The sequence below is a fragment of the Manis javanica genome, chromosome 2, assembly GCF_040802235.1.
Source record: "Manis javanica isolate MJ-LG chromosome 2, MJ_LKY, whole genome shotgun sequence".
NCBI lineage: Eukaryota > Metazoa > Chordata > Mammalia > Pholidota > Manidae > Manis > Manis javanica.
In genome coordinates, this window is record NC_133157.1 from 180035810 (window position 1) to 180107898 (window position 72089).

At 39.3% G+C, this 72089-nt stretch overlaps 1 protein-coding gene across 2 annotated transcripts; it reads left to right on the top strand.

Moving 5' to 3' along the window:
* Positions 1-15456: 15456 nt before the first annotated feature.
* On the top strand, positions 15457-47567 carry PLEKHF2 (pleckstrin homology and FYVE domain containing 2). Of its 2 annotated transcripts, XM_036995714.2 has the most exons (3): positions 15457-15780; positions 35536-35705; positions 44991-47567. In XM_036995714.2, the coding sequence occupies exon 3, from the start codon at positions 45005-45007 to the stop codon at positions 45752-45754; it is 750 nt and encodes a 249-aa protein (XP_036851609.1). In that variant the 5' UTR covers positions 15457-15780; positions 35536-35705; positions 44991-45004; the 3' UTR covers positions 45755-47567. The 2 variants fall into 2 exon arrangements, with proteins under 2 accessions (XP_036851609.1, XP_036851608.1); XM_036995713.2 differs by lacking the exon at positions 35536-35705 and having other exon boundaries at positions 15461-15780.
* Positions 47568-72089: the final 24522 nt, after the last annotated feature.

Sequence of the window (72089 nt, forward strand, 5' to 3'; positions counted from 1 at the left end):
TAGTAAGGTAGGGACTATTATTATCCCGAATGAGTAGGTACAGAAACTAAAATAAAGAGTGGTTGAGTCACTCTGAGTGACAGAGCTGGGGTTTGGTCCCAGAAAATCTGAGTCCAGAATCTGTTCCTTTAAATCTTTATGTGATTCTGCCTCCCCTGTGCTATATGGTTTGAAATTATGGATAATTATACATCAGAACCATGTTGTCTCCCAGTCTCCAGAAGATCATTGTCCTTCTTCACATTTTTTTTTTCTTGCTCCATCAAGGTGCCATTGGATAATATCCTTTCTGGTTCCCAACATGCAGGGTCAGCTCTAAAATCTGAGTTGCTATGGAAAATTTCTGGTTGATTACAGTTTTTCTTTTGCTGATAGGTAAAAAACTTGTTACTTTTTAAGGTAGTATGTTTCTGGAAAGGAATTATTATTCCATCTCCTGATCCCCTACTCGGAGGGTTGGTCTGGCTTGTCTGGCCCTGAGAAGCCTGGACAGAGAAGCTGAGGGTCTCACCCACAGCTGTGAAGAGCCAAGACTCCCAGACCAATTGGGGAGCAGCCAGTGAACTTGGGAATTTTACTCTGACAGGTCATCTAAACAAGTAGTGTTGAGGTCGGTAAAGAGAACTAAGCAGACAGGAATGAGAGCCCCAGCGAAGTCAGGAGCAGGAAGAAGCAAGCCGAAAGGAGTTGCTACAGGGCATTCCAGGCGGCTCTGAGCAACTCTGTGCAAGATCAGAGATAGGAAGTTGTTGCCAGAAGCACAGACATGTTTGAATAAACTTTACAAACTTCAGAGAAAACTTAAAATTCTATTCAAATCTTTATTAACTTGCATTATCATTTAAATGCACATGTAATCAGCATGAATAATGCTGTTCATTCTTTTTACTCAGTGTTAATAAAACATTTCCAGGAATCAACATAGCCCACATTCTTGGATTTTTTTAATAGTTTTATAACATTTCTTCCTCCTGCTGTTTGGCCATTTCCTTATTCTTGAACTGGTTCCAGTATCTTTCTTTTGGAGCAATGCTTAGTAAGTTGCTGTGCAAACGTGCCTGTGAAAACAGCATTCCCCCAGGCCCACATACACCTGGCTTACTCATCATGGGCATAGCATCCTGACCACATTAGTCACCCACATCACCTTGTCCAGCTGTTCACCTATAACAAAACCAAAGGCATCCTGGGACTCAGGGCTTCATAAAAACCTCAAAAGATTTATTAAAAATGACCAAACAGACTATGAAGAAGTAAAACATTATGTTCCAATTATCTTACACAAGATCAGATATTCCAAAAGTTTTAAAATATTGTATAGGGTGCTTCCATCGCAACATGATGATCCCCTGGCCATGGCTAGCCCTTTGTCCCTGCCATCCAGTATGTCTTCTGCTTTTGTCATCCTGATCCTGCTGGTTTCACTCCCCTGCTTGAAACCCTTTGATGAGTTCTTCTGCTCTTAGAATGAAACCCCAGTTCCCAACTATGGTCAACATAATGGCCCCCAAAGATGCCTATATCCTAATCACTGAGACCTGAGAATCTTCTTGTTACAGGGCAAAAGATCTTCCAGATGTGAATAAATTAAGGATCCTGAGATAGAAAGATTATCCTGGATTATCTGAGAAGGCCCAATCGTAAGAGTCCTTATAAAAGGGAGGCAAGAGGGCTGGAGTCAGAGAAGGAAGATGTGATGATGTGAAGCAGAAGTGGTGTCTAGAAGCTGGTAAAAGTGAGGAAATGGATTCTCATCTGCAGCCAGAGCAGCAGAAAGGTGCTGAGGAATCTTTCTGGTTAGGCACCAAGGCTCCCAACAGAACACCCTTTAATGTCACAGGATTCTAGTCTTCTGAAAATCATCAAGCAGAATGTAGATACCTGTGAGCCACCATACTTGGAGTGCTCTCTGTGTGCAAAAGCCTCTGCTCTTGTGTATAACTGGAGTGTGCTGAATAGGCTTCCCACCCCCACCACCCAAAATATGTTCAAGTCTTAACCTCCAGTCTTAATCTTTCTATCTCAAGATCCTTAATTTAATCACATCTGGAAGATCTTTTGCCCTGTAACAAGAAGATTCTCAGGTCTCAGTGATTAGGATATAGGCATCTTTGGGGGCCATTATGTTGACCATAGTTGGGAACTGGGGTTTCATTCTAAGAGCAGAAGAACTCATCAAAGGGTTTCAAGCAGGGGAGTGAAACCAGCAGGATCAGGATGACAAAATGATGATATTTTGAAAACAGTTCTTTGCAGATGTAATTAATTAATTACACTAAGGATCTCAAGATGAGATCATCCTGGACTTTGTGGGGGCTCTAACCCCAGTGACCGGCATCTTTATAAGGGAGGCAGAGGGGTATTTGGTGCACAGAGACACAGAGAGCAAGGCCCCATGAAGACAGAGGGAGAGATGGAGGTAGGCTTCCACAAGGCACCTGGAGCCCCCAGAGGTTGGAAAAGGCAAGCATTGATTCTCTCCTACAGTCTTAGAGGGAACATTATCCTGCCAGCAACTTCAGAGGGAGTTCAGGCTTCTGGCCTCTGGAATTGTGAGAGAATAAATATCTGGTGTTTTCGGGTCTGGTTTGCAGTCATTTGTTATGGCAGATCCAGAGAGCAATACAAGTCTTTCCTGTACTTCTCTGTCATGCCTAAGCCACTACGATCCTTTTCACCTGTCATGTTGCAGAGAGAAGACCCCTTGCCGTCCTGCTCTCTCCCACCCTCTATGCTTCTGCTTGTAATTCCTGGCTCACCTCTCCTGAGCTATAAGGACCCATTAGCGCACCCTTTGCTGTGTGACTTCACTTTCAGTACACACGGAACAAGATTAAAGATGTTTAGCAACCAGGTTGGCCCAGGTGCTGGCCCACTGGAATGCATGCCAGCTGTGGTGATGGAGCCAAGTCCAGGAGGCCCCTGCCATGCCAGACATCACCTCTTCAGGAGCTGGATCATGGCTACCAGATAGCGGCTGGAGTCCTGATGTGAATTCTTACTGGATACCAGGATCTGTGCTAAGCAGGCTGTCTCTCGGAGACCTCACCACAACCCGATGGGTGAGGAAACTCAGGCTTCAAGGGGCCCACTGATGTGCCCCGGGTCACATGAGGAGCAAGCAGGTGGTGGAGTTGGGGCAGAAGCCCCATGCTCTGTTGTGGAGCACGTGAGGAAATGCCTGGAGAGGTCATTCTCTGTGGAGTAGGGAATGCTTAGAAGTGTTACCCAGCCTGGGGTCCTCAGAAATGGAAGTTTTTTATTTCAGAAAAATAGTGGCAGAGGGAATACTAGTTGACTTGTCATTCTGTCCTGGTTGAAACCTCAAAACCAAGGCAAGCATCAACCCTGAGGGGTGCTCCCCCAACCTCACCCCACGTGGGCTCCTAGCTCACCATACAATCCAGGGAAGAGAACTCAGGGTATGCAGAGGCTGAAGGACTTCCAGTGCGTTGGGAATTACAGCCAGGACACTGAAGATGGGAACCTGGTAAGATGTCTGAAGCCCTGATGCTTCCCCAGACTTGCTCTTCTTTGTCTAAGCTGATTCTCAGTGAAACGACTTATGTGAGGGCAGAGAAGAGACTGGTAAAACAAGCAGACCTTTTTTTTCCTCTCCAATTGCATTTTTTTATTAAGGTATTATTGAAATACACTTCTATGCAGGTTTCACTTGAAAAATAATGTGGTTACTACATTCACCCATATTATCGAGTTCCCCCCTATATCTCATTGCAGTCACTGTCTATCAGTGTAGTAAGATGCTATAGAGTCACTATTTGCCTTCTCTGTGCTACACTGTCTTCCCCGTGATCCCCCCAACACTATGTATGACAATCATAAGTCCCCTCAATCCCCTTCTCCCTACCTCCCCACCTGCCCTCCCCTTTGGTAACTACTAGTCCCTTCTTGGAGTCTGTGAGTCAACAAGCAGACCTTATCTCCAGCCTTGTAGGGGAGAAGTGAAGCCAGAGATAAAACGGGCAGTGTTAGCTTGAAAGAGGGAAGGACCCTCAGCACCCTGAGGCCTGCGAACAGAAGGAAGGAGAAGCCTGGAGGCCTCATTCAGCTTCAGCCAGAGGCATGGCTCCTGGAGTTTAACCACTGAGGACCCAGGGTTCCTCAGATGGACAGGTGGAGGGGAAGATGAGGGAGGCCTACCTAAAGCAGGAGCAGTGGGTGCCCTGGAAGTTACCAGTGGGTGACCTCCTTACCTTTACCCTCCCACCTCCACCCCCTGCTGATAGCCATGCTTGCTGAAAGTCAGTGGCATTTCTGGTATTACATATCTAGGTATACTTCACAGGAACTTTTAAATGAATCTTGTCCCAAGTGAGTCATTATTCTATTACATTAGTTAGTTGTTGGTAGATCTGTCACACAATATACAAAAGCTGTGCTATTTCAGTGCTTGTACTTATGAGTCATTTTACCAACTTTCTGTATATATTTTCTACCACTGTTCTATAATCGTATTATTTCATTCAGTGTACACAGGTGATAATTATGTTCTTACCTTCTCCTACATTATTTTTTCTGTAAGATCAAGATAGCAACAACAAAAAAGGCAGACATGGTTTTCTTGAATATTCCATGGAGATTTATAAAAGTAACTTTGATACTGGTCCTTCAACTGAGATCTGAAATTATACATAAGCTAATGTAAATGCTCTTCTGAGATTTGTAATAAGCAAAAGTGTGTATTAAGATAGCTTTACATTTGAAGGGCCTATCAAACCATGTGCCTGTCTTGCAAAATTGACAACTTTTCAAAAATTCTTTTTTTATGTTTAGTGAATCTGCTTAATCCATCATTGCAACTAAAGTCTAAAAGTTCACCTTGAACACCTCAATATTTGTCAACACCAAGAGAGCTGAAGGAGAGAGAGAAAAATTTAGAATAACCCAAGAAAAGATGGATTGGTATGGCTGAGAAGACCACAAACCATGTTTTTCATTTACTACACTATTTCTGGAAGGTCTCCCTTGGCAACTTTTAAATGTTGTTATATAATTTTTCAGAGGCTTCTCTAGCTGTTCAAATGTGGTGAAAGGATGAGAAAATTATAATATATTTATATATATTATATCCGGCTCCTCTCATGGAAAAATGTCTCTTCATTTTCCGCTTTTATATCACCTTGAGACCCTCTCCAACGGACTCAGTCACAGTTTGGAGCTGCACTGCACTTACTCAGAGGGGTGTACACTTCCCCATTCATTTGACCACATCAGGAAGTTAGAAGTATAACTTTGACTCAACAGGAGTTTTTCTGTCCTTATGCTTTGCGTGCATGAGCTGCCAGGCCTCAAATGAGGGTCTTTGTGCTGTGCCAAGTTTTCTTCTCAATGGCACCCAAACTGATTGCTCAGCAGATAGTTTGCATTTGTCCAGGAGATGCCCTAAAATTACAGATGTTTACATGTCAGTGCTTAAAGAACGGCACTTCACAACAGCCAGAAATCTGGAATAGTAAAATGTTTTGTAAATGCTGCAGATGGTGATTTTATTCTTCAGCCATGACAACAAGGGCCCAGACCATGCTTTTTATGGTGATTATGCTAAGTATATCTTAGGCTCAGTTTAACCTTATTTTGAAAGGAAAATATAATTTTAGAGAACTGAAAGTGACTCAGGGAGGCTGGATCATAGTGTTGGTATTATTAGTTAGGAGTCTTTGGTTGAAATAAACAGAAAGCCCAACTTAACATTGACTTAAAGGAAATTCACTGTCTTACCTAAAAGGCCAGAGGTTGTTCAGGCCAGAGATGGTTTAGACTCAAGATAAGACCTCATGGTGTTAAGGATCTCATTTCTTTTCCTTTCTCTGTTCTGGCTTCTCCTGTGTGAGCTGCATCCTAGTGAAGATGTCCTTCGTGGTCCCAAGGTGGATGCCAAAAGCCCTTAGATTGATTATATGATTTCTTGTTCACATCAGCAGGAGAGAGAAAACTTGTTTCTTTAACTGTCAAGTAAAATTACTGGGCTTTATTCTGATGGGACCAATTACTGTATCCAGGAGTGTGGATAACCTGCTGGGCAAAACCAGTTCATCCTTGTTGCTGGGAGGGTTAATGCCACCCAAACTGTTTTGTTAAGAGTTGGATAGGAATGGTTATGCAAAACAAAATCAGGATGTCGTTTTGTCAAAAGAAGAGTACATGGATGCAAAGAGGGAAAAATAACTAACCTTCTCTATTGAGTGTGTTGGGAGGAAAACTGTAAGCTATCCAGAAAGGTGGGCTGAGGAGTGATAGTGAAGGGCCTTGTTAAGAAGTCTAAACTTGATATCCTTTTCAGGGTTGTAATCAGTAATTACCACCTAACATCAGGGAAAGCTCTCTAGGGGCATTTAATATCCAATAATCTTCTTACAAAGAAAGCTTTTTTTGTGTGGTTGTAAGAGTTAGATATCTGATTAGTAAGTAGATGTCTATCATTTTGTCATAGTACTTTTTGTGATATTTGAAATATTTTAAAAAGTGAAAGTAATTCACAAGCATAGTAGACATTACCACTGCTCACTAATATATAATTTTTTCTCCTTTCCAGAGGTATAAGAGACCACATTTCTTTGCTTGCCTTGTGCTGACCAATAGGTTGTGAGCAACAATGATGCCTGTTTATTTTAGGCCGATGCAGTGAAAAGTCTTGTGTGAATTTTCATCTCTGCCTTCCCCTTGAGTGTGATAGCAGAGGACAGATATTTTGAGATGGTTGGAACCACAAGAGCAAAGCTGCCTGGATCCCTGAATCACTGCATGGATGTCACCTGGCTTGGAGAGTGGTGACATGTTCTGGTTATTGATTTCTGTGTGTCAAATCACTCCAAGACTTACTGGCTTAAAACAACAATTTACTGTTATATTTCATGTGCTGACTGGGCTCAGCTGGTGAGTTCTTACCACAGGTCTCTCATACTGTTGTAGATGTTTGTTGAGTGGAGCTACAGTCATATAACCACTCATCTGAGCTGGTTGTCCAAAATGACTCACTCATCTGGTTAGAATTGATGCTGGCTATTGACTGGGTGCTCTGAAGCTGTCAACCACAGCACCTATGCGGCCTGGGCTGCTTATTATATGGGTCCTGGATTACGAGAGGAAGCATCCCAAAAGCATGTGTTCCAAGAGACCCGGGAGTAATTGAAAGGTTTCTTATGACCTCTCCTTGGATGTCCCAGACCACCATTGCCATATTCTATTAGTCAAGATAAGTCACCAAGGCCAGTCCAGTTTCAAAGAAAGGGGAATTAGATTCCTACTCTTGATGTGGGGAGTAGCATGTGGTACAGGAAGGGAAAGTATTGATTGCAGCCATCTTTTATTATCTACTATACCTCACCTAAAGTGGTGTTTGGGTGAGCAAGAAATATATTTTATGCATTAAGCCATTGAAACTGTGGGAATTATTTGTTACCATAGCATAACTCTAGCCTAAACTGATTAATAGAATGGAAATTATAGAAAATATGGAAAAGACTGAAGAAAAAGAATGACTATTAACCTTTTGTATGTTTCCTTCTTGTCTTTTGTGCATATATTTATATAGTTATCACAACATGTAGACAAATTTATAGTCTTTTATCCCACTTGGCATTATAATATAAACATATCTCTCCCCTATCAAGAAGTCTAAATGAAGACTTTTAATCACTGAGTAATATTTCAACTGCTACTCAAATAGTCATCTTGTGCTTCCCCATTTATTTGATATTATAAATAATACTGCACTAAATATCTTTGAGCATAGAGCATTATTTTTTTATGATAGATTATATTCATTCATATTTAGATCCTTGATTTTAAAAGTTTTATCCTAGTAAATTTCTTGGGACTATTCCATCTTTCTGTGGACAATGCCCAAATTTAGATTTTTAGTCCTGACTTCTCTCCTTACTCTTGACTTGATATCACTACTTGCAACCACTAATAGGCATTTCAAACTAAATATGTCAAATGAGTCTTGATTCTCCTCCCAGTTTCTCAAACCAGCTCCTTTCTCAGGCATCTTTACAAAAGTATATGGGGCCACAATCTACCTAACTGCTCAAGCCTAAACTGGGAGTTGTTCTTCATTCTTCCTATTCTCTGTTTTCTTGTAGTCAGTTAGGAAGTCCTACCTGTACAATCTCCAAAACATACCTTACCTGTCCATTTCTTTTCTCTCCAAAGCTGCCACCCTGGTCCAAGTTATCATTATTTCCCCTGAGCTACTGCAATGGCTTGCCGAGAGATCTTCCAGTTTCCATTTTTTACTTTCATTCTGAGTTAAATCTGTTAAAACCATAAATCAAATAGTGTCACTCTCCTGCTTATAACCCTTGAGTTAGGGCCCTTCTGGCTCAGGCCAGACCCTCTGGCCTCTACCTGCCTCACTTAGCTCTTAGCATGTGCTCCTCCTCCTACCACACTTATCTTTCTCCTCTGAGATCACTATAAACTCTTCCTGCCTGAGGGCCTTTGCCCGTGTCTCTCTCCTGGTCTAGAACACTTTTCCCTAGCTCTTCCAAGAGTTGCCTTTTTCTCATCTTTCAATTTTATTGTCATCTCCTTAGAGAGGTTGTATGGATCATTCTTTGTAAAATAGGCACTTTCCAGTAAATACCCTGTGATGACCCCAGAACCTTTATAAATGAATAGGGGCAATAATCTGGTTGAGAGTGTATGATGGTGGAAGTGGTTGGTGGTAGCCTTTGCCTAGGGCCCACACCTGTCTTGAAGATGAATTTGCTTAGCAATTGACATGAGACTGAGGGCCTATCAACTGTTCTCAAAGAAGAATAACGGTGGTAGGGAGGTTGATGAATATTATGGGAATAAAGTACCTCCCACACTGAATAGTCCTTGGTAATGTCACGGCACTTTATTTCCTTTTTTGCACTCATCACTGTCTGCAATTACCTTGTTTATTATCTATGTTTTCTCCCCTTGCTAGAATATAGGCTCCATGAAGATGTGGACCTTGTCTATTATCCCTACATACCCTATTCCATCACCAACTCTAAGAACAATACCTAGCTCATAGCAGTCAATAGATGTTTTTTGAATAAAGTAATGAATTGATTTATAAATAAACAAGACTAACTCACTCTATCCTGTATTTCCATCCCAACCTTAACCCCCAAGTGGAAGATGTCCATGGGTTATTTTGGTGTTCAAATCCATGATTTCTATATTTATCTCTCTACACATATTTATATTTGTATACATATACACAATACTCCATTTCTGGAAAAGTAGTCCTGTACAACAGGACTTTTCTTGCAGGGAAGCAGAGACTAGGAGAAAATAAGGTGAAGATATGCTGGAGATAGCATAGAAGAAAAATGACAGGAAAAAAAAGTTCAGTACTTGGAGAAAGTGGGAAGAAGGTGCTACATGCAGGAAGAGGCCTTTTATACCTTTGTATTATCATCAAAAAGCTATTCAGTGTTTTCCAGATCAAAAGGTCCTTTACAGCCCTCAGGAGTTTTGACACCCAACTTGAGAAACAGCCCCCTGCACCAAGTCCTCTGTCTCTGGCTGTGAGCTTGTGTCTCTTGCCTCTGTCCCCTGTTTCTTGGCTGCTTTGCCTGCCTTGCCACTAAGTTTCATTTCCAAATTTGGGTTCCCTTATGTGTGAGTCATAATGCAATAAATAGTGATTGTATGCACTGAGGCCCGGTTGATGTGGAGCAGGGCACTGCTCTGTAAAGTATCTTTTCTATGGGACGCTCTTGGTCCAGCCACCTTGCCCCTGTTTGAGAACCAGGGGCCCTATTCTATTTGGCACTGCCTGTTCCTCTTAGTGAACACCTGGCCTTGAGGCAGCGTGAGTTGAGAAGGGAAGAAACATGTTGGGTGGGTTTGGGTATAGGTGGGGGCTGGATGTGTGTGTTCAGAGTCCCTCCATATGGAGCCAGAGGGAAACCAAGTAAACAGTATGACTGGGGGGTTGCAGCTGAATGATGGCTTATTTTCATAGGATTTGTCCTGCCTGTGAACAGTCCTTGTTTGTTCTCAATTTAAAGTGTATAAAGAGTTACTAGAGAGGCACAAATATGAAGGCAAGACCTCTGCAAGAATTGGCTAGGGATCTATGAATTAGGCATGTCAAGGTTTAACATAAAATTTCCTGTCATTTCATATAAGTAGTAAAAATTTATATTTTATTAATAATTTCAACAGCAACAACATTCACTATTACAACTATTACTGCAACATCCATTGTTAATTGAGCACGTACTATTTGCTATGTGCTTTACTTATATTACCCTAATCTTTATCATCTTAGTGAATAGGGATTATTTTTCCCATTTTACAAATTTACTGACAAGAAAATTGAGGCACAGAACAGGTAAGCCATTTACACAGGGTTGTACAGCTAGTAAGTTGCAGAATCAGAAGCTGAACCCAGGTCTATCTGGGTCTAAACTATAAAACTATAATTTTTAAAGCTATAAAACTATACAAGTTTTTATTTATTTGAAAATGAATTTTTTAGTGAAAACATGTTTAAATTTCTTTTACATAAAAGTATGAAAAATATATTGCTTTTTAAATAGATTCTCTTGATAGTATTTAGATTTAAAGTTTCTGTTGAGTTTTATTTGACACCAAATTTTAAAAATTTAACAGTATTCTAACTTTGTCAGCTGTATACTCATTTGGAGTTAATTTTATAGACAGTTTTTTAAATAACTGTTTATTGAGGTTAATGTTTTGTCATTTGTAGGAGTTAATTTGAGGAATAAAGGATTTACTGTATAATTTCACTCTACTGGCAGGGAAGGTAATGTGCAAGTAATTTAGGAATTTTCTACAGAAGAAAGCAGCTATGTCTTTATGTGTATGAGTAGTTGAATATGATTTCTATGTCACTGAAAAACTTACCCATCATTGTGGTTTTTAAAAAAATAAAATAATACATATTTACATAGGAATAGTAAAATACAGAGAAGAAAAAGAAAAAGAATTATGCAGGGGGACTTGTTGAAGGGGGGAACCTAGTAAACATAATGTTCTTTCTGTAATTGTAGATTAATGATACCAAATAAATAAATAAATAAATAAATAAATAAACAAAATGTAAAAAAAAAGAAAAAAGAAAAGAAAATAAAGGGGTGTGTCAGTAGAGAGAGAGAGAAAAAAAAAAGAATTATGCATAATCCTACCAAAGATAAAAAATGAATACGGTTGAACACTTTATGTCTTTTTTGTACAAAAGTTTACATAATTCACTAATCTATTGGAATTTATTTTACTGTAGGACATTAAGCCTTATGTTTCTGGTAAGAGGGAGATAAGCATGAAACAGTTCCTTAATTTCAATGCGATAAATAAATGATGTCCCTGTTAGAAATACATAAACTTAGTTTGGAGTTAGGCAAATCCCTGATCAATTTATATCCATTGCTGGGAAAATTCACAGGATTCATGATGTACACTAAGTTTTTATGTTAAAATTCCCAAGATCATGATGAAATTTCTGCCAAGAAAATTTTGTTTTTTAAAAATATGGATGTTTGTTCAAATTTAAATGTCATTGTTTGATTCTAAGGTAAGAGAGCTTGACAGATGGAAAAAAGAGTAGTCTGAGAAATATGATTTACAATAAATCTTTATTAAAGATTTATTTTAATAAAAATAAATTAAATTTATTAAAAAATAAATTTTAATTTGTAAATGTTTAAATATGGTGGGGGGAAAAAGCCTGTGTAAAAGCATCTCTAATAACTCTCCAAGCTTAGATTCCAGCCTCATCGAGAGACATGTGCAATAATTTTTGTCTTTTTTGAATTTTATTTTTTAGAGGAGTTTTAGGTTCACAGCAAAATTGGATCAAAGTACAGTTTCCATATACCTCCTGTCCCTATGCTTGCCCAGCCTCCCCACAATCAACATCCCACGTTTATTACAATCCATGAACTTACACTGACAGGTCACTACTACCAAAGTCCATAGTTGACATTAGGGTTCACTTGTGTTTTACATTCTATGAGTTTTGACAAATGTATAATGACATGTATCCAGCATTATAGTATCACACAGAAGAGTTTCACTGCCCTGAAAATCCTCTGTGCTCTGCCTGTTCATCCCTCCCTCCCCTCAACACCTAGCAACTACTGATCATTATACTGTCTTGCAATATATTCAAGGGAACCTTCTATGTCATTTAATTGGGAAACTTTTCTAATCATCTTCTAAAACAGCACAAAACTATATTTCCATGAGTCTCAGGGCCTTTCTGCTTCATAGAAAAAAGTATGCAATGCTGTGATTTTGGGATGTAGTTATAACTTGGATCATTCTCCTTATGTAATAAATTTTTCTAAGGAATATATCGGTTCCCACTTTCTGCAGCCCAGGATCTGCAGTAAATGTGATTGTGCCAAACTAGTTTTAGGACACAGTGGCCAGCAAAGCCACAAATGTCCCATAGTTAAATATTTACAAAGACACTCTATGTATGATATTTTCCCATAGCTGGGGAACATCTTGCTTTCTGGAGAAGAGTAAATTTGCTCTTTGTTCACCGGGGAATAGAAAAAATAACACAAAATGTATTGTTTTCTAATCATGTAGCTATCAGTCTGTGCCTATTTTAAGATTGGATATTTAAGGTAACTATCCTAGTTTGTCTTGGATTATTCAATATAGTTTATTTAGTGTCTTACTATATAAATTTTCTTTTTTTGAAGTTATTTCAAACTTACAGTTAGCAAGAATAGAAATAGTATCAGAACACCCATATACTCTTTACTCAGATTCACCCACTAACAGTTTATTCCATTTGCATTATCATTTACATAAGTGGCTCCTCTTTTTCATATACAATATTTAAATTGTATGTTATATATGAATTTTTTTCTGAATCATTTGAGGGTAAATTATACACATTGGTGGTCTTTTACCCCTAAATACTTTAACGTATATAACCTAAGGATAGGAATATTTTCTTATATAACCAGAACAGTAAATTTAACTTTGACACAACACTTTTATCTAATTTTCTGTTCATATTTCAGTTTTGTCAATTGACCCAATAATGTCCTTTGTAGCATTCTCCCCTTTAGTACAGGACCCTGTCTAGGGTCAGGCATTGCATTTGTGTGTCATGTCTCTTTCACCTCTTTTTATCTGGAACATTTACACTGCCCTTTTAAAGAATACAACCTCTAGCCCCCTTTTAAAAACAGAATATTTATTTTTTCAGGTTTGTCTTATATTTTCTCAGAAATCTAGGGAAACAGCCACCTATGATCTGAACTTCTTGTTCAAAACTGAACTGGAGAATAATTATTTCTCCTTTTCTTTTGCTTTTCAAATCTCATATATGTGTCTCCAAATGGCAGAATTTAACTGGAAACATTCAGGGAAAAAGTCCTTTGGAAAATAGGGTTCTAGGCTTTGTCTCCACAGTGCAGAGGAAAATACAGAGAGAGGAGGCAATAATGCTGAGGAGGCAATCACTGCTAAGAAGCTGGCATATTCTCCTGTCCTGTGAGCACTTGAGGATAGAATAGAGAACAAGACAAGTGAGTGCCCTGTCCTCAGGGAGGGCAGGTCTGTAAGCACTGGTAGGGAAATACCCAGGGCTATGACCCAGAGTAACAGGGGCAGTCTGTCAGGGCACACAGGCCTGAAAGATGACAAGAAGCTACAGTTATATGAAGGGCAGGATGGACTGGGCTTGTAACTGTCTAGGTAGTGAAGTGGCCAGGGTAGTGGACACCATAGCAGAAAAGAGCTTTGTATATATTTAAAATGGCAGAAGGTCAACATGACTCGAATTTGCTGGAGCTTGGCATCATTTTAAGGTGGAGAGATGGCAGAGGCCAGATTGTAGCTTACAGAAATGATTAGCTGGCATTTTGTTCTAAGTGAAATAGAAATGTTCCTACCTTACACGGTACCTTCAGGTAAATTTAAAAAAAGGCATTCATTCCTCAGGGCATTTCCATCTTGTTGAAAAATTGTTGTAAAACTTTAATTAGAACAAGGCACTTCACTGAACTCTACTAGAGAATATTTGCAGTGAATAAAAAATTTACAATGCTCCAATGTGAAAGACACTCTTTCACAGCATTGTTCCACTTACCTCTTGGACAACTGTATAGAGCAGCCTCAATAGGAAGCCCTGCAAGGGTTCTGCAGGGGAATGACACAATCCTGTGTGGTCCCCATACAGAGGGGACAAAAGAGAGATCAGGTGAAGTGCTTTGGAGGTAGATCCTACAATATTTTGCAGGCAAAGGAACGGGAGAAGGAGAAGAGAAAGAGGATGACATGGTGATTGCTCATCAGGTGTGTGGATGGCAGTGCCATTTCATTGAGATGGGCACAACTGGGAGAAGACCAGGGTCTATGGGTGAGGAGTCCTGGAGACATCTGTGCTTGTCTACAGAGATCTACAGCTAACTCAGGCACAGTACAGATTTGTATGATAGGGATCCAATAAATTTTCCCATTAGAAAAAAGTATCCTTGCCACTTTTGTTCTAGTTACTACTTTTTAAAAAAGGATTTGTATGTTTCTGAGACACTGAAATAGGAGAGTGGGGGAGGCTGAAGACCTCGAGGGGGTAGAATCCCAACCCAAAGAAAGCAGGTGGGAACTAAGACCTGCTCCTGTTCCCTCAGTGGGTGCTCATTTATGTTTGGCTTCGGTGCTGGTGGCTCTAATTCAAGAACAATCAAAGGTTAAATATCCTTGCAATAACAGGCAAATGGGAAAGATAAAGTTAACCCAAATGTCATTTCCACCTACACATAGTTTGAAGCAGCCCCCTTCCCGTTGCTTGTCTTAGACATTTATGTCTCCACACACCTACCGCATGCTTATCAATTGCTGAAATATAAATGAAGAAGGGCAGCTTTAACCTTATATACCATCACTACTGTTTCCAGGTACGCTGTAGTTAGATGAGGGGTTTACGGCATGAGAAAAGTTTTGCAAAAACTATAGTTTCAAGGCAGGTAATAAAGGCACGCACCTAAAAGAAAGGGCTGTGCAGAGTACGTAGGGTATCCCTCCGTTTCAAGAGACAGAGGTTTTAGGGAAAGCACATGGACGAGGTGACCGGCAGGAACGCCGTGCTAAGTGTGAGTAGCAAACAAACGTATGCCCAGACACCTTTGGGCATCTAAATCCAAAGGCTTTCTTTCCCGGCTGAGGAAAGTACTTGAGGCCCCATTCGGTGGTTGGGTAGAGGTACTCCATCCTTCCTTGCTTTCTTCCCGTCTCCCTAAAAACTTCGTAGAGAGACGAACAATCCCATCCGAGGGCTTGGCGGCGGCAGACCAGCCAGATAAAGCAATACACGTGCATCCAATCGACTCTGCGACGCGAGTCTCCTCGGGAAGCGCTGGAACCAAACCCACGCCCCGGCCGCCCAGGTGGGTGTGGCCTCCGCGGGCGCCCCGCCCCCTCGAGCACGTCGCGCGGGGCCGCATGGGCGGGGCTAGGGAACCAGCACGAAAGGGCGGGGAGCGAGCCGGGTGGGTGTGCTCGTGCCCGCGCGCTCGGGCCTGGAGTGTGGGCGGTGGCGCACCCGTGGGCGCGCAGGGGAGAGGCCAGCCCGCGCGGCCGCGGTGGGACTCGACTGGAGGGACGGTGGAGTCACCTGCGAGCTGCTGAGGCGGCTGGCGGCCCCCCTGCCACGTCCAGGTTGCGCCGGCTCTGCGGGGCCGCGGGCCGCTCACACCCTGGGAGGCCGGGGCGGAGGAGCGGCAGAGTCCGCGCCTGGGACGAGGAGGAGTCGCACCTTCGCCGCTGCCGCCGCCCGCTCCCGGCTGGGTAGGTGAAACGCGGGTTGGGTGTCTGTCGCTCCCTCACGGGCCCGGGGCGGAGAAGCGAAACTTTCCGGCGCTTCCCCCTCGCGGTCCCCGCGCCGTCTGTGGCGCGGGGAGGTGTCGCGGGCGGCGGTGGCGGCCGACGCCATGTTGGGGTCTGTAAGAAACGGGGCGCTCGCGAGGCGCTCCCCTTGCGCCGCGCTCGGCCCCGGGACGCCGTCGGCGGGCTTGGGCGCCGTCGGGAGGGGCCGCGCCGGTGCGGGACCGGGCCGGGCGGACGCACGGAGGGGGCCGCGAGTTTGGACGAGAAGTTCGGAGCGTGAGGACTAGAGTCCTCGTGGCCAGTGGCAACTTAGGGCCCCATCTTTCTGTCCGAAAAGTTTGCAGGGTGTAGGCATCAGGGACATTGGGACTTGAACTGCGTATTGTTGTGTGACTTGGGCAAAAAATGGCACCGCAGAATTGCTTTAGTAGAAACGTTGGCTCTGACATTTATTTGAACTCCTAAAAATTCTACAGTCTTTTGCCGAATTTATTTTTCCTTTAAAAAATTTCACTGAAGGCCGAGAGCTTTCTGTTTGCATGCTTGCATTGCTTGAATACCCGTGTGCTTTTACTGCAGTATAGCAGTAACTTGTGTGTGTACGCTCTAAATAGTAGTCTTAAGTTTGCAGATAACCAAGCCCTTCTCTGTTTCATAGACTCACAAAGTCAATAAATAACCTTTGTATTCTTATCCAAGAAAGACTTAGACACGAACGTTGAGAGACTTAAAGGCATGTGTTCTCTGCAAGAATAAAGTAAAGTGATCTTGACTTTGTCAAGTTTTTAAAAGTCCCTTTGGTTTCTTAAAGGTGCATTTCTGAGTATTTACCTTTTTCTGTACTCTGTTATCTCATGGGGTCCTCAGGTTAATTCAGTATTAACGAAGGCTTCTATTTTTAATCTTCTCGGGTCCTGACCGCTCTGGAGGTGAATGGTATTAAGTTACTTATTTGGAAAGCCCGTAATGGCCTCAAAAAATAAAACTGGTGTACTGACCAAGGTATCAAAAGAGATTCAGCTGGAATTACCCCAGTAAGTGAATGTAAATTGATATTTTATATCTTAGCTTTAATAAAGGCATCTTAGTTTTAAAATTCTGTTAAATGAAGTGAAAGGACTTCTTAGCCAAAAGTGAGATAAACCCTAAAACGTGTTTAGGAGAATTTCTCTTCTTAATCTACAGGTAAAAATAATAGCTTCTACTCAGATCTGGTTCCTGATTTCCTTAGTCTTTTTTTTTTTTAATCGTTTAGTTTTGCTTCATTGTCAAGTAAATACCATTGTACATATTTGTTTTTCTGAATGAAGCGTTATCTAGAAATTAGGTGACTTAACTAACTTCACAAATCTAGTAGCCAAACGTATTTTACTGAGGTCTTTATGACTCCGAACGCTTCATTTTTTCCTATAGCATATCTTTGTAGAATACATAACTCATTCCTGTGGAGCAGTCTGTCTCTCTTGTCTCCTCTGTCTTTGCTGCTCTTTGTGATTTTAATTTATTTCCTTAGTGTAGTTACCTAGAGAGCTGATGTACAAGGGTTCTTACACAGAAATTTTCTCTCTTAAAAGTACTCTGTTAAGCTTATATTCTTTGAAGTCCTTTCTGCCCTGTTCTCCTTATCCTACCTCCTTTCTCTCACCAAGAATAATTCACATATCCCATTGCATCCCAGCAAATAGTACATTGATCTGTCACAAGCACTTCCAGGACAGCAGGCATTGCCTGGGGTCTGATTTGCTTCTAACCCCAGAGTGACAAGAATATTACAGATGCTTAGGAAAGGTTTGAATGGATGAGTACATATATGTTCCCTGTAAATACACTTCATGGATTTCTTACTGAGTTGCACTTTCCATGGGCTAGTAGCTAAATCGTCAGTAAATTTTGGCCTGGGTTTCAAAACTTAAATGTTTATGAAATTTACTCATAAATAATCGAGTGAAGCATAATTAACAAAGAAGAACCCATGGGTCAACAAAAGGATAATAATCGTAATTTTAAAGTGCAGTTGAATTTCTTTGCACTGCATAGAAAAGAGTTACTGCCTGAAAAATTTGAAGGTCATATTTATACTTTTGAGCTCTTTGATAGAGCAGCTTTCATTTCTCTGTCAATTATTGTTTTGTCAGAATTGTCTTAGAATTTTGCTTTAGCATGCCTTGCTTAATGGAAAGCATATAAAAATTGCTCTTCTATTGATAAATTTATCTTTGAGAGCCAGCTTTGTACACCAGCTGCATGCTTTATAACATTGTGCACGTTGGCTTAACTGAATATGCTTCATAGGTATACTTGCAGAGTGCTATTTTAAGTTGCAAAATCTCTAGGTGAAGGTGTTCTGTAATTCTTTAATGAAATTACTGTAGTTGGGGTAAATTCCTTGCTCCAACCCAATGTAACTTTCCAGTTAATCCATAAACCACAAATTGGTGTGCTCAATTTGGTAGGTGCTGGGAAGAGAATAGAAGACATTAAAGTAGTTGCAGTGAGTGCCTGAGAAAGCAACTTACTTGTAGGGTGGACTGGAACAAAAAAAACCAACAACCCGCTCTGCTCCTTACTTGCTTGTGACGAATATCAGTTCACTTGTCTATGCTTCACTGGACGACTCATTTGTGAAATGGACACAGAAATATTTGCCTCACAGTGTTGTGAGGATTTACTGAGATGCTTGTGGAAGCACCTGGTACATGATATTTGGTAAATTATATTAGCAAATGAGCCGAGTGGCAGTGATATATAGAATCATAGGATTTTAAAAGGGAAACAACCTTTGGAAATACCTAGTTCAGTTCCCAACCTGGGCCACATATTAGAATTCCCTGAGCTGCTTAAAAATACTAATGTGTGAACCTTACTGTAGAACAGATAAATCAGAACTACTGGGGTGAAGACATAGGTGGTTTTACCTGTTTGTTTTTTAAGCATCCATGTTGTAATGTGTAGTTGGGTTTGAGAACCATTGATGAAATTCAGTCTCCCATCTTATTCTCTTCATTTTGTAGTTCAGTAAAGTACAGAGAGAGGTTAAGGGCCAGCCAAATTCCTATCAAGTCAGGCAAGAAAGGATATGTTTGCATCAGAAGGAAGTGAAGCACTAGAGGTTAAAGTAACAGTTAAATTCAAATCAGACCAGAAAAGCCACATTTGGACTGCATTTCACCAACTCCGGTGACTTTCACCTCCACTCATCATCAGCAACCTTCCTGGATGACCTATTTATTCAGTTGTCATCATTCAGAGCTACCTCAGAATCTGAAACTTTTTGACCAGAAGTAGTGATTCAAGAGCCTTTAATTTGTGTTTTTTTTTTAAATCATACCTGATGAATCAGCTTTTTTGTTCTCATTGTTACCCCCAGTTCCTCCCAGACTTCGTTTTCTTCCTTCTTTCCAGTCCTGAACTCTAGTTCATATTCTGTGAACTCACTAGTACTGCATAGCCCTCTTCTTGACGTTTGCTGTATATAACTGGTGAATTCTCAACTAGTAAATAATCACTGTTTACTTTTTCTACTTTCTGCCTGCCTAGCATACCCCCAAAAAGTCATAGCTGTGGTAACTGTTAAGTTTATGTTTTCCAGGTGCATGTGTACTAGTTACTTTTTTTCTCATCCCAAAGTCGACTCATTTTCTCTGTTGCTTTGTCATTCCAACCCAAGTTGCTAACCCTAATCTTGAAACCTCTGATTCTTAGCAGATGACCTTGCTTCTTTCTAAAATGATAAAGATTTTATGATATGACTTTTCTATTTTCTTTATCAACTTTCTAATCATTTTTCTTTTTCATAAGTAGAACTATCCTTAATACTTTATACTTGTTCCATTTAAACAATAGCTGATGAAAAATCAAAAAGGTTTGTTTATTCTCTGTTCATGTAACTTTGTATTTGCTTATTACACATTTTTCCACACATTCTTTGCATTTTGTTACTTAAACTTTTTTGTCTGAGAGAATATGTGTTCATTATGAAGTAATTAGGCAGTATCAAAATATTTCACTCTAGTACTTACTGAGAGATAACCAGTACTAAATTTTTTGTATTAACTTAAAAATAAATTTATATATGTGGTTTAGAAACCTTTAATAAACTGCCTTATTTAACAGTTCTCCACATTAAATATTAATCTGTATTTTCTCAAAAGCTGCCTAAAAGTCCCTTAAATGGATATGCCATAATTTACGTAACCAGTCTCCTATGTTGAACATTTAGGTTGTTTCTGGCTTTTTGACATTATAAACAAAGCTATAGTGAACTAATTTATGTGAACAACTTCGCACAGTGGTCTAATTATTGTTTTCATACAATCTTGGAAATAGAATTGCCCTGTATATATTAAAAATGTTGAATCCTTGTCATATATTGCAAATATTTTTCTTTAAGCTTGGTTTCCCTCAGTGTTTAAGCTTAAAAATTTTATGTGGTAAAATAAAAAAAAAAAGATAATTGGCTTTTTCATGTTATATTTAACCATTTCTCTCTCTGGTTAGAAATTTAGTTCTGTTTTTCACTATTAGAGTTAATGCCAGAAGGAAAACTTTTCCTACACCACATCCCCCACTCCTGCAATAGCTTATGTCTCAGGATAAATTTGTGTGGTTAAATTCTCCAAAGAAGAAATTCAGATGGCCAACAGGCACATGAAAAGATGCTCCACATCTCTAATTATCAGGGAAATGCAAATTAAAACCACAATGAGATATCACCTCACACCAGTTAGGATGGCCAACATTGAAAAGACTGGCTAGGATATGGAGAAAGGGGAACCCGCCTGCGTTGTTGGTGGGAATGTAACTAGTTCAACCATTGTGGAAAGCAATATGGAGGTTCCTCAAAAAACTAAAAGTAGAGATACCATCTGACCTGGAAATTCCACTCCTAGGAATTTACCCAAAGAAAGCAAGTTGTCTGATTCAAGAAGACATATGCACGCACCCCTATGTTTATCACAGCACTATTACAATAGCCAAGGTAAGGAAGCAACCTAAGTGTCCAACAGTAGATGAATGGATAAAGAAGAGGTGGTGCATATACACAATGGAATACTATTCAGCCATAAGAAAGAAACAAATGCTACCATTTGCAACAACATGGATGGAGCAGGAGGGTACTATGCTCAGTGAAGTAAGTCAGGCAAAGTGTAAGTCCGGGGAAGGGAAATCCTGGGGCAGAATACCTCTAAAAACCATTTAAAACTCATTTATTGCTTACAAAACTGCAGTCTGGCCCATCTCTCTCTCCTCCAGCAGCAGCAAAAATGGCCCTCCCCTCACATCTCAGGTACAGACAGATAAGCCCTCCTTGCCCAGGTAATTATCCATTGATATGGAGAGGAACTTCTCTCCACCCTTGAGGAATAATGCAAATGCACTAAAGCCATACTCTGAATGCCTGTTGATATGCAGATGTATTAAAGCCAGGTGAGATATTCTGGAAATGTTACAGTTTTACCCACAGGCCGCCCCTCCAGAAATCTTGCCTTACAGTTTAGTCAATCCCCCTTCTCTGATCAATCTAATAACATACAATAGCAACAGAAATAAAATCTTGATAATCCTCAAACCAGAGGATTCTGCCTATGCAGATTAAGTAAATGAACTTTACAGCACTATCTCTAACTAAGCACAAAATATATTTCTACACTTGTTTACTCATTCCTAACAACCATGGTAGATTGTTCACAAAACTTTTACCAAACATTAGACAAAGTCAAGCCTCTCTTTAAGCATTTTTTTCTTAACAACAGCAACACAATCATACTTCTCAAGCCAGAGGATTCAGCTAAATTCAGAGTCCCATGCAGATTAAGTCCAGAACTTGTCCATTCCAGCCATCACGCAGCAGCTGCAGCCATGGGGTGCATCCTGGACCCAAGGACTGTAGAAGCAAATAACCGTGATTGTCAGGGGGCCACTTTGCTGTTACTCCAGGAATACACAGGAGGCCACCACCTTCTAGCGCCTTTTCCCCAAGGTGCCAGAAGAGCCAGCCATTGCCAAGGTCCATGTGTCAAAATGTCCAGGGCCACATCCATTTTATTCCTAATTGCTACACCCATCCTTGCAATGCATGTCCAATGAAGTGGGTGCCTTAATCGCTCTTAAGTACTGGCAACTGGCCATAAGCGGCAAAGAGATGCTCTAGGCCACTCTTGGTGGTTTGCTGATCTGCACAACATGAAGGACACTCCTTCCAGGCTCGGCTGACTTTCTCAAAGGTCAATGGCAAGCCCCACTGACAGGCTACAGCCCACATTGTCTGTCTTTTGCCCATGTGTAACAAACGCTGATGTAGAGGCAGGCTTTCCTTCTAGCCAGCGCACCTGGGCCAATGCATCTGCTTCACCATTCCCTGGGGATGCCAAAGGCAAATGGCCATCACATGATACAAGGTAGGTGTCTGTGCCACACCACTCCATGGCCTTTGGGTCCAGTCTCTCCCCACCCTGTGATGGGATAAGTGGTTATTACCTTGGTCAGAGCTTTTCCAGCGATGGGCTCCGTAGCCAACAAGGCATGGTACACAGCAGCCAGTTGCTTCTTAAGATGTACTGGACCATTGCTCCTTTCCATAATTGTGACCAGGCTCCAACCAGCAGCAGTAGCAGTGGCAGAAGCAGTAGCCTTACTCTCGGGCCACGGGCCGAGGTTGGTGCAGCCAGCAGCGGTGGTGGTGTCTCCAGAACTACACGAGTGTAGACATATGTCCCTTGGCGCGAGCACCACTTCTCCCCGTCATTTCTTGGGGTAGCCCTTCCAAAGGCTGCTCCCATTATAACAGATTTTGGGTTCAGAGGAATCATGCGCACTGTGCCAGATGTAACTCTGGGGAAGGGAAATACTGGGGCAAAATACCTCTAAAAACCGAAATCAGTCAAAGCGAGAAATAATGTTTAAAATCCGTTTATTGCGTACAAAACTGCAGTCCGGCCTATCTCTCCTGCTCCAACAGCAGCAAAACCAGCCCTCCCCTCACCTCTCAGGTACAAATAAGCCCTCCTTGCCCAGGTAATTACCCATTGATACAGAGATGAACTTCTCTCCACCCCTGAGGAATGATGCAAATGCACTAAATCCATACCTCTTTCCACCTCTGAGCGCCTATTGATATGCAGATGTACTAAAGCCAGGTGAGATACTCTGGAAATACTACAATTTTACCCACACAGAGAAAAATACCAAATGATTCCCCTCATTTGTGGAGTATAACAAGAAAGCAAAACTGAAGGAACAAAACAGCAGAGTCACAGACTCTAAGAAGGGACTAGTGGTTACCAAAGGGGAGGGAAGGGGGAGGGAGGGAGAAGGAAATTTAGGGGTATTATGATTAGGACACATGGTGTGTGTGGGGATCATGGGGAAGACAATGTAGCACAGAGAAGACAAGTAGTGACTCTGGCATCTTACTACACTACACTGATGGACTGTGACTGCAGTGGGGTATCGGGGTGGGGGGGCACTTGATAATATGGGTGGATGTAGTAACCGCATTATTTTTCATGTGAAACCTTCATAAGAGTGTATATCAATGATACCTTGATAAAAAAAATTATGTGGTTAAAAATTCCAGGGTCAAAAGGCAGTGCATTTTGATATATTTTATTACTGTACATTGCCATTATTACTCCTTGATTTTTCCATGTTTCACTGCTTATTGTGACCTTTTGGCATAATAAGGTTATTTAGTATCTGAGAATTGTGAAATGTGCATGCATGTTGAAAAGTTGCTTTTTGCTTTCTGGTCTCCCCTTTTCTCTTCTGCTTTCTAAACTGTTTGGACATTCCCCAAAGTTTAGTCCTCTGCCCTGTTCTCCTTTCTACAGCATCAAACAGCATCATTATGTGGATGACTACTAAATCTCTTTCTGTCCTGGAGCTCCCTGCTCATCTGGGCATTTGTTTATCTGGTATTTCTGTTTATCTGGCAGGTGTTTGTATTGTGGATACCTTGAGGGTACTTCAAGATAAATAAGTCCTCCAATTGACTTCTCCCTCTGGAAACAAAGCTAGCATCTACCCAATGGCTTGTGCTTAAACCCTTGAAGTCAGTCTTACACTCACTTTTCATATACACATTCAGTTGGTTCCCAAGTCCTGTCTGTTGTACCTCAGTGATTTCTCTTCCTTTTATTTCTGCTGTCAATTTTTATGGTTCTGGTTTTTGTTGGCTTTCACTTACTTAGAGTCCATTGTAATACCCTTCTGTTTTTTCTTTTCCTTAGATTTTGCTTCTTCAGTAGTTTCCCCAGCCCATCCTGTGTACTGCTTCAGGGTACTGATTAATATTTTCCTATTTAAAAAACTCAGTCTTCCTGCTGCCTATATAATAGTCCAGAATTCTTCAGTCTGGTGTTTACCTACCTTTGCTGTTTGGGTCTTTCCCATCTTACCAGATTTCTATTCTACTGCTATACTTTCTCCTGGCCCTACCTCTTTCAACCTGGGTTCAACTATTTTGTCTTTGGGGAATATATTTGTACTCCACCATCCCCCTTCTCTCTCCCTCTCCCCCAGGTAGTTAGATCTACTATCTTTGCTTTCAGGCCCAGCTTGAATTTCAAGTCATTTAAGAGTTGTTTGTGGGTGTTCTCCATGGATGAGAAATGACCTCCCAGCTATAAACTCTTTGGCTCTAGGCTTTATCAGGTTTTTAAAAAAATTTTAAATGTTTTAGTTTGTTTCTCCTTTGCTCCCATAGACTATTTCTTTAAAACTGTGTATTTAAAAAAATTGAACTATAGTTGCCGTACATTCTCCTATAGATTTTGAATGTACAGAGTTAATTATAGTTCTTAATTCAGAGTTCATAGCATACTACGTGGGTACCTAACCCCTTTCTTGTTTGTCCTGTTTTTTTGTTTCCTTCTTTATCAATTACTTCCACCATCTTTCTTTTTAAAACACACGCTAATGTACAATACATGAATTCTATATATATATATATACAAGTATGTATAAACTTGTATCTTTCCTTTAGAAAGATTGTTAGCCTTGATACTTCTTTTTATACTACTTTGTACAGAATAATAAGTGTTTGCTACTTGGAATTCACTGAAAATCATTATTGGTTTTATTAGTTTCTGTTCAGCTTAGACTAAAAACCTGGGGATTTAATTGCAGCTTGACTTTTTCATATCTAGTTAAGTTATTCATGGCTATCCTGAACGTGACCTTGCAGAATTCAGATGCTCATCAACTTTCCCCTCTACTTTCGCAATAATTTTTTAACTGGTCCTGCTTGCAAATCTCTTTTAAGTTTCATTGTTTAAAATTATCTTAGAAAAGTGCAGATCAAATTAGCCCACACTCTCCGTAAGTTTCAGAACTCTCAGAAACAAGTAAGATCTCACCTTATTTTTTCTCCTCCGTTTTGCTAGGTAACTCAGTCTCTGCAGCTCCACATATGACTTTTTTTTTTTTTTTTTATACCAATTTTTGCTTGCAAAGCTTTGTGTCTTTATTTAACGATTTTTACCTTTTGAGGCTCCACTTACATGTTTCAAGTGTTCAAATGCTATATACTCTTCTGGCCATGCTTTCACTCTCTTTTTTTGCTTCCTTGTTAATGTTTTTATTATAGTACTTACCTTGTTGTGTCTTTCACTGAAACCTTGTGGTACAGATAGATCTTAATTCCCAGCATCTGGTTCATTGTTTTTTGCATCTAATGTAAAGCATGGAGACTTGGATATAGTGAGCAGATTGTAACTGCTTTGAAAAATACTAAAGAAAATTTATTAACGATGTGATGGGATAACCAATTCCACAGTAGCATTTTAGTTGAGCTTTACCACCTTTATGTTTCAAATATTATACAATGGTTTCTGCACAGCTGTCAGTACTGTACAGCTGCCCCTGTACAAATACTTTTTGATACGATGCAGTTTTTTGTCTGAATTTTGTTGATGATGAAAATATGTGCACAGCATCATTTTCTATTTGCTAACTAAACAGCTGTGCTTTTGGCAAGAGAAGAAATCATTTTTATATATTATTGCGAGATTGAGATTTTAAAAAAAACAGGATCTGCCATGCTCAATACTTAGAATTCATAATTAGATACTATAGTTAAATGGACCAGAACATTTGCTTGTGAATTTAAAATCTATGAGTCTAGTGAAGCAATTGATATGTAGGATGTGGTTCCTGTTTTCTGTGAAAATTAGTGTAGACGTCAATAATGAAGTCTTTGATTCTCGTCAAACTCCAGGTTGGGCAGCTGTTGCCACTTTCGACTGGTGATAATCATTTGCATATATATATATGCAAATATTTTCCTAGGTGTGTTAGGAATACAGAGTTGTAGGAGGTAGTATTCTTGTCTCAGGAACCTCCAAATCTTTTGGGAATAAGCAGGTACACAAATATTAATAAAATACAATAGAATCTAAGTGCCATAAAAAGCTTTGTATCTTTATTTAGATATACGGTATGAGAATTTAAAGATGAAACAACTGGCTGTGAGGCTACTGAACCCAGTGCATCTTGTACTGGTAAGATTTCAGAATAGCAAGGGAGGGAGGACATACTGAATTCAGAAGCAGGGAAGCCCAGAGCATGTTCTAGGAAGAACTGGTTATCTGGTTTGACTATAACAAAGACAGATAAAACATACAGAAAGGTAAAAACTGAAAAGATAGACTGGGACAGCTGGGGTTTGTCAGTGAAGGGCTTTAAATCCCTGATTAAGGACTTGAGATTTAATTTGGTTGGCTAGGAAACCTTTTTATTTAATGTTTTATTAAATTAAACTTATGATAACTCTAGATTCCCATACAGTTAAGAAATAATAGAGAAAGGTCTGATATTTCTCCCAATGTTTACATCTTATAAAAATTGTGCAGTACAATACCACAAGGATATGGACATTGATGTGGTCAAGATACAGAACATTTCCATCGCCACAAGGATCCCTCTGTTGCCCATTTAGAACTGACCTTCTTCTACCCCTCACCCCACCTGTAACCGCTGGTAACCATTACTCTGTTCTCCATTTCTAAAATTACGTCAATTTCAAAAGTGTTATATAAATGTTACCATGCATCTTGTAAACTTTTGGGATTGGCTTTTCCCTCACTCAGCATAATTCTCTGGAGACTCACCCAAGGTTTTTTTTTTTTAAGGTATTGTTGATATACAGTCTTCTGTTGGTTTCAAATATACAGCACTGGTTCAACAGTTACCCATATTATTAAATCCTCACCTCCTTTAATGCAGTTACTATCTATCAACGTAGACAGATGTTACAGAATCATTGACTGTGTTCTCCATGCTGTACTACCATCCCCATGGCAATTTATATTTTGACTGTGAATTATTGTGCCCCTTTATACCCTTCACCTCCCCATAACCACTAGTCCCTTCTTGATATCTGTGAGTCAACTGTTATTTTGTTCTTTCTGTTTGGCTTTGTTTTTGAAGTCCACAAGTAAGTGAAATCATATGGCTTTGTCTTTCTCCGCCTGCCTTAGTTCACTGAGCATAATACCCTTTAGATCCATTCATGTTGTCACAAATGGGAGAATTTCTTTTCTTTTTATGGCTGAATAATGGATTGTGTATGTGCATCACATCTTTATCCATTCATCTGTTGATAGACATTTAGATTGCTTCCATGTCTTGGCTATTGCAAATAGTGCAGCAACAAATGGGTGCATATGCTTTTCTAAGCAGGGCTTTTGTTTTCTTCAGGTAAATTCCTAGGAGTGGAATTACTGGGTCAACTTGTATATATACCTTTAGTTTTTTGAGGAACCTCTGTATTGCTTTTCACAGTGGTTGCACCAATTTACCTTCCCACCAACAGTGTAGGAGGGTTCCTGTTTCTCTGCATCCTCTCCAGCATTTGTTCTTTCTTGTCTTTTGGGTAGTGGCCACCCTAACTGGTGTGAGGTGATATCTCATTGTGGTTTTAATTTGCATTTTCCTGATGATTTGTGACGTGGAGCATCTTTTCATGTGCCTATTGGTCATCTATATTTCTTTGGAGAAATGTCTGTTCAGGTCTTCTGCCCATTTTTTAATTGGGTTATTTGTTTTTTGGGGTGTTGAGTTCTTTATATATTTTGGATGTTAACCCTTCATCAGCTGAGTCATTTATGGATATATTCTCCCATACTGTGGGATGCCTTTTTGTTCTGCTGATGCTGTACTTTGCTGTGCAGAAGCTTTTAATTTTGATGCTGTCCCACTGTCCATTTTTGCTTTTGTTTCTCTTGCCCAAGGAGACATGTCCAGGAAAAAATTGCTCTTGAAAACCTTTAGTTTTTGAATAGCTAACTGATCATAGCTGTAGTGAAAGACTATTAATCTTGTTTTGCGCAGTATGATTTGAATGCTGGTTAAAAACTAGGGGACTTGTTTAAAACTTGAGTTCATATTCTTTCCCTCTTTCCTACCTCTCTCTAAAGATTTTTGTAACTCCCAGTGTGGCTGTTCTGGTTTTCCAAATTGATTTTCTAAAATCCCTGACTCTGGATTAGTTGTTCTTAAATACAATAGTGAGTTTCTCTGTCAAGCCTAACCTATTTGAAACTGCCTTTACTAACACCCTAAATTAATCATAGCTTTACTTTTTACTTCCTTTTAGTATTTGAAGAACCTTTTTGAGCATATTTTATGCTTACTACTATGTTTAAAAATTTTTCTCCTCTTACTTTACCAGTGGTTTCCCCAAATATATAATAAGGTCCACATGAGTGGAATATTTCTGGAATATTTGTTTCTAAAGGTAGCAAAATAAAATGGGAATGATAAGCATTTTTACAAAAACAAGCTCTGAGTCTATGGGAAAACTGCTTAACTAGTCCATGACTCAGTTTGTTTCTTTGTTAAATGGAGACAATTATCACTTAACAAAATTGAGATTATTAAACAAAATAGTAAAATGTTGATATGCCTACTAGCACATGTGTTGGTGTTGAATAAATGTGTTTTTTTTTCTTTTCTTGGCTTAGCTCATAGAATAATGCATTTGAGTCTAATTTTCAGTAATAGGCAGATTTGGTACCTAGGAAAGATTTCTAAAAAATTGCTATGACTTCTCTCTAAATGTGTTTCGAAATTTTGGTTTCAATTCTCCTGAGATAAATTTTACATGAGTTTAAAATTAAAATGTTAATAGCACAAAAGCTTGTTTTTTTCCCCTTACCTAATAAATGAACCTGTTTCCTTTATCACTACTAATTTTTTGCAGTATGTGTTGTGGAGATGGTGGTTGAAGATGGTGGCATAGGAAGATCCTGGACTCACTTTATCCCATGGACACATCAGATCTATAGTCTACATATGGAACAGTTCCCTCTGAAAAAGACCTGAAATTAGCTGAATAGCTTTTCACAACAAATGGTTAAAGGGCCACATTTAGATGGGCAGAAGAAGCAGACACAATCTCACCAAGAACCCCCTTAGCAATCCACAGTTGGAAGGGATCTCACAGATAGTGTTTTTACCGGAGGGATGAGGGATTTGTGCCCTATCAGACACTAATCCTTGGGACCTGCAATGGATTGATGAGCCTCCCCTAAATGTTTGGCTTTAAAATCCATTCAGGAGAGCCAAAGTACTATAGGGATTCTTCTCATGAAGGGCTTATGTGTGGACTTATTCAACCCACAGATCAACACAGAAGAAGCACCATATATTCAAGATTACTGAAAGGAAAACAAATTTTCATCCAAAAATACACTGCGTAGCAAGATTATCACTCAGAATTGAAGGAGTTTCCCAGACAAGCAAAAGCTAAAAGATTTCATCATCATTAAACTGGTTTTATAACTAATGTCAAGGGGATTTCTTTAAGCTGAAAAGAAAGGGCATTAATTAATTAATTGGTATCATTAATATATAATTACATGAGCAACACTGTAGTTACTAGATTCCCCCCATTATCAAGTCCCCACCACATACCCCATTAGTCACTGTCCATCAGTGTAGTAAGATGCTATAAAGTCACTACTTGTCTTCTCTGTGCTATACTGCCTTCTCCGTGCCCCCACCTACATTATGTGTGCTAATCGTAATGCCCGTTTTCCCCTTATCCCTCCTTTCCTACCCATCCTCCCCAGTCCCTTTCCCTTTGGTAACTGTTAGTCCATTCTTGGGTTCTGTGATTCTGCTGCTGTTTTGTTCCTTCAGTTTTTCCTTTGTTCTTATACTGCACAGATGAGTGAAATCATTTGGTATTTGTCTTTCTCTGCTTGGCTTATTTCACTGAGCATAATACCCTCTAGCTCCATCCATGTTGTTGCAAATGGTAGGATTTGTTTTCTTATGGCTGAATAATATTCCATTGTGTATATGTACGACATCTTCTTTATCCATTCATCTACTGATGGACACTTAGGTTGCTTCAGTATCTTGGCTATTATAAATAGTGCTGCGATAAACATAGGGGTGCATTTGTCTTTTTCAAACTGGAGTGCTGCATCCTTAGGGTAAATTCCTAGGAGTGGAATTCCTGCGTCAAATGGTAAGTCTATTTTGAGCATTTTGAGGAACCTCCATACTGCTTTCCACAATGGTTGAACTAATTTACATTCCCACCAGCAGTGTAGGAGGGTTCCCCTTTCTCCACATCCTCAGAAAGGGCATTTATTAGTAACAAGAGAACATACGAAAGTGTAAATCTCACTGGTAAAGGTAGTGTGTAAATTATAAAGCTGATAAGAAGGTTAAAAGACCAAAGTAGTAAAAATAACTAACTACAACAGTCAGTTAAAGGATGCACAAATAAAAAAATGTAAATTGTGACATCAAAAACACAAATGGGGTGGTAGTACAAAGTTCAGAGTTTTAGAATTTAGAGTTGAAACTTAAGTTGCTATCAATTTAAGACTGTTATATACATAGGATGTATAAGCCTTATGGTAACTACAAAGCAAAAGCCTATAGTACATGTACAAAAGACAGTAAGAAAGGAATATAAGCATAACTCTGAAGAAAGTCATCAAATCAGAAGGGAAGGGAGCAAGCAAGAGAAGAAAGGAAGAGAAAGGAACTATAGAAAGCCAGAAAACAATGAAGAAAATGGCAATAAGTACATACCTATCAATAATTAAGTGTAAATGTACCAAATCCTCCAATGAAAGGACATAGAGTGGCTGATTGGATCCCATTTACAGTTGGATCTAAAAATAAAATAAAATGCCTATGAATAAATTTAATGAGGTCAGAGTCTTGTCCACTGAAAACTGTAATACATTGAAGGAAGTGAGAAGAAGACACAAATAAGTTTTGGAAAGATATTTTGTGCTCATGGATTCTAAGAATTAATATTTGTTAAATTGTCCATATTATTCAAAGCAACCTATGGATTCAATGCAGTTTTTACCAAAATCCCAATGGCATTTTTGAACAGAACTAGAATAAACAATTCTAAAATTTGTGTGGAACCACAAAGTCCCTCAATAGCTAAAGCAATCTTGCAAAGCAGATCAAAGCTGGAGACATCACTCTCCCTTATTTTAAGCTATAGTGTATTTTAAAGCAATAGTAATCAAAACTGTGGTATCAGCATAAACACAGACATGTAGATCAGTGGAACAGAGTAGAAAATTCTAGTAAACCCACACACATAATATGTTCCATTAATTTACAACAGAAGAGGCAAGAATATACAACTGTCTCTTTAATAAATAGTGTTGGGTAACTGGACAACCACATGCAATAGGATGAAACTAAACTACTACCTTACAACATACACAAAAATTAACTCAAAAATGGATTAAAGACTTGAATGTAAGACCTGAAACCATAAAACTCCCTGAAGAAAACATAGGTGGTAAGCTCTTTGATGTCAGTCTTGGCAATGAGTTTTTGGATTGGAACCCAGAAGCAAAGGCAACAAAAATAAACAAGTGGGACTACCTCAAATAAGAAGCTTCACAGCAGAGGAAGCCATCAACCAAATGTAAAGGCAACCTAGTGAATGGGAGAAAATAGTTGCAAATCATATATCCTATAAGGGGCTAATATCCAAAATATATAAAGAACTCATTCAACTCAATAACGTGAAGAAAATCTGATTAAAAATGAATAGAGGATTGGAATAGACATTTTTCCAAAGATCACATGGATGGGCAAGAGGCACATGAAAAGATTCTTAACGTCAGTAAATCATCAGGGAAATACAAATCAAAACCACAATGAGATACACCTTACACCTGTTAGAATGGCTATTATCAAAAAGATAAGGAATAGGGAGTGTTCTTGAGGATATGGAGAAAAGGGAATTCTCATGATCTGTTGGTGGTAATATAAAGTGGTGCAATCACTGTGGAAAACAATACGGAGGTTCCTCCAAAAATTAAAAATAGAACTACTGTGTTATCCAGCAATTCTACTTCTGGATATTTATCCAAAGGAAATGGAAATAGTAATTTGAAAATATACTTGCATACTTACGTTCATTGCAGTATTATTACAATAGCTAAGATAAGTAACAACCTAAATGAACATTGATAGATGATTGGGTAGAGGAGATGTCCGCACATCTCCTACTCCTCAGCCACAAAGGATGTCATCTTGCCTTTTGGTACTACCTGCATGGACCTTGAGGGTATTATGCTAAATGAAAAAAGTTAGAGAAATACAAATACCATATGATTTCACTTACATGTGGAATATAAAAACAAAACAAAGCTTATGGATATAGATAAGTCATGGTGAAGTAGTAACGTACAGCATAGTGACTAGAGTCAGTAATATTGTAATGCACTTTAGAAAGTTGCCAAGAGAGTAAATCTTAAGTTCTCACAGCAAGAAAATTTGTTTTTGTAATTTTGTATGATGACAGATGGCAATTAGACTTAGTGGTGATTATTTCACAGTATATACAAATACTGGACCATTACACATACAGCTGAAACTAATATAATGTTATATGTCAGTTATACTTCAGTTAAGAAAAATACATGTTGAGTAGTTGGTTTGCCACAGTGGCAGAAATCCTAGTGGAAAGGGGAGGGAAAAACTTTGTCTCCTCTTGATGGAATAAGTAAAAGTTACCTGGAATTCCAAATTTAGTTTGCTAAATTTTCAAGTATTTCTTCTTAGGTCTGTCATCCTAATATTTTATTGAAAATCTTACCTAGAATTTCCTGATTATTATGACTGCTAAACTACAGAACTTTTTAAAGTAAAAACTGTCTTGTCTTCTGCATATGGTATTGTTCCTTTGACTTAGATGCATTAGGTGAGGAAGTAGTTTGCTCTAATGCCTATATTGTTTGCCCAGGGAGGATGTATCTGTTGCTGTTTGTTTTAATCTCTTCTCTCTCCGCTTTCCTGTTTGTCTCTCCCTTTCCTTTTTGTATTTTCTATAGTTGCCATTCAGCTGTAACAGATTCTGAAATCTTGACTGCTATTAATACATAGTCAAAAGTTTGACTAAAAATTGATTTGTAGATAAGACAGGCTTGTAGTAAACCAGAAATAAGGCCCATCTACTATCACAGTTTCATTATTCTACAGAGAAAGTGCTCTACAGATTATTTTATTCAAGGTGGTGGCTGCTGTTGCTTTTTTTTTTTTTGGTAGAGCTGTTTGTTAATCTGTGTGAATCTTTTATTTAGTGCCTGAGTTGAGATTAAAATCCTGGTCTTTTGGTTCATAATTTATTGTTTTTTCCACTGTAATGCATGGTTAAATACTGAAGCTCACTGATACCAGGTATCATGGATATGTGTTAAAGTAATTAGATGATTTTTTTGTTTTAACTCACTTGGAAAGATATAAATTGATTTTCAGTAAGAAGAACTGGGCCACAGTATTCTGTTGGACTCTCTTCTCAATTTTAAATAGTATTCTGTCTCTTCTTTAAGAGTTTTTGCCTCTCCTAGTATTACATTTTTAACAGGTGGTAGACACTCCACTATTTAGAAGAACATACTACTTTAGAAACAAAATGCTACCAAAAGATTAGGGTGGAGCTTGGACAATTCAAACGTATTTCTTGTCTACAGTTGTGAAGGAGGTAACCTGAAACTTTGGATTGTTTAATTTAAAAAAAATTGGTATATAAAGCTGTCTATAATAAAGTTAAGATTTTTTTTTTTTGTATTCTTTTGCTGTGGTTCTTATAACTGAATTAGGGCTTCCAAACACGATTTGCTGAAAAAGCAGACAGGAAGTCATGTGGAAAACTTGGAATTTAGAGAGTTCTGGGAAGTGGCTGGAAAGGGGGAGGGGACTCAGAAATATCACTAGATTTCTTTTAAAAATAGTAATTAATTAGAAAATATGATGTAGAAATGAGATTAAGTTCAAAATAGTAACAGAAAGTATGAAATACCTGGGAGCCTACTTAAGAAATATTCAACAGTCTTGTGAAAAGATACCTATAACATTACTGGGCCATAAAAGAAGTTTGGAAACCTTGGGGGAGAGATACTATCAACCTGGCTAGGAACACTCAAAAACTATAATAATGTTAATTTATTCCAAATTAATTTATGGGTATAATTTGAGTTCCATCAAATTTCAGTGGGTGTTATCTGTTTATTCTCTGATTAATTCATTGTAATTAAAGAATAGTTCGACTTTAGCTGCACGTTAGAATTACCTGGGGAACTTTAAACTATTCCAGTGCCTAGGCCACACCCCATATACTTCTGAACAATAAAATCAGAATGTTTTATTCTGGGGGAGGGATCTGGGTATCAGTATTTCTGGAACACTGTATTTATTATCAGAGCCCATTAGTCTCAATTTTTGGTTTTTGAGTTTCTATTTTAAGCAGTTCTAATTATTTGTAGTGATTGATATTTTGTAACTTCTATTATTAAGAGCTCTTCAAAACAAAAAGGAGAAATATACTCATTTAAAAAACAAAACTCATTTTAGCTTGCATTCACCATATGGGTTCATTGGGACATGCATAAATCTTAGATATAGGCTTTAATGATCTTGTATCTTGAAGCATTTTGCTATTTCATTATCCTTGAATTATATAACAAAATAAGAAAATGAGTGATTTAAGTGGCTGGAAGACTGATGCAGTGATATAAATCACTGTAGCACCATCTTTCAGTTTTTTTATTGCATTCAAAGTATTACATCATTTTTCAGAAAGATAAAGCATTTTAGAGATATCCTTAGTCTGTTTTAAACTTTTATTTAACATATTTAAGAATTTAGATATTTTTCCTGTTTCATTTTCCATCTATAATGGCATAGAAAAAATATTGGCAAAGATAGACATCTCAGAACTCGAAGCAGAAGAGAAAAAATATTGGCAAAGGTAGACATCTCAACTCAAAGCAGAAGAGATGGGTGCAAAACACTAACGTTAATAATAGTGGTGAATTATAAGTGAAATCTCAGACTGAGTCTTCAGATGATGATTTTCTAGATGAATTTCCTTAAGTTCAAAATTAATTAGTAAACAATGTTCCTAAAGACAGAAATGGAAATATTACAGATTCATGGATGGTGAATAATGAGCAGATAGTTGCATTTAGCGGATGCTGTTACGTTGGATATAAACACCTTCAGTAATAGAAATGTGGAATAAGAAATTTGCTGTTTAAGCTTTCATAAAGATTGTAGCTCTGTCGGAGAGCGGTGTTTCCAGAGCAGGGCAAATAAACTGGTTTGACCAAAATCAGTCTAAGGAAAGACTAAATTGGGAGAAACCCGTTTATTGCTCACGGTGAGGCCTGGCTCCGTTCTTCCCCCTCTGGCCGCCACTCTCGCTCGCTGTCCATCCAGCCCCGCGCTCCCGCTTCCACGCCTGCCCTTCCTGGAGGAACTCCGTGGGCGGATCCGCGGCGACTGACAGGCACCAGACCAATCACGCTACAGAGGGGAGGAGAGAACAGCCTATCTCAGCCCCTCTACCTCTCTTCCCAGAGGCTGCGAGAAGAAACACCTATTGATATGTAAGTGTAAGGTCAGGCCGGAGATTCTAGAAATACTGCAATTTTACCCCACAAGATTGTTCTTAAAATTATTTTTTTACTATCCCTTTATTATGCCTGTAAATTAGTCATAAAATGGCTTAAAACATTTAAAATAAATAAGAGTGTTTTGACCCAGATACTAAATTGGGATGGTTCTTTTTTCCTGGCATTCTGAAGGTAAAAATCCTCTGTAGTCCCATTATAGATAAGGTTGAGAGCCAGTAGACTTCAAGTGGACAAATAGGAGGTTAGGTAAAATGTTTTTAAAAGGTTAAGTAATGATAAGGAATAGTGTAGACTAGTCCTAGGAGCGTGGTACTGACACAATTATAAAACAGATGAATGGATTAGACAGGACAGCCCAGAAACAGATACTACAATATATAAGAACATGATAAACAAAGCATCATAAATCAGTAGATTATATTATTAACACCTTTAGTAAGAGCTACCACTCATTGACTACTTGCTAAACATTTTATATGCATTAGCTCCTTTAATCTTTCCCTTGACTTAGCTGGTGGTATTGCTATTGTCATTTACAAGTGAGAAAATAAGGTCACATAGTATTTGGTGATTCTGGAGTAGTTAGCTCTTTTAGAATGCAAATACTTGATAGTGATTTTACAGCATCTTACTATGTTGATGGACATTGACTGTGAATGGGGATGTGGGGGGGGGGGACTTGGTGAAGGGGGGAGCCTAGTAAACATAATGTCCTTCATGTAATTGTAGATTAATGATAGCAAAATAAAATTTAAAAAAAAGAATGCAAATACTTGAAAAGAAAAAAGAAATGCCAAAATAAATTAAGGGTGGATAAAAGAATTAAATGTAAAATCATATCGTAAAACATACAGGTAGTGAAAGAACATAGGTATCCCCCATTTTTTGAAAGTTTGCATTGCACCACTTCACTTTTATGAATGACCTACTGGAGTGTTTTCCCTGACTGAAATAAATCTGGAGAGGATTTTCACTTTTGGGAAAAAAGGCAAAGGGAGAAAATAGCCTTTAGTGTTTGTTTCGCAGCAAGCTCTTATAGAGGCAGCTTTGCACCCTGAGCAGCCAGGACGGCCCCACCAAGCTCCTTCCCAGTGAACCACACTTGGCATCTCAGCACCAAGCTTCCCAAACTTAGAACTGTGTCTATGAGCATCTGTGCTCTACCTTGATTTTTTTGTGTGTGCATCCATTAGCAAAATGTGTCATATTGTATAAGAAAAGCCAAAGTCTTAAGAGAGGTTATTTTTTTGGATCTGGGAAAGCTCAAAGACTTTTTCCATATTAATTAATGGTGATTGCTTCCTCACTTTTAGGCCATTTTGGCTTATGTATTATGGGGAAAACTAGGTGCATCTAGTACCTAGAAAAGGAAGCTTAAAGAGTGGTGAAAGAAAATCAAGGAAAATATTTGTAAGTTTATTTTCTTAAATAAAACTGCCTTTGTGTCAAACACCATAAAATAAGCAATTATAGATTAATATACTAGGGAAAGCAATTAAATAAGTTAATAGTTTTTATGTAAAAAACACATAGATTAATAACCCTTAAATATGATAAGCTTAGAAATACAAGTGGTTAATAGCCATATTAGCAAGTGGTCTAACCTCACTAGGTAGCTGTGAAATAAACATTCAATTAAATTGACAGTGCTGTTCTTCCCTGTTTTAGGACCTTCGTCCATAGTATTAGTTCCTTTGCACAGCTGACTCCTCATCCTTTAAGACCCAGTGTATGGTACCACCTCAGTGAGGTCTTTTTTAACTTCTAATAGATGAGTTTTTCCCCTGAATCTGACACGCTGCTGGATTTCCTTCATTTCCCTTTGCCTTTTGGAACCTGTTTACTTACTTTTTTCTCCACTAGACTATAATATAAGCTCTGAGAGGAAAAGAATGATATATGGCATCTACAAAATGTTCGATAAATAATTGTTGAGTGAATAAATGGAATGAGAAGTAAATGAATAAGATGAGATACCATTTAAAAAATATCCTTGTTTGCTGAAATTTTTAAAGAAAAATATGTGAGACGAGATGGGATGGGTAAGGTCATTGTGCTACTTGGTAAGTTAGTGTTACCTTTCAGGATGGAAATTTTGTGAAAGGTAACAATAGCCTTTACATGTCTTTTGATCTAGTAGTTTTACCCTCTTGAAATCCATACTAAAAAAGTGTTCTCTGCCCGAAGATGGGGAGGTTTTCTGTGTTCACTGGTATTCCTTCCTAAGAAGAGCAGCTAGGAATCCAATTGGGCCATGTTGTAGAGTCTTCTGCTTCCTCTTTCCATGCTCCTCAATGAGTAAGATATGCAAAGGACTCAGTCCTTGCCTAGGCCTAGTGATTTTTTTTTAAATTAAAGTATTGTTGATATACACTCTTATGTTGGTTTCAGATGTAAAATACAGTGGTTCAACAGTTATACACCTCCTCTAATGTGGCTACTATCTATCAATATCAACTTAGATGTTGCAAAATCACTGACTATGTTCTCCATTGTTACTACCATTCCATGACCAACTTACATTATGGTTGTGAATTTTTGTGCCCCTTTACTCCCCTCCTTCTACCCCCAACCTGCCCCAAACCCTCCCCCTTTGTAACCATTAGTTTCTTCTCAGTGTCTGTGAATCTGTTGCTGTTTTGTTCCTTCTGTTTTGCTTTGTTTTTATACTGCACAAATAAGTGAAATCACATGGTATTTGTCTTTCTCTCCCTGGCTTATTTCACTGAGCATAATACTGTCTAGATCCATTCATGTTGCAAGTGGGAAGACTTATTTTCTTTTAATGGCCGAATAATATTCCATTGTGTATATGTACCACATCTTCTTTATGCATCATCTAGATGGACATTTATGTTGTTTCCATATCTTGGCTATTGCAAATAGTACAGCTGTAAGAAAGGGGGTGCGTATGTCGTTTTTAATTAGCCTCAGTTGGTAATCTCGTATTCTAAGACTTTTACAAAAGTCTTTGAGAGTTCTTACTGCAGGGGGCACCTTAATGTGCTGGTGGTAAATTTGAATTTGGCCTTTGGCATAAGGCTCTGCTAAGGCCTTGAACCAAAGGGTAGTGCCCTAATCCAGTTTGCCAAAGAACCTTGCTTTGGGGTATCAAGCAGTAATCCAGCTGAAAGTGGTACTTTGAGTGCCCCGTTGATAACTTCCCCCCATTCTTCCTGTTCCTCACTGCCCTCATCTCTTTCTTGTGTGTGTGTGTGTGTGTGTGTGTGTGTGAGAGAGAGAGAGAGAGAGAGAGAGAGAGAGAGAGAGAGAGAGAAGGAGAGAGAGAGAGAGAAAGTGTTCATGTGTGTATGTGTATTTGGGGAGCAGGCATTTGTGTATTCTTGGGTTGTCTGGCTTAGTGCTTCTCTTCTTTTTCATGTCAGATACATTCAGAAGGTATTTCAGGATCATCAGGGGTAATGAAAGGGGCTGCCCAAGGCCACAGACCTTATGTTCTTCCTTCTTATTGTTTTTCAAGTATAGGTCACAGTCCATTAGCAAATCAGCGAGTTTAGTGAATTCAGTGGCAGCTGGGCTATAGCTATCAATTAAATAAATGAAGATAATAAAATATATCACTCATAGTTGAAAGAATTATTTTTTAATTTTTTAATTTTGGTATCATTAATGTACAATTTTATGGTGAAATTGGCAGATGATTTAGATGGGCATAGATAGAACAACATAATGAACAACATTATGGTTACTAGACTCCCCCCATTATCAAGCCCCCCTCACATACCCCATTACAGTCACTGTCCATCAGCGTAGTAAGATGCTATAGAATCATTACTTGTCTTCTCTGTATATACTGCCTTTCCTTTGTCCACCCCCCAACTATATTATGTGTGCTAATCGTGATGCCTCATTTTCCCCCTTATCCCTCCCTTCCTACCCTCCCTCCCTAGTCCCTTTCCCCTTGGTAACTGTTAGTCCATTCTTGGGTTCTGTGAGTCTGCTGCTGTTTTGTTCCTTCAGTTTTTTTCTTTGTTGTTATACTTCACAGATAAGTGAAATCATTTGATACTTGTCTTTCTCTGCCTGGCTTCTTTCACTGAGCATAATACCCTCTAGCTCCATCCATGTTGTTGCAAATGGTAGGATTTGTTTTCTTCTTATGGCTGAATAATATTCCATTGTGTATATGTACCACATCTTCTTTATCCATTCATCTAGTGATGGACACTTAGGTTGATTCAATATCTTGGCTATTGTAAATTGTGCTGCAATAAACATAAGGGTTCATATGTCTTTTTCAAACCAGGCTGCTGCATTCTTAGGGTAAATTCGTAGGAGTGGAATTCCTGGGTCAAGTAGTATTTCTATTTTTAGTTTTTTGAGGAACCTCCATGCTGCTTTCCACAATGGCTGAACTAGTTTATATTCCCACCAGCAGTGTAGGAGGGTTCCCCTTTCTCCACATCCTCGCCACCATTTGTTGTTTGTCTTTTGGATGTTGGCCATCCTAACTGGGGTGAGGTGATACCTCATTGTGGTTTTAATTTACATTTCTCTGATGATTAGCAATGTGGAGCATCTCATGTGCCTGTTGGCCATTGAATTTCTTCTTTGGAGAAGTGTCTGTTCAGTTCCTCTGCCCATTTTTTAATTGGATTATTTGCTTTTTTGTTTGTTGAGGCAGGTGAGCTCTTTATGTAATTTGGATGTCAACCCCTTATCAGATATGTCATTTATGAATATATTCTCTCATGCTGTAGGATGTCTTTTTGTTCTACTGATGGTATCCTTTGCTGTACAGAAGCTTTTTAGTTTGATGTAGTCCCACTTGTTCATGTTTGCTTTTGTTTCCCTTGCCCGGGGAGATATGTTCATGAAGAAGTTGCTCATGTTTATGTCCAAGAGATTTTTGCCTATATTTTTTTCTAAGAGTTTTATGGTTTCATGACTTACATTCAGGTCTTTGATCCATTTTGAGTTTACTTTTGTGTATGGGGTTAGACAATAATCCAGATTTATTCTCTTACATATAGCTGTCCAGTTTTGCCAACACCAGCTGTTGAAGAGGCTGTCATTTCCCCATTGTATATCCATGGCTCCTTTATCATATATTAATTGACCATATATGCTTGAGTTTATATCTGGACTCTCTGTTCTGTTCCACTGGTCTGTGGGTCTGTTCTTGTGCCAGTACTAAATTGTCTTAATTACTGTGGCTTTGTAGTAGAGCTTGAAGTCAGGGAGCATAATTCTGCCTGCTTTATTCTTCCTTCTCAGGATTGTTTTGGCTATTCGGGGTCTTTTGTCATTCCATATGAATTTTAGAACTATTTGCTCTAGTTTATTGAAGAATGCTGTAGGTATTTTGATAGGGATTGCATTGAATCTGTAGATTGCTTTGGTTAGAATGGCCATTTTGACAATATTAATTCTTCCTAGCCAAGAGCATGGGATGACTTTCCATTTGTTAGTGACCTCTTTAATTTCTCTTAAGAGTGTCTTATAGTTTTCAGGGTATAGGTCTTTCACTTCCTTGGTTAGGTTTATTCCTAAGTATTTTATTCTTTTTGATGCAATTGTGAATGGAATTGTTTTCCTGATTTCTCTTTCTGCTAGTTTATCATTAGTGTATAGGAATGCAACAGATTTCTGTGTATTAATTTTGTATTCTGCAACTTTGCTGAATTCAGATATTAGATCTAGTAGTTTTGGAGTGGATTCTTTATGGTTTTTTATGTACAATATCATGTCATCTGCAAACAGGGACAGTTTGACTTCTTCCTTGCCTATCTGGATGCCTTTTATTTCTTTGTGTTGTTTAAGTTGAAAGAATTTTGAGAGTATGTATTTGTAACTTTGCAGTATGAAATGTATTCCTTACGTGGGTCACTGTCAAACTTTGAAGGCTTTTTGTTCTAGCCATATACCAATTAATAATGCCCCAAATGTCTCTTCTGTTGTATCATTCTTAAACAGGGGGAAAGATTATGAGCAGAGATTCAGGCTTAATATATTGTCAAATAGGAGCATTATCAGGAGATTGGCTAAATAAGTAATGATGACCCATCCTTTCAGGTTATTTGCTAAAGTTAGTGTTGTCTTAACCTTTCTTCAATACGTTTTAGGGTTTGCAGTGACTATCTAGAGTTAAGCAGTAGCTTTCTTAGTTCTGGTAGAGTCAGTAAAGTCTTAAGGAATGATAAGTGTATCAAAATGTACTGGTAACAGCACAGAGGAATCAGATTTGAGCTCCAGTTCTGCGGTAGTTTTGGGCAGGGTACTTAACTCCTCTGTGTCTGTTCACTCTTTTATAAAATGGAGCTACCAGTGCAAATCTGTGGTAAGGTTGCCCTTAGTAGGAAGTAGGGTAATGCATGTAAAGTGCTCAGCTGGTTGCTTGGGCTCCCAGTGAGTAGAGTTATTTCCAGGCTGTTTGCCTCTTGATATTATTGAATCTCTCTCTTTGTGCCTTAGTTTCCCCACTAACTCACATTTCAGCTATTATTAGTTGCTTCTTTGGGAGGTAACAAAAACTTGTCCAGTTACTTCACAGGAGTTTGAGATATTTAAAGTCAGAAGATAATAAATGTAAAAGCACTGTACAAATTTGTGATATTAATAATTCCAATAGTAGCAATAATAGGAAACCTGTTTGCATTGCCTATGAGGTAGTTAATAACTGTATGTCCAAATGAGTAGAATTGGCAGATGATTTAGATGGGCATAGATAGATACTTTCAGTTCTCTTTCCTGCCTTAGGACCTTTTGCAGTTATTCCTTTTGTCTAGAATATTCTCCTGTTCCCAACCTTCATGTATGCTACGTAGTTCCTCCGTATCAGCAGAAACAATAGAAAGGCTTTTCCTGACCTTTCAGTCTGTGTAGCTCCTAGCTGATTTTTAAAAAATGAGCATTAATTACATTTGGATATTGATTTTGTTTTTTGCCCCCTCCTTGCCCTGTGCCCAGTTGGAGGTAAGTCTTGACAAGCAAGAACCTTGCTTGTGCTGTTATTTCTTTTCCTGCAGTTATTTCTTTTCCTGCACCTAGATCAGTGCCTAACAAAATAAAACACTTGCTGACTGTTTGAATATAAAGTATGAAAAATTATTTATAATTGTATTTCTCTGAGATAATCATTATTGCTGTTACATGTAGTTTTCTCATTTTATTTCCTATGTGTGTGCTTCCATATTTACAAGTGCCTATGATTAATGAATTTATACTGTATTTCATTGAGTCTAAAGATGAACGTATTTTACTATATATTATGTCTCTGAAATTAGGATGCCATATAATCAACAGTAATACCATGACTTAAAAATGGCAGCATTTTTCTAAGTAGCACATAGATGAGAATGTGTTCCAAAATCTATAGCATTTTAGATTTGATGAAAAATGGTATATATATGAAACAAAAAGGAGGTGATGATATCCAGCTCTTTCTCCACTAAATATCTTGAGCCTTTCTCCATGTCACTATATTTAGATTGATCTCATTTTTAACATATCTAGCATATTATTAATGGTGTATTATAAGTTGCTCTTGATGGACATTTTGGAGCTTTTCCAATTTATTCCTTTTACAAATAGTGCTGTGTTGAATATCATACATATCTTTATACACGTCAATGAAATTTTTTTTGATTAAATGCCTAGATCAATGGATAAACACATTTTCAGTAGTGTATGAGAGTACCTGTTTATCTTAGGAAATTCAAAAAATTTGTTTAAAAAAAACCTAATGTTTTATCATTTAATTATGAATCAGATTGAGTCTCTTTTCCTGTATATTAGCTGTTTTTATTTCCTTTTCTGTGATGCACTTGTGCACAGGACAGTAGACCTTTGATTGGCTGGCAGATTTGCCCTAATCAGAAAGAGAAGCCATCACAATCTGTAGCCAGACATTATCATATTAATTCTTGGAAACAGCTTTTAGGACAGAGCCCACCTTTATGGAGGGGAAGACAGCTTTTTAAGGACCCAAGATTGGGGGAGACAGAATTCAGGAATAATCAGAATTGTTGTGTCCTTTATAATGAAGGCCATATAATGGGTTTGCTGTATCATCAGTTTGTGAGTTGAAACCTGGAACTTAGAATATTATTAGTCTTTGTTAGTCTTTAAACTTTAAATGTTCCTTTTTAATATAACTTGATTGTAGTACAGTAGTGTTAGGTTAGTAGGTCTGAAATAGGGCACAACTCTGGCACTTGAGAGAAATCAGTATTGAATTGAGAGATTAAATCTATGATCATTTAAAATTAGATTATGCACATTGCCAAAATGCTCTTGTCAGCATTTTTTTAGCACTTTTGCTGTGTCAGATGATGTCAGTTTCAAAGACAGATATCAGATGGTCTCTGCCTTTTAGGTTCCATTGCAGTCTTTGGGAGAGAGAGATTTCAGTCCTTTGGTAAGAGTGAAGCCAAAAGGTACTTGGAGTATGGAAAGCACAGAGGAAGATGTTTAGTCTAATGAAGTTTATGGAATGCATCCTGGAGTAGATATGATAAATTAATCTGAGTCTTGAAGGATGAGTAAGAGTTAGTTGGGGCTAGTAAATAGTAAAGGATACAACAACATTAAGAGAAGACATGCTTAGATGAAATGGACTACAAATAGGGTACTCTTAGAGCATAGTTTGAGGAGAAGAATATTATGCTGAGTCTGGGAAGATAAGCAAGAAACCAGATAATGAAGGACCTCAACTACCATGGTAAAAGATTTGTATTTTATAGGTTAAGGGGAGTCAATTATGAGTAATGACTTGTTCAATTTGCATTGGTTTAAGGGGCAAAATCAAAGGCAAGGGAGACAGGTTGGGAAGCGGTGATCCAAGTCAAAGATTTAAGGCCTTAACTCAGTTGTACTAGCTTCTTGGATAAATTATAATTACTTCTCTTAGTTTATATAATATTTGGCCCTCTTGTTCAGAATCTCTCAGATTAATTTCATGGAACTAGGTTTATTAATTTGCAGAGACAACTTATATTTATTGTCTAGTTGTGTGTTTTTCTTTCATGTCTGCAATAAGTTCATACTTTTGTAAAAACCAACTTAACTAGTTTAGTGTATAGGGAGATGGGTAATAAATATTTTTGATGATTATAAAAATTTGAAGATATTAGCTCTTTTCATGTGCTTAGTGATTATTTTAGAGGGGAAAAATTTGGGAGCATTTTGTCTTTGGGTAAAAGACTTGTTAGATTACATTTAGACTATATGTAATTTCTTAATTTATATGAATATAATTTTTGGGTGCTAATTTTTCTTTCTTTTTTTTTTTTTAAGGCTATTAGCAAAAGATGGTGGATCGCTTGGCAAACAGTGAAGCAAATACTAGACGTATAAACATAGTAGAAAACTGTTTTGGAGCAGCTGGTCAACCCTTAACTATACCTGGAAGGGTTCTTATTGGAGAAGGAGTACTGACTAAGTTGTGCAGAAAAAAGCCCAAAGCAAGGCAGTTTTTCTTATTTAATGATATTCTTGTATATGGCAATATTGTCATTCAAAAGAAAAAATATAACAAGCAACATATTATTCCCCTGGAAAATGTCACTATTGATTCTATTAAAGATGAGGGAGACTTGAGGAATGGATGGCTTATCAAGACACCAACCAAATCATTTGCAGTTTATGCTGCCACTGCCACTGAGAAATCGGAATGGATGAATCATATAAATAAATGTGTTACTGACTTACTCTGCAAAAGCGGGAAGACACCCAGTAATGAGCATGCTGCTGTCTGGGTTCCCGACTCTGAGGCGACTGTATGTATGCGTTGTCAGAAAGCAAAATTCACACCTGTTAATCGTCGTCACCATTGCCGCAAATGTGGTTTTGTTGTCTGTGGGCCCTGCTCTGAAAAGAGATTTCTTCTTCCCAGTCAGTCCTCTAAGCCTGTGCGGATTTGTGACTTCTGCTATGACCTGCTTTCTGCTGGGGACATGGCCACGTGCCAGCCTACTCGATCGGATTCATACAGTCAGTCACTGAAGTCTCCTTTAAATGATGCTTCTGATGATGATGACGATGATGACAGCAGTGACTAAGGACATATTTTGAAATATTTAATAGGGTGTGACTATGTGAGAAATCAGCTCTGGGGGGATGTAAAATTCTGAGTGTTCTCTCTCAATTTTGCTGTAGCCATGAATTTGCCTGAGAAATTTTAACCTATGTGCCTCAATATCTCAATGTATTCTACAGAAAATAGGTCCCATCATCCCTTCCCACCTCCAAACTCCCCACTCTTCTACAGGGTTAGACTATTGCAAATATATCAGATAAATTTTTGGTTTCTTACTCTTGCTACATCATAGATTCTTTTCTTTGAAGTTTGAGAAAAAATGTTTAACAGGTCATATACATTGTTGCTTATTATATGTTCTGTTATATGGAAAAACATAGAGGCAAAGAACGGTGGAAAAGGGAATATAATGTGGTTAGTTGATAATATTAGCTTTTTTCTAAATAGCCTATCTTATGATTAAGACACCAGTAATAAAAATAGATGATTTGGAAATACTTTGACTTTCTCATATACCGAGTTGTGGGTGCCTTATCATAACAGCACTGTTAATGAAATAAGCCCCTACCTTCTCACTTTTTAGTTTATTTTTAAAATACACTGGTGCTCTCTGAGGTGATAAAATGAATGTTTATGAATGGGTAGCATTAGAAAAATAGTTCTCATCTGACAGCCACAAACAACTAAATTTAGAGGTTCTTCATTCTATATGAGTAAATATTTTTACATAAATAGTTGTGATTATATTTTTGTGTTTTATAGGTACCACATTACAATGGTCAAATATATATTTTAAATTAATAGGTTATCATTCATAAAAATTTGACTTGAAATTGATCAAATATAGAATTGTCATATCGCACTAGTTTCTACTTGTAGTAAAACACATTAGGTATAAATTCATCTGCTTTAACATTAATTATTTCTAGAATGAAAAATCTTATAAAACCCTTAAATTAATCTCTTAAAAAAATCCCATGATAGAGCACAGATCACTTGAGCTAAAGATTTGAAAGAAATAATGTATAAGAATGGTTAAGACAGACAAGTTTGACTCTATTTGTGGACTTGCTGTATCAGTGTGAAGCTATGTTGAATTTACAATATAGTGTTATATTTTATAAAGTTTTGTAAAATCTCAAACAATATTTCTATTTTTGTAAAACTGGTATGTTTAATCTTTCTGAAATTTGCAATCTACGGAAATAGATTAGCAACTGATCTTTCTAAATTGTGAACTTTATTGAGTCAGTCTAGATTGCTTTTGAGAAGTAATTTTTCACTCTGCTTTTGAGGCAGCCATTAGTTTGAAAGTATATCATATAAAACTTGATGCATTTTGCACTATTCTCTTCATTTATATGCTGCAAATAACTAGTCTTTCAAGTATGAAAAATCATGAAGTTTGTTTTTAAATTCTAGATTTTTTTTGTTTTTCAATCTTTAAATTTGGATGTATTGCAAATGTCACGAGAGGTTTGATTCAGTAACTTCAATGGAGCCTTCTTTCGTTTGGTTAAGGCTCCAGCTTTACTATTAAATTGTGAGAATATCTGAGATGTATAGATCTCCCTGCAGGAGATGTGAAAGAAAGGCACAACAGGTTTTGTTTGTTTGTTTTAATAGCAGATGTGCTTTTGTTTCCAAGCAATATATGCATGTAATCAACCAACATATCTGAAAAGGACCATGAAGCCTGACAAGTGCTAATGGACACTTGCTGGTACATAGGAACCTAGCAAATTCAGGAATCAAGGGGACATGTTCTGAGGTAACATTTGCATTGTCAACCTCTATTGACTCTGTTTTTACAATAAAAAATATTTTAAAACTTACCTTCTGTTCAGTGCATATTGTGACTTGAAGACTTTTTACCTTCCTACCTAAGGTAATGGAGATAGTAGGCATATTTTGCCTCATTCAATAGTCATGAGTACCTTCTATGTGCCAAGCATTGTTCTAAGCACTAGGGGTAGAGAAGTGAAAAAATTCCCTCCTTGTCATGGAGTTTACATGTAAATAGAATCCAAGATGTGTTTTCTTCGAGAACTTTTTTTTAAATTTGTAAAGCTTTTATAAATCTCAGTTGTATATAACCTGAGATGACTTTGGTGCTGATTTCTCATGCCATTCCTCATGAATAAAATTTATTTGGACTGTACTGTACCTCCAGTATGTTGGTCAAGTTGGTAATTATTGATGTAAAAGGAGCAAGAGTATGTAGACACCAAGGAAAAAATATTAAATACACTTAAATATAGAAACTGAACTTATTTATTTTTGATGCTCAAATTGTCCCTAATTTGGCCAGTGGCAAGCTGGCTTCTGCAGCCTATGATAAATCTTCATTATTTGAGCACTTCTATACTTTTTTGCTATAATATGTTCTGGATTCATCTTAAACTTTCCCTACCCCAACCCAGGAATTGGCTATTTCTCCAAAGAATCCTCATTTCTTTTAGAGGAGAATGATACTTCAGAGCCAGGATGTGGACATGAGGTGTGCTTATTGCTTTGGGGAAAGTAGCATTTGCAGACTTTAAGGAGACAAATCTAGGGAACATGTGTATGTACTTACATGCATAGGCACATATCTAATGCATCTGTCTCCACATTGAAATCCATGACTTCATACTGATAACTTCCATTCTAACAGCACTGTAGGTTCCTTTCTGCTTTGACAGTGAAAGACTGGGTCTCACTAGCTTTAATATATTTAAAGTATTTGATCAGTCTTTCTGTATGTAACCTGTCGCTTCACCACCGCTGCTTCTCTCCCACATGGATAGCCTCTGACCCCACCCAGGCTGTGGTGCTTCATACCAGGCTGCTTCATCATGGATGTCCCCTTATCCACTTAGGCTCCAACAACCTGTGCTAGGCCTTACACCCACCCCAGCCCCCATGGGTGTCCCTCTCATCCTGTTTGGCCTCTTAACACCTCATTCTGGACTGTTCTCATGTATGGATACCCTCTACACTTGGGCTCCAGCATTCAACAAAGGACCACCTCTCAGGATACTTGAGCTTTGACACCAGGCTCCACGCCTTCCCCCTGTGTGGATGCCCTCATCACTGTACTTGGGATACAGAACTCTGTTCCAAACCTCCCACATGGGAGCGTGGCTTTTCTCCCTAAGCCTCTGACTACCCGAGCCAGGCTGCTGCCCTGTGGTGGGCACTGTTCCCTCTCGGGGTTCTGCCTCCCTGCCCCTCAACACTCTCCTCTCTGGCTGCATGCCATACACTAGGCTGTTCCTTAGTGCAGACTTCTTACCTTGCTTTTTGGTCCACCTCATGGCTTTAGGTCAGTTCAGAAGAAGAAGGGAAAGGTTATGCACATAACATAACTCCTAGAAGAAGAAATGGGTGGTAGAAAGAAAAAGTAAAAGCAGGCGAGCAGGGGAATATCTTTAAAACAAACCTACCTGGTAGCACGTATAAATACAGAAAACTAGAGCTCTAAGCTGCTCTGGCTGAAGGGAGGGTTGGAGATGTAAGAACCAGGACAGCTTCTTGGGTGTCCTAATCCACTTTGGTAAGACCTCGGGATTTGGAAACCACTGCTCTAAACCAAGTCTGCTGACATTTGTAGCCCAAGTGCTAGGTTGCCCAAGAGAATCCAGCTGGTTTCCAGTTGCTCTTATTTAATGATGATTGAACAGTAAACTTATGTTCAGAGCTTTAGCTAGAACTTATGTTCTAGCAGTGGTGTGACTGATAAAGAGCTTGAGAGAGGAGACAGGACCTCAAGTTGGATGAGGTATTCATAAATGGAATTTATGGAATTTAAGAGTTTTAGTGAAAAGAGGTTTGAAGCACAGAATTCTCCAAAAATTAATTGAAAATTTATTTTTAAGATATGGAAAATAAATGGCCACTAGTATATATAATTCTACATTTGTGTTTGAGCCAGTATGTTGAATCACAGTATATTTCAGAAAAATAAAATATGTAAACAGAAACTTTGGTTCTCACACACTTAAAGGAAATATTGCTAATTAAATGAAAATATGCAGAGTAACGTCATTGAGAAATAGAAAAGAGAGCAAACTAGAGCAAAGACTGAGTTTTTAAAAGAGATTATATTTTTTGAATGCATGGCCTTTTTTGGAGCCAGTTTACTTTTAACTTGGTATAATAAAGCATATTTTGGGGTGTGAGCAAATTTTACAGACTTCTATGTTTTAAAAGCATTTCTTGGGGATATTTTATCTAAGACTCTTAAGCACAGAATCTGAAACCTGTGCTAATAAAAGTCAAGTTTTTCCTTGTTTCTTTGTATGAATTAAAGAGTGAAAAGCAAGTTCGATGTGATAAGCATAAATAAATGACTTAGAAGGTTGTTATTATTTCCTGAAATTTATATTCCATAATGGGGAAGCATCAGTGGTGACATCGTTAAACTTGCAGTGATAGTCTATCATTTTACATCTGGTAGTTTCTGTAATTTAGAATGTTTAGTAGTGCTTTAAGGTCTTAATAGCAGAAAGAATCAATGACCAAATGTTGAAAAGCAGCATTCACTTGGCTAATTACTCAAATGCCAAGTTATCTTAATTTCAGCCAAAGCAAGTTGTGTGTCTAGGCTGAAGAATATAAATCTTAATTCCTTATTTTTATTGAAAGCTTCCCTTCTATGTAGTGTCTCATTATCTAAATGCATGATGTGTGAACAATTCAATTTGATTTCCCTTTACATTAAGAGCTGTGCTGTATGTTTTATAGGCAAGATTGACCTGGCTTGTTAAAAACTGGCCTTCTTTCTGGTATGGGCCCTCACTGTCTACGGTGAAAATTAGAACTACCTTTAAATTATAATCAGTAATTTATTTCTTCCTTAGACATGCTATTCTATTTATAATAAAACAACAATAATAATTCCATTAATAATAATAATAATAACTTTTACTTGATATTACTCTGTATGACAGGCCCTGTTCCAAGCACATTTATTAAGTCACTTCTCATATCAGTCCTGTTATAGGTTTAATATTACTGTTAACTTGGAGGTATAGCAAGATGGGTCACACATTTAGTAAGTGGCAAGCCAGGTTATTAACCTTGGCAGTCTGGCTGAGAGTTCATTCTATGCCTAATCTAAAGAGGCTATACAAAGTTGGGGAAGTCTATGTGTATTTGAGGGATATTTTGCAAATGGGCAACATTGGCAAATTCCCACTCTTACGTAAGCCTCTGCTCTGTCTTCCTCATTTAGTTGTTGATTTTCTGGGGCTTCTTTAACACTTTATGTGTATTTTGCATCTACCATGTTTATTGTAATGTGTCTGTTTACCCAACTAAATATGACTTCTTGAAGGAAAGGATCCCATACTATTATTTTAGAAACTTTAATACTCAATCATACACATTTACTCTCATATTCATTTATCTATTTAGTGGCAGGAATTTAGCAGCTCTCCCACAGTATCCATTGTTTTTCACCCCCAAATTGCCCAAGTCAGCACTCCATCCAGGTTGAAACAACATACTTGCTATGCAAACCAGCTTTTAGGCACATTCCTTTCTTCTAACCCTGATACCCATCAACTCCTTTCATATGGAAAGATGTAGCTACCACTATATTCTGTAACTGTGTCAGTTGCACAGCACAATGCCTGGCTCATTCATTCATCTGAGTGAAGGAGCCAATTGTGTCACTGAGTAAGTACTTTCCACCAGGAACTGTTCTAGGCTGTGGGGTTATAGCAATGATCAAAGCAGTGTGAAGTTCCTGCCACAGGAAGCTTCTGTTCTAGTGTATAACACAATGTCAGGTAGTATAAATGCTGGGATGAAAATGCAGTAGGTGTAGGGGCTTGAAAATGGGAGGAAGCTCAGTTTCAAATCCCGCTGTGTAAATAACAAGTGCTTCACAAATGCTGAAATGAATGGAAATTAAAGCTCAAGACAGAAATTTAGTCTACTGTCCTAATCTAGAGCCAACAGTTATGTTACGAATATTTGTTTGAATAACCCCTGCTTAAAAAAACACATTGGTCTCTAGACCTAGAAGCCAGGCCCCACGAGGAAATATTTGACCATGTCCAGACAGTGCTCACTTACTGAATTCAAACACAATGATAGTTTCCAGGGTCAAGTTTATAAGCATTTTTTAATTAAAAAATATTTCCATCTGGGGACTAAAGAATGGCTGATCTTGCTTTGGGATGACAAAGAGCAAAATAATTTTATGAATGAATGAATTAGGCTTGGTCACAATGATGATAATTGGAATGCTAGCAAAATGTAGCTCAGTTAGGGTTCACCCTCACTTAAAGTCATTCTGGTCCTAATCTGTCATCGGATGAGTGGCTTTGAAGTTAATACCTGACTGTTTGGTTTGGGAGGATAGCCACTGGGTAGGATGTTACATATCTAAAGAATGTAGCTCTTCCTAAGTCTTAGAAGTTCTTAGAACAGTGAACTTTGAAAGGAAAGATTGGGATTTGCTCCCTGGTGCTTGAAGTTTGGAGAAAACCCAGCTGCAGGGTGACCACGTTTCCAGCCTCTTGTCTTCTCTGCACCCTACTCCCAAGAGAACTGCATCCATCCCTCTAGTCTAATCTGCTCCTCTTCGAGTTGCTTTATCCATGCCTTTTCTTAGGCTTGTTTGGGACTAATTAGGGGAAGGGGGCTGCCTTGTTCATCCTTTTATCCTGAATGCCTCACATAGTGCCTGGCATATAATATGTGCTCAATAATTGCTTGTTGAATTGAATTTGATAAAAATGTCCACTTGGGCGTCCTGTCTTAGTAAGACAAATGCCTCCTGAGTCTCCATACATACATATGTTCTTTAAGCAAGTGTTGGAAACTTGAAGAGATGTTGCTTGTTGACAATTTAGTTCATTCCGTGCGAGTGTTCCAAGGAGTTCCAGGCCACCTGGTCCTGCTTAACAGGCCAGCTCTGCAGGCATGACAGGAGGGGTGGCCTGCCTGGCCTTGTGTTTCAAGTGCCAGAAGGACAAGCCCATGGCAGGGATTTCCCTCTGAAAAGGCAAGTGTGCCACTTCAGTTCTGCGCTCTGCTGAGCCAGGGCCTTTTCTTCATTTCCAAAAGAAGATTCAGCAGGTTTTTCCTTTTCAAAGTGACCTTTGGAAATGACAGAGTCTCTAGGGAAGGTGAAGAATGTCTCCTCTACAAGTCATCACTTCTTTGCTAATCTCTTACTTTAATTACTCAAATTCTTTCTCAGACCAGTCTAAGAATACTAAGTGTTACGCAGACTTCTAATGAATTTCCACTGCCTCTCAGGAGGAAAAGCTTTTCTGCTAACTTTTCTTTGGGAACAGTTTAACCTGTTTATTTAGATCTAGAAGACTCACTTTTATGTTTTCCTCTGAAGTGAGAAGCCCAGAGCTGCCTCTTTAGGGAAGTCTATGGCTGGTTTGTAGGTCAGCAGAGGCCAAGACTGTGATCAATTGGTTACTGCAAAAAAAATGGCACATTATAGAGACATATATGGAGAGAAATACCATCTTCTCCCAAGGACTACTAAAATTTTAGTCCATATTCCACTGTAGACTATGAAGAAAAATTCAAGATCTTAAAGACATCTGTCACAGAACATTATGGTCATAAAGAGTTTGAAAAATGGGGGTTTTAAATTTTGGTATTACTGTTGTTTCTAATGGCAAAAAAGAAAGTTGAGAACTGACTTTTTAATAGGATTCCCTGACAATAAAGCTTTATAAACAAAATCTGGATCTAATACATTTCAATAAAGGAAGTTATATAATCTTTAAAAATATATGGTACAGGAATGGAATAATCTATTTCAGGGATACAATCCATAAAATCAATTCTAGGAAAAAGCTGTGGTACTTCAGCTATTAATTATAATATTGCATATTGTTTACATGTCATAAATAATAAATATTTTCTGTTAGCATTGTTAACAAGCCCATCATAGCATTGAATGGGTTCAGAAATACACATACTGGAGAAACAGTATGGGTGGAAAGGAGGTGGACTTTAGTTCCTGTCAGAACTAGGATTACCTTCTAGCCTTTGCTGTTACTGACTAGCAAGCAGCATGACCTTGTTGGTTATATGGGTTATATAATCTCTCTGAGTTTCTTCATTTGGAAGTTGAGGTCAGTAGTACCTTGCAGAATTACTGGGTAGGTTCAGTGAGAGTCCACAAAGCCCTTTTACCCATGCTTAACACACAATAAATTTCAAAACATTGTGGCTCTGGTGATTTTGGAAACAGCTCATTGTAACAATGTTATAAACATGCATCACTAGTAAATTTTGTTTTGTATTTTTGGTAGCATTTTATACTCTAGTTCCAAAAATTAAATACAGAGATTATATACTCTCCTTGTGAAAAGAAATTGCAAAGCAAATGACTTGGTATTTTATGTAGAAAAAGAAATTGAATTCCAGAAATATTCCAGCAGAGTGTATGAGATTATCAAGGGAGAGTGCAATGGAAAGATAATGAAGTTAGCATGGAGTTGAGGATGATTGTTAAGACAGTGATGACGTGATGTGTCGTTGAGTCTGGGTTTGATAGGGAAGGAAGTAAAACAGGACGGGGTTGATAGACAAGAAGAAAACTGAGGAATCAAGATACTGAAGGTCTTGCTGAAATAAACCCAGATGTGGTGGTACTAATTGGAATGAAAAGTGGTAGCTTGTGGTCAGAGGAGGCTGTTCAGATTTATGATTTCATAGGTAGAGCAATTCTAGGTGATGACAAGGTCAAAGGGGTGGCCATAGGAAGGATGGCCTAAGTGGCATCGAGGGGACACTTTGAGATCAAAGAACTAAGATCAAGAAGCTCCCCAGGATAATGGCAAGACCTGGAGTGGAGAGCAAGACCAACCAAGGTGCCAAAGGCTCCTTTCATGAGGAGGGGAAACGACTGGAGGTCGGCATTTGACACTGACAGAGTCAAGCATAAAGGCTGGTTTGGCATGGGCCTGAACGGATAGAGGAATCGTCGTCTGGAGCTGACACTGGGGTTCTCCTCTCAATTCCTGGGCACAGTCTGTGGGGGGAGGAAGAAGGAGCAGCGTCTCCTTGGGGAGGCTGCAGGAAGAAGTGTCCTTGCAGGATGAGCCCTGATTCATTTCACCTGAGGAAGGGAAGGGAAGGCCCCATCTGTGCCATGATTGTGGATGAGAGAGACTTTACCATGGAATGAAGTTCTGGAGGGCTCAGGCAAAGGTTCTAGAGAGAAGGGAGCAGCAGTGGGAGGTTGGTCAACAGCAAGGCAGCCCAGACCTCTTCGGGTTGGAGTGTAGCAGAGATGACTAGAGAGGCTCACATTTGGGCTGGCCACAGATGATAAGAATCGGGTGGTTGGAGGGACCCGCTGGCTGCAAGTTTCCAAAGAATGTGCTCAGAAGTCCCCTCGAAGATGGGAGGGGAATGAAGACTCGGGTCATTCTGGAACAAGGCAGCCTTCCTCAGATGGGGAGGGAAGGGCAGGGTGAGAGGCACAGGGAGTTTAGTGGGGCTGGTCTGCAGTTTGTGGAAGAGTGACTGTGTGTCAGGTACCCTGAGCGGCTGGCAGCACCTGCTCAGGTGTTTATCAGCAGAGATGGGCCACAGTCAGTTATGTGGCACCGGTGGGGAGAATGAGCTGAGTGGAGACAGGGCAAGAGAGAGAGAACTTCGGAACAGGGAGGTCCGACCCTTGCTGCACTAACCCTCCACCCAACAGAAATATGTAAACACTGACAAAGACACTAAGGAATACATCTTGTCCTACTCTTTGGGAACCTGTATTTTGCTTTTGAAGGACCTGATGTGAACAAATAGACGTAGTCTCTGCTTTTTATCCTTCCTTTTCATAAGTGGTGATTATCAACAGTGATAAACCTCGTATCATTCAACCTAAGGCCCCGAACTCACTTAGAAACCAAATATACGCACATCATAGATGCTGCAGTGGCTTCACCACCTGACAATCCTTAAATGAGACATTGTTATTCTTGATTTATAAATTTTTTCATGCCTGGAGTTCTCTAACTGAAAATCCCAGGGATAAGTAATTCAGAAACATGAAGACAGACTAGAGAAATGAAAGGTAGCTGAAATAAAAATCTAAGTAGGGACCTGTAAGTCCAGGGAAAGGAAGTCCTGGGGCAAAATACCTCTAAAAACCAAAATCAGTCAAAGGGAGAAATAAAGTTTAAAACCCGATTATTGCTTACAAAACTGCAGTCCGGCCCATCTCTCCTGCTCAAGCAGCCACAACACCGGCCCTCCCACTCACCTCTCAGGTACCGATAAGCCCTCTGTCGCCCAGGTAATTACCCATTGATATGGAGATAAACTTCTCCACCCCTGAGGAAAGATGCAAATGCACTAAAGCCTACTTGTATACACCTCTGAATGCCTGTTGATATGGAGATGTACCAAAGCCAGGCAAGATATTCTGGAAATATTACAATTTTACCCACAGGACCTGAGGTAGAATTTGGGGCTGGAAGTGCTACAGGGATGGATGAATTCACACAGTGATCGTTCGATGTTACATTCTCAGAATTGTTGGCCATTTGAACGTTTAAACATTCTGAATTTACTCCGGGTTTCTCTGTGGCTGTGCAACAATTAAATATTAACTCATCACTATTCTTTTGCTCTTTTGTAATCATATCAGCAGGAGTCTACATAGATTGGGAAGTTCGGCTGTATCACAGGTTAAGGACAGTTTTGCTGACCTTCCTCTCATTGGTTTGTCCCCAGACATTCTCATGGAATCCAAAGCAGAATGGAGACTGTTTTTCTTTTACTGCATTTGTGTAATACAGCTTCCTTAGCCTGCATATGGTATATGGGATAGAGCCTGTGTGTGCGTGTGCAAGTGTGTATTCTTACAGGTGAGTGTGAACTGGTCAGTTGCGGGTAGAATATCCACGGTTCACACATTGATCAGAGCTTGAGATTTAGAGTTCTTTTGAACTCCAGCTTTCACCTGCTGTGAGGCAGTAGGGGAACCCAAAGATCGAAGTTTGTAGCTGGAGAGGGGCCTTAGGTCACCTGACCCAAACTGTCTGGAGCAGAATCTGAGACTCCGGGCAGTGACTTGCCCGAGGTCATGCACAGACAGCAAGACAGGCCTGCCCACGATCCAATTTCTAATTACTAGGTGGCATTTGCTAGTCAGGATGATTGAGGCGTCAGTGATAAAGAATGCTGAAATGTGGATGTGTCCTCTGAGATGGAAGCATCAGTGAAGAGAACTGAGAGCAGGAGGACCCACTGTCACCACTGGGTGTGACTCCTCCTAATGGCTCCTCTCCATCCTGGGAGGTGCTACTGTTTGGGTGCAGGTAGGCGTGGAGGACAGCTGCACCTAGGGTCTGTCTGTACCAGGGGGCTACAGCACATGGGGCCAAAAATCCAGGGAAGCTGAGGCTCCTTCTGAAAGTCCTTTAGGGAGAGCCTGATATACAGCCTGCCAGTAAGACAGCGCAGCTCGCCTTTGTTCCGGTATGGGGCCGGGGGCTCTTTTGTCCTTTAAGCACTACTTGAAACCACTAGCTTGCATCTGGGGCCATAGTGTACCCCAAACACATGTCTGGAAGCACTGAGCAATGAGATGCTCTCCCCAGGTCCATGGGTCTGAGACTAACTGAGGGGACAGCTGGGCCAGTGGCTTAAGCTTTGAGGGAAGGAGAGCAGGCAGGCCGCAGGAGGTGGCCTCAACAGAAAGTAAAAATTAGAGGTGTTTTATTGAATCACTTAATTTAATTTCAGTAATTTGAAGTATATTTGCTCATTTGATGCCACCACAGACTATTACTCTGTTGAAACCAATTAATTCCAATATGAAAATCCTATAAATGGGATGGTCCACCCATTAACATATGTCTTTCTCTCATAAGATCTCCTTTAACTTTCTTTCTCTGCACTCACTCTCCCCCACACCTGGGCAGAATTCTTTTACACCTCCTCCCCGTCAGGCTATGTCTTGCTTAGAAAATGATACCCACTTTCTCTGCCTCTCTGCTTTTTTATCTGTCCCCTCCTCCAAGCTTGTCCACTGCAGCTTGCTTATCCTTTAGAGGTAAGGGTTAGTGTGTGTTTGTTTTAATGTATATATTAAAAAATATTTCAGGTGTTTATTTTGTTTATTTTTAGGCAAAAAATATTTGATGGCTTTGCCTCTCCTTTTTTCTTCTCTTCAGTTTGTGCTAATTTTCCAGAGGGTCATTTACTAGTGGTGTGACTGGACACAATTTTCTTACCCGGCTTCTGCCTGTGGATTGGGAGCCGTTTTTAAGAAGCCCATGATATAACTAAAGTGCTTAGTTCAGCATAGAGCAGATTGTAAATACTAGGAGTTTCAGTTTTTAAATTTAATACTTGTATTTTAAATTACATGCAGATAGCTGCTGCCTAAGGAGAGAATTTTTATTAATGAATTTCACTTCATTTCATTTTATCCCCATAGTAAATGTGAATAATTGTTGGGCTTTGAAAACTACTTTGAAAACTACTCCTCATAACTTTTTTTTAGTCTTTAATAGACTTTAATTTCTTTAAACTGTTTTAGGTTCACAGTAACTCTAAGTGGAAAGAACAGAGAGTTCCCATCTGCCCCCTGCCCAGCAGGCACAGCTTCTCCCACTGCCAACATCCGGCGCCAGAGTGGAACATTTGGTACAATCAATGAACTTACATTGGCTTTTAATTTTTTTGACTGTAATACTTGCAAGTATAAGTTGTTCCTCAAAGTGGCCATCCCTGTGTTCCTGAGCCATCCTGAAGACCCTCTTTATCTGGCCTGTTAGGATAAGGTAGCTGGTCAATGGGGCCCAGCTGTGCGGTAACCTTTCCTCAACTATTCAAGATGCAGGAGTTCTTGGAATTGGATGGACTGGTCAGAATAGTAGAAGCAGTGTGTCCTGTCTGATTACCCCTTATCTTGTCTCTTCTATTTCATGAAGTTCTTTAAGGGTCTCTAAATGCAGAAACGCAGGCTGAACCCAACAATAGGGTGGGAGACAAAGCCAGTGTTTATGCTGCGGGGATGTGGTTAGAATCTGCCACAAATACCCTGAGGCAGTTCCCCAGAGCTGAAGCCCCGGGTGGGAGCAGTGAATAAGTAAGAGCCTGGCTACAGCCCTCCTCATCCTGCAGGGGAGCGCAGAACCACCCGGCGTGGTGCGTAGGAGCTCCCTAACTTCCAGCTACTGCCTCCTCACCTGCGCGGCCTCAGCGCCACCCCTCTGACAGCTCACTGGGACAGGCTTGGGAAACCAGGCAGGAAGATGTGGCTAAGCATTAACTTCCAAATTAAAAGCTCTGCCTAAATTAAAGAGGGGACAAGGTGACAATACATGGTCCTGTGTCTGGATGGTTAGCATATTCAATGCTGATTTGTTTTCTACAAGGTTATTGCATTTTAGTTACAGAAATGATAATATGATTATCTTCTCCCCAAACCACCAGATGCCTTAAAATTAATAGAAGTGTAATTTGAACTCGGGATGTGAAATGACTCCACAAGGTCCCTGAGAAGCTCCTGATAATTCTTATCTATTGATTTACTACAAGAGGAAGGAAAACATCAACCAAGTAAAGGGTAAAGAGGAAATCTTCGTTTTTTCTAAACTTTTCCATCCTCATGTCTATTGTTAAGTATTGTATTGTGTCAAGAAATGCATTATAATCTCGTTTTGAAAAATGATCAGAAATTTGTAAGCAATTCTCTTGGCGAATAAATTGAATTTACTTTCTAGAGATGTTTAAGAAGATGGACTGGCAAGTATGACGTTCACGAAGGCCTGGTGCTGGTCTGTGTTCAGCTGGCAGAATAAAACCCTGGCAACAGAGCCCTCCCCCTCTCTCTCACTTAGGCAAATTGGACATTTGATTTACAGGATGCGGGGGAAACCCCAACCACTTTTGGCTTAAATTATGGTGTCGGATCAATTGGCTCATTTAACCATGACATGAATGTAAAAGTTTTGATTGAGAAGCTGAGCTGAATTAAATGTGGGCTGCTGAACTTTCCCGGGGCACAAGAACTCATAATCTGTTCAGCGCTTACATTCTAAACTCTTTTTGAATGAACCCCTCTTCACGTTCACACAGAATAGGCCAGCTTGGCTGGCACACAGGAAGCTCCCTGTGCCAGCACACTGTGCAAGTGGGGCAGGGGAAGGGTCTAGCATGGTCACAACCTGAGTTCCTCTTAGGAAAAGCTTTCCATTCTCCAACTGCCAGCACCTACCATTTTCCCCAGCAGCTTTCTCATCTTTCTTCTGTGATATTTTTCTCTACTTTTAACTATTGCAGGGAGTGGCTATAAATCGTTAAATATTTACACCTAAACCTGAACCCCCAGTCCAATCCTTTCTATCCCTTGCCAGGGTTATTTTTTCTTTCTTAGCACTTAGCTCCATCTAACACACTCTTTATGTTGTTTTCATGTTTTAGTGATTGTCTCTCTCTAGAAAGTCAGCTGTATGAGGCCAGGGCTTTTTGTTCATTCTGTTTATTGCTTTATCTCTAGCATCTTAAGCAGTGCCTGGTACATAGTAGGTGCTCAATAAGTATCTGTGGAATGAACAAATAATGGCAGGTCCTATCCCTCAAGCCCACTTCATACCACTTAGTTACTCTGAGTTACTAGCGTGGAGACCTCAGAGACAGAGTTAGGAGGGTGGGGTACAGCTGTCCCCAGGGCCAGCGTCACGGGCCTGCTGTGTGCGGTCGCAGATTCTGTACTCAGAAGGGTCCTGTGCTTGGTTCAATGCTGTACTGTCACTATCTCAAAATTCTTAATAATTTTTTCTTTGAATCTCTTCTTTGTAAGTGAAGTCCAGTGGCATAGCAGAGGATGTACGGGAGAGGCAGATACATGCAGTGTGAGTGTCTGATGCCACTCCCCCCACCCTATTCTCATGTAGCGTCCGTGATGCCCAGGAGCACAGAGTTCCATGCACCACGATGCATGGATGTTCAGCAAGACTAGAAGCAGCCCCAGGGTAAGGGGGCATGTCATGCCAGGGATGGCTGTGCCACCAGCCTGAGCCAGGAGGGGAGGGCACAGCACAGCCTGACCCATTCTGATCAATACAGTCATCACTTAGAGTTTTTTTTATTACAAGCAATAGAAACCAATTCTAGCCAATTAAAGCAAAGTAGGACTTTTTAGATCCTAGGGCAGCTCTCATGTGAAGAAACATCCAGGTCTTAGCTGGCAGAGCAGCTCCAGGATTCTTATTTTTGGGCCAATATCAGCATAACTCCACTCCAACCATTTTCTGCTCCTGTGTTACTCCACCCAAAAATCTGAGTGAAGGGAGAGAGGGCTGAAATGGCTTAGTTTGGGTCGTCTGCCCCTCCCTTAGCCAGAACATGGGCACCTGGTTGGACAGTCCCAGTAGAGCTGCCCCCCAAAAAAACATGAAGATGTTTGTTTCCAGCAGCAATAGATGTCCACCATGACACTGCACAGCCACTGTTGGAGCAGCCAGGCTGGGCAAGTGCAGAGGAAAGCACCATGAAAAATGATTTCATAGGCTGAAATCTGTAGTTTAGAAATGTTGATACATATTTTGTGACTGAACACAAAGTATGTGGCTGCTAAGGGCGTTCAGGTTTGCTGAGGCCTCTCCTTCTTAGCCTTTGGGCCAGTGGTTCTCAATGCTGGCTGCACGCCAGCAGTGGGGGAAGGGAAGATGAGCTTCTGTAATAATAACTTGTGCCCCAGGCCTTACGCCTGAGATCCTGATTTAATTTAGCGGTGAACCTAGACTTCAGAATTTTTCAACAGGTCCCCTGGTTAAGCTTACACATAGCCAGGGTTGAGTGAATCTGCTTGAGGCCCCTAACTTGGCCAATGCCCACCATGGCATTAAGAAGCTTAAGATACGTTTTTTGCAGTGGCTTTGTCCCCCTTTTTTACCTACTGCAATTTGAGACTCATTGCTGGAGCAAATATACTGACCTACTCAGCCCTCAGAGGAGGAGGAGGAGACAAACCAAAAGATTTTAGGCTGGAACCCACTCATCTTCCTGTTGTTTCTTCCCCTGCTGTGGCCCCTGTAAGGTCCCTTCTACCCCTGTGACTTGCAGACTCATTGGTATCCCATTTATTTTTCCGGAACAATTTTGTAAGATATAAGAAATGTGGTATCAGTAGTTTCTAAAAGTTTGTCTTTGAAGGCTTGAAAGGCAAGTTAGATCTCCAGGAGCATGCTCTATTCATTATCCAGTTGTACCCTTCTATTTGTATCTGTAGCCAATCTGTTTCTACTTATCTGTATTTCTGTTTATGTTCCTCTCTGTCTTCCTCATTTTCTTTCTGTCTCTCCTGACTCACAGATAACGCACCTAGGCATCTCCCATCTTGAAAAATTAAGCATCAGCAAATAAAATCTACCCTGACTTTTGTCTTTCATCAGCTCCTGCCCCATTTCTCTACATCCTTTCTGTTGAAACATCTAGGGAGACAGTGGAGACTTGTTATTCCCTTATCAGTTTTATATAAAGGCACTTTCCACATTTTACTGTTTCTAAAATTTGCTTACTGTTTTAAACAGTGAATTCACAATTACTATTTCTAAATTCTGTACCTTGTGTGTGTGTGTTCCAGTAAAACTTTCTTTATAGATGCTGAAATTTGAATTTCATATAATTTTCACAGGTCCTGAGGTGTTCTTTTCTTTTATTTTTTTCAACCACTTATTATGTAAAACCACTTATTAAGGTCAAACCATTCTTGCTTCCTGGGCCATACTGAAGCAAGAATCCAACCCTAGTCTGCCAACCCCTGAGCTATGTCTTTTAATCCTGTCAGGAGGAACTTGCCAGCCAGGCCGAGGACAAGCTCTGTCATGAGTGTCTTGGCCTGTGTACATACAAGAACTTGGCCTGACACATCTGCTTACCAGAGGTCATTTCACTGAGGAATTTGCTTAAATGGCACCTCTCATGACTGAATTTTAACTTAAATTTAGATCTTTAATTATTACTCTTCATGTTTTTAGAAAGATCACACAATGACGGGACATTGAAATGAAAGGTCAGAAGATGGCTTGCATATGCCAGGCAATGGAATTGAAAGCAATAGAAATGTTCAAATCCCAGAATTTCATAATTCAGAAAAGTTAGAGTAGTAGACAGTTTGTTGAAAACTTTTGGTTTGAATTTCAGGAAAAAAATCTCTAATTTCCATGATGTGGAATATTATGAAGGCAAGAAGAAATTTCAAGGGGGTCTAGAAAGTGCAAGCAATCCTAGGAATCTTCTTCCACAGGCCTTGAATTTATAATGTCAGATTTAAAGACGTCATTGAGGTCAAGGTCACAAGTCCTGGTTATGGAAACAGGATACCTTTGTGTATGCTTTGTGTAGCTGCTGATGGCCAGAAACGATTCCCAAGGCTCTTCAGATGTTGAATGCAAAGCAGGCTTAGACTTAACCATTGACTATGGTACTAAGAAAAGTGATGTGTTGATGTTTTGATAAATGCATGCTATTGACAGCTGAGAAAGTTATGTCATTTAAACAGGATCAGGGTGAGGGGCGTGAAAGCAAATGTAAGGAGGAGGTCACTCTTGGGGTCACTGCACAAGTACCTTCTCATGTTTGGGGTCCTAGTACCTCAATCACTTCCCACTAGACAGGCCTAGAATTTAAATATAGTTTATTTTTTTCTTTCTCAAGAGCTAACAAATCCATGGTGTAGCTTACAAATCACAGTGTCTTAGAATCAAGGAAATACAGTGGTCTCAATTTCCCCAAGGAGGCGGGCCCTTGCCTCCTGCTGAGGTCTCCCAGGTCTGGCTGCCTTGGGGTATCTTTGCAGCCTGGGTACCCCCAGCACCTCAGGAGGCGGGCAGGCATCCTTCCTCTGCATTCTCATCATGCCCTGTGCTTATCTTTCTGTGGTTCCTAATCTCAGTGTAATTGTTTTTTAAAAAAATCTCTCTCTTCTCCAGACTGTGAGTTCTCTGGGAAGAAAAACACTTCATCTCTTTATTTTGCTCTCACCAAGTCCCATGCCTGGCAATACTCAGTGAATATCAGAGCAGAGGATGCTTAAAAGAAAAACTGTTAAATTAATAAATATTTTCCTAACAGTTCAAATCACATTTAATGACTGAAAGATGCCAAGAATGCCAAATCTGACCTCACTGTGCAAGTTATTTTTGAAAATGTCTTCCTTAATCTGACCTATTTGAAATTATCTGGTGACCCTGAAGTGGAAAATCTGAACTTCCACCATTTTGGATGATGAATATGCTTTGTGATTTCCCAGCTCAGAGCAATGATCAAACTCTTGGCCTCCAGTGGTACTGAGAGACAAGGGCAGTTTTGATGATCAGGATTCAAGCAAGTATGTTACATGTTCTGCAGTTGGCCCGACCTGAAGAGGCCAAAAGCTACGACATGCGTCAGGGATGGCAAGAAGAAAGAATTCCTTTGCTAACTGAATGATTATTTTTTCCGCTTTTATGTTCAGTGCAGGGACACATCCTCAGGAGCCAGAGAGTCCTGCCACACAGAGTCTTGCCCTTGCCTTGAGTCCAGAGGGGTAAAGGAAGTATATAGCTTTTACTTTTATTACTCACAACTCCAGCAATTTTTTTTTTCTAACAGCTCAAGAAAGTTAGTCAAAGTATTAAGCACAGTGCTTGGGAATCTTTGGTAGAAAGATGCCAATATTCATGTTCATAGTGTGAGGCTGCAAGATATTTAAAATCCCTTTACCCCATTAAAGCTAAGATGCTAACTTTCTAAAGGAGCAGGACTTCCTAGTTTTGCTGAGATCCCTAGACAAATTGTCTGCTTTCATAAAAGCGAAGGCATAGCTTGTACCTGACTCAGTTTCCAAAACGGGATGTTCAGAGCTGACAACCCTCACAATCTTGTACCCACTTAATAACCACAGAATTTCCTGTTCATTTTATCCTGAGAACAGTTCAGGTCTCTTTGCTTTGGTTTATTGTAATTTGTGAAGTCCTGAGTTTGTAAAAAAGTAATTATGTAAACATGTATTTGTATCCTTTGGTTAGCAGGATGAGGGCAGGCACAGAAAGAGGAAGGTTGCTGATGGCCGGGGAGATTCACGACAGGATAGGGATGATAAAAATTATGTCTCATTCCCACTTCCAGAGGTAACTGCTAACATAGTTCCATCCAATCTCTTTTTAATGTCATATATTTAAAACATTTTGTTATAAAAAGTTTTTTTTTGTTAAAAAAAAGAAAATGAAGAGAAAAAAACCTTGTAATCTTACGACTTAGATAACCAGTGTAAGCATCATGATGTCCTCTGTTCTTTCTCTGCATATACAAACACTGAATATGCATTACAGCATATGCATTTTCCCAAACAAAAAGCATTTTCAAGACAGAAAAGATAGAACACAGAGTACACACACATATACCACATTTCAATGTTATTCATAAACATTGATGGAAAATATCAAATAAAATATTGGGAATAGAATCAAGCAATATACTTTAAGAAATGTACTAGAAACAGGTGAAGTTCATTTAGGAATATAGAGATAAAATATCAGGAAATCTATTCATATAATCAGTCTTATATGAAAATTCTAATCATTTTGATGTTAAAGAACCATATGAAAATTAATAATAATTTTTAAAAAGCCTTAACTAACAGAATTACACTTTATTAGACATAATCCTGTTAAAGTCAGAGAGAGACAAGCATCAGTGATATCTCCTTGTAAAAGCATTTGTCAATATAATGAGCAAGAGAATTAAATAAGGTGTCTAAATATTGGAGAGGAGGCAAAAAAAATTAGCTTCATTTTAAGGTAATATGATTATCTACCAAGAGAGTTATTAAAAACTTTTGGAAGTAAGAGTCCAATCTAGTATGCAGGTACAAAATAAATATATATAAAATTTATAGTTTCTTATATGTCAGCAACAATCAGAAAATATAATGGAAAAGATATTCCATTCACAATAGTATCAATATAAAATACCTTTGAATACCAAAAACCAAAACCAAAACCAAAACCAAATAGAATCTTCATGAAACTCCACTGAGAGTAGTAAGGTTTAAATACATGGAAGACAAATCTTATTATTGGATGGTTTATTTAGTTTCCTACGTCTGCCCTAACAAATTATCACACACTGAGTGATCAAGAAATTTACTCTCACAGTTCTGAAGGCCAGCATTCCAAAATCCAAGAGTCAGTGACTCTCTCAGAAGGCTCTAGGAGAGATCTGTCCAACGCCTTTCTCTTAGCTTCTGACGTTGCTGGAATCTTTGGCATTCCTTGGCTTGCAGACATACCACTCCAGTCTCTGTTGTCACAGCGTTCCCCTTGTGTTTCTGTCTCTATGTCTCTGCTCCCCTTCTTATAAAACACCACTCGTATTGCATTACAGCCCATCCTAATGACCTCATCTTAACTTGACTATATCTGCAAAGACCCTATTTTCCAACTAAGGTTGTAATTACAGGTCCTGGGGCTTAGGACTTCAAAGGATCCTTTTGGGGGAACCAATTTAACCCATAACAGATAGGAAGACCCAATATTAAAAAGATGCATACACTCAAACCAATCTATACATCCCATTCAATCTCAACAAAATTCTCAACAAGATACAAAATAAATTCTGAAACTCACAGCAGGAGGGGAATAATAAGAAAATAGCCAAGACAGTTCTGAAAAAGGCAAGTCATAAGGAGGTACTTGCCCGACTAGGTATTAAAATGTATTACAAAGATTTATAACTAAGTGTGTTTGATACTAATGCAGGAACAGACAGATTAATGAAACAAGGTAGTGCAGACCCAAATGAATAGAGTGTGTGCGTTTGTGTGTTATGGACTGAATTGTGTCCCCTCCAAAGTTCATGTGTTGAAGCAATAACGGCCAGTACCTCAGAATGTGACTATATTTGGAGATAGGGCCTTTAAAGAGGTATTTAAGGTAAATGAGGCCATTAGGCTGGACTTTAATCCAATATGATTGGTGTCTTGATAAGAGGAGGAGATTAGGACACAGAAAACACAGAGGAAAGTCCAGGTAAAGACACAGGGAAGAGAAGATGACAAGCCAAGGAGAAAGGCCCCCGAAGAAATCAGCGCTACTGATAACTTGATGGACTTTTAGCTTCAGAATTGTAGGAAGATTAATTTCTGTTGTTTAAGCCATCCAGTTTATGTTACTTTGTTATGGCAGTCCTAGCAAACTGACACAGTATGTTCACATAGATATACATACATATATCAGAATTTAGCATGTGTATATTATGGAGATGGAATTTCACATTTTTGAGACAACTAACAGTAAAATCATAAAACTTGATCCTGATCTAATTTTTTATACCAAAATAATTGTAATAACAGAAAATTCAAATATTAAGAATGAGCCATAAAGTACTAAAATATGGGTATTTTTATAGTCCTGAAGTACAGTAGGTACACTACCAAAGGGGAACTATGAAGGAAAATGTTATAGATTAAAAAAGTACAATTAAAAAAACCACTTTGCATGCTAAAAGTAATAAAGTTGAAATATAGGTGAGAAACTAGGAAATATGTTTGCAACATATATGGCACTGAGTTAATATCTCTAATATACAAAGGCCACTGACAACTAATTTTCAAAAGAAAGGTCTTTAAAAAGTGAGCAAAAGATAAACAGCAGTTCACAAAAGAAAAAAAAGCAAGTGAGAAAGAAATACATGAAAATATGTTCATTCTCAGTCATCCTTAAAGGCATGCCAATTAAAACAATAAAGACAATCCATATTTTGCCGACTGATTGGTGGCCATTACAAAGATTGACAGTAACCAGTGGTGGGGCAATGGGCTTTGCAGAAACTCTTGCCAAGGGTATAACAGACTTTGTGGAGGGTAACAGTATGTGTTACCATTAGAATAGATGTATTCTTTGACCCAAGGAATCTAGTCTCTAATTGTATCCTAAGGAGAAATTGTGCAAGAATGCAAAGATGATTGTAGGCCTATGTTCCATGAGATAATTATAATAGTCAAAAAGTAGGAAAAACTTAAGTGTCCCTTCTTGTCTAAATTATTTAGTCATCTCAGAAGCATTTTTCTACTGAGGTCTTGATGTTTATCTTTTAACTATTATAGATGTAGTAATGTTTTATCCCATCAATGGTGATGTTTTAAACATTTGAATTTATGTTAAGATTTTTGCCGTGAGTTTTAAGTTACTTAGTGAGTGACTAAATCGATCATTTCCTTTGTGATTTCTTTTGTTGCTGTTACGCTTTTGGAGTCTTTCTCTATCCAGAAATGAGATAAGGCATCTATAATTTCTTACATTTTGTCTTGTTTCTGTATTTTAACTGGAGAGTTTTTTGAGTGTGAAGTGACGTGGTGTTCCAAATTTACATTTTTCCAAGTGTCCATTTCCTTATAACCTTAAAATTTTTAAAGAATTTAAACAGACTTTATTTTTTAGAGCAGTTTTAGGTTCAGAGCAAAATTTAGTGGATCATTATCACCGGAGTCCGTAGTTTACATTAGGGTTCATTCTTGGCTGTGTACATTCTGTGGATTTTGACAAACACAAAATGAAGTGTATCCACAATTATAGTATGGTACAAAATAGTCTCACTGTTCTGAAAGTTCACTGTGCTCCACCTATTCATCCTTCACCACCCTCAACCCCTGGCAACCACTATCTCTATAGTTTTACCTTTCCAAGATGTCATTATATTCCTGGAATCGCACAGTACAGAGCTCCTTCACTCCATAATATTCATTTAAGTTCCCTCCCTATCTTTTTGTGCCTTGATAGCTTATTTCTTTTTAGCGTTGAAGAATATTTCAATAGATGGATATGCAGTTTATCCATTTAACTACTGAAGAACATCTTTGTTGCTTCCAAGTTTTGGTAATTATGAATAAAGCGCTATCAATATCCATGTACAGGTTTTTGTATGAAAATAAGTTTTCATCTCATTTAGGTATACATACCAACTAGCACAATTGCTGGATATTAAGGTAAGAGTATGTTTAGTTTTGTAAGAAACTGCCAAACTGTCTTCCAAAATGTATTTTCCATTAGGTCTCTCAGTTATATTGTTTTGCTTATCAATCAAATCAGGCCAAAGGGTGAGGAGCTTCAAAGTGACCTCAATAGAAAGACAGCCACTGGATCATTGTAGGCACATGGTCTGGCTTATGTAAATAAGTGGCCAGAAATTGTGGGTAGGGATTAATGGGTAATGGATATAAAGAGTTATCATGATGCCTGGCATATACCAGCCATTGTTATTGTTGTTACTGCATTGTTATTATTTGTATACTATCTAGGCATTCTACACATGATTGTAAGGTACTTGGGTACAAAGGCATTATTTATAAACTGTGGGCAGGTGCTTCTGGGCATCCCTGCCACCTGCATAATGTTGCACACAGGAACCTGGTGAACTTGGTGTATCTGCCTGGGCTCTGCTGGTCACTGTGAGGATCTCAGTAATTCTCAAGAACTGGTTCACCAATAACGGCTTGTTGGGCCGGTATAGAAGGTGCACGAAGGCAGGGAAACACAGACTAACCAGAGTTTCTGGTCTGAGCACATTATGAAATGTGTTCTGAAGTTCAGTGAAGAAGGCCCAGTGCCTTTCAAACAGGAGCTATTGGTGTTATGGTGCCCGTTCATTTTCAGTGGCTTCCTTTCATGATGGAAATGCCAAAAGGACGGCATTTGGTCTCCGCCAGGAGCTTGCTGTGGTATCTGTCACCTCCCATGGTTCTCTAGGAGCCTGGCAGTGTGGAGGGAGAGCTCGGTCATATTCTAGGAAAAGCTGGGATTAGCACATCCTGGCTTGCAAAGCCACACCGTGCGCCCCCTCCAGAGCTCTGCTCACATCCGTCAATGCATTAGCACTTTATTCTAGCCCTCCTGAAGGCATGAGCGCTCCCTGCTCTCAATGTCATTCCTTTCTGGACTCTTCAGATTATAGTGAGGGCAGATGTCTGCCCTGGCCCACACTCTCAGATGTCTCCTGGTGCTGTGTCTGCTATGTCCCCTAGTCAGGGAGAGGGACTGCAGGGCTTGGGCATCCACCCAACACCTCTCAGGTCCCATGGGCCTGCTGAAGCCAAAAGGCCTAGCTCTGGGTCCCTGCTGGGGTGGGGAGTAGGGGGCTCACTACCTGAGTGCAGTGTGAGCAGATGGGTGCAGTGGACCCTGCCTTTTGGGGCTTTCCAGGTTGGGGGAAAGCACAGCTATCAGTCATTTCAGGGAGGGGAGAAGCATACCAAGTTTGAAGCTGTAAAGTTGGATTGTATCAGCCACTTGCAGGTGGCTGGTTGGGCAGCTCTCACTGGATTGGGGAACAGAAGCCCCCTTGACCTGGATGGAGCTCTGGTGCCAACACTGGAACCTTGAATTAGGATCACAGGATCATTACAAGGGTGCCCCAGCTCCCCCTCTGCAAATCAGATATAATAAACTGCCAAGCTCGTGGGGTTGCTGTTAGATAAAACGAAAAGATGCAGCTAAAGTGCTTAGCCTGGTACTTTGTATTAAGAGAAGGAAAAGGCCACCCTGAAGTAGGGCTGAAGTGGTTTCTCTTGAGTAAATTGAAAGGATTTCCGTGATACCTGGCTTTGTGCAGATAGGACATCCTAGGTGGATGGCAGGCTTCTGCTCCTCTCCTGGCTTCCCAGAAGGGGGTGGGGGTGAGGTGTGTGTGTGTGTCTGTGTGATGTCACGCCCTGGATGGGCCACACTGAAGAGTGGGTCTCCATCCTTAGTCCCAGAGGGTTTGCATCTGTGTGATGCAGGGTCTGAGTGGTAAATACTGCTCCCTGCCTCTATTCTCACCAATGTAGGGGCAGGAAGAGAAGGCATGCTGAAGGTGCTGACATGAGGATCTTGGAGGTGGAAAGAAGGGAACTGACATTCATTGGGTGCAACTTGGCCCAGATACTCTGCAAACATCCCTTCATTTAATCTTCATAAGAACTTTATATCCTAGGTAAGTCATATCAGTTTATAGAAATGGGTGCCCAGGGGTTAAGCAAAAATGCAGTGTCACATGATTGCTAAGTGAGGGAACCAGGTTTCACACTCACCAAGTTGACTAGGACACTCCTGCCCAATCAAAGGTGCTTCAGTATTTCCCAAATACAGCTGTTGCTCCCTTCCAAATACAGTTGGCTTGCAAACCAGGCTTGTGGATCATTCAAGCTGCCTTCCAATTGGCCATTTCAGGCTCTTTGTGGCAGCGCAGGTGGTATCGCAGGGCCTAGCTCCCCCTTTAGAATGCTCATTGTCCTCTCCTCTATTAAAACATGAGTACCTCTGGGATAGATGACACCTGAACTTTGAACTTATTTTCTGGATCACTTTTTCCTTTGTTCAGATGGATAGGCTAGACTTTCCTAGTTGTCTGGGGATACTGGCTGAACCCCAAAACTTAGAACAATAGGTGATCTGCACCCTCCCACTCTGACCTTCTCCAGCACACATACATTTTCAAGAGAGGTACCAGACCATCCATGAAGAGTTTGCTGAGCAGTTTTCAAAATGGCCGTGCAGCTCTGGGCCCTGGCATATCAGCCACCTCCCCCCAAGACCTCAGGAAAGGCTAAAGATGGCTCAGAGAGCTGAGGATTTTTTTTTTTTTTTGAGAGGGCATCTCTCATATTTATTGATCAAATGGTTGTTAACAACAATTAAATTCTGTATAGGGGGTCAGTGCTCAATGCACAATCATTAATCCATCTCAAGCCTAATTCTCATCAGTCTCCAATCTTCTGAAGCATAACGAACAAGTTCTTACATGGTGAATGAATTCTTACATAGTGAATAAGTTCTTAGATAGTGAACAGTACAAGGGCAGTCATCACAGAAACTTTCGGTTTTGATCATGCATTATGAATTATAAACAATCAGGTCAAATATGAATATTCGTTTGATTTTTATACTTGATTTATATGTGGATACCACATTTCTCCCTTTATTATTATTATTATTTTTATTTTTAATAAATTGCTGAAGTGGTAGGTAGATGCAAGATAAAGGTAGAAAACATAGGTTAGTGTTGTAAGAGAGCAATTGTAGATGATCAGGTGTGTGCCTGTAGACTATGTGCTAATCCGAGCTAGACAAGGGCAGTAAAACATTCATGGATGTAGAAGCTTTCTCTCAACACTGGGGGGGGGGCGGGGGGGGGGCGCGGCGGTGAGATTCTAAGCTTCACCACTGTTATTCCCCAATTTCTCACCTGATGGCCCCCTGCAACTGTGCCTGTCTTAGGTTGTTCCTCCCTTGAGGAATCTTACCCGTCTCTGGCTAACCAGTCATCTTCCAGGGCCATACAGGGAAATGTAAAGTTGGTAAGTGAGAGAGAAGCCATATTGTTTGAAAAGGTTAGCTTTTTACTTCTTTGCA

Excerpts from the sequence above, each read along its gene's own strand:
- PLEKHF2 (XM_036995714.2), top strand. The coding sequence starts at position 45,005 with ATGGTGGATCGCTTGGCAAACAGTGAAGCAAATACTAGACGTATAAAC.